This window comes from Rhinoderma darwinii, chromosome 1, assembly GCF_050947455.1.
Source record: "Rhinoderma darwinii isolate aRhiDar2 chromosome 1, aRhiDar2.hap1, whole genome shotgun sequence".
NCBI lineage: Eukaryota > Metazoa > Chordata > Amphibia > Anura > Rhinodermatidae > Rhinoderma > Rhinoderma darwinii.
In genome coordinates, this window is record NC_134687.1 from 321,685,166 (window position 1) to 321,757,254 (window position 72,089).

Here is a 72,089-nt window from a genome sequence, read left to right on the forward strand (position 1 = left end):
GACCATTGGTCCATCAAATCACTGAACACAACCTCTTTTTCCCACCAACCCAGATATAGGTTGGCAAAGGTGGGTGCACATGGACTACCCATGGCCACTCCTCTGAGTTGATGGTAGATCTTCTGATCAAATAAAAAGAAGTTGTGTTCTAGGACAAACCTAAGTAGTTCAATCACAAATTTATTGTGGGCCTGGTATTGTATCCCTTTGTCCATCAAGAAGTGTTCAATAGCTCTACACCCCTGACTATGTGGAATGGAGCTATATAGGGACTCAACGTCTAGAGATGCCAATAGAGTCTCACCATCGCAGCGTATACCCTCAAGCTTCCTCAGCACATCCATTGTGTCCCTCACATAGGATGGCAGGGACACAACGAATGGCCTAAGAACCTGATCAAGGTACAGGCTAGCGTTTTGTGTGAGGCTCTCAATCCCCGACACAATGGGACGACCCTTCAACGGGTTCACCCCCTTGTGTACCTTAGGTAAGCTATAAAACGTTGCCGTTTGCGGGTACTCTGTTAAAATGAATTTCATTTCCCTATCATTAATAAGGTTATCCGATTTCGCCGGACCAAGGATGTCCTTTAATTTCTCTTTGAAGGTGGTCATCGGGTTACTGGTAAGGACCCCATAGCAGTTACGATCATCCAAAATGTCGTAACACATCCTGCTATATTGTGATCGATTCATCACCACTATATTCCCCCCTTTGTCAGAGGGTTTTATAATGATATTGTCATCCCTCTCTAGAGATAACAGAGCTGCCATCTCTCTAGTGGAAAAGTTAGAGCCATGCTCCTTTTGATTGATTAATTTAAGTTGGTCCTCCACTACCTTAACAAAAACATCAATGGGGGTATTGTCACTAAGGGGTGCATATTTGGTAGACGGGACCCTTAGCTCCGTAAATGGGCCCTTGCCCTCCTCCCTGTGACCCTCCTCCCATAGATCCTCCAGCAGCCTAAAATGTGGGAGATCTTCTTCCATGATTCCTAATTCAAGGCAACTACTTGTAACTTGCAAAATCGTGCGGCAATAAAGTGTATTAATTCATGGCCGCACGATTTTGCAGATAAATGGACGGTTTACCCGCAATAACGTGCGGCCAGAAACAGGCTATTTGACAGCCGCACCGAACATGGTGCCAGCACGGTTGTTGGCCGCGCTGTGACCATGTCAGGGCTCCGTATGGCCTTACCCTAAATGGTCGAACAGTCTGGTAGAGTAGGCTACACAATCATGGGGAAGACTGCTGACTTGACAGTTGTCCAGAAGGCAGCCATTGACACCCTCCACAAGGAGGGTAAGTCATAATAGGACATTGCTAAAGAAGTTGGCTGTTCAGAGTGCTGTATCCAAGCATATCAATGGAAAGTTGAGAGGAAGGAAAAAGTGTGGTAGAAAAAGGTGCACAAGCAACAGGGATAACTGCAGGCTTGAAAGGATTGTCAAGAAAAGGCCATTCAAGAACCTGGGGGAATTTCACAAGGAGTGGACTGCGGCTGGAGTCAGTGCTTCCATAGCTACCACACACAGACATATCTGGGACATGGGCTACAACTGTCTCATTCCTTGAGACAACGTCAGAAGCGTCTGACCTTGGCTAAGAAGAAAAAAGGACTGTTCTGTTGCTCAGTGGTCCAACGTCCTGTTTTCAAATGAAAGTAAATTTTGCATTTGATTTGGAAATCTCAGTCCCAGAGTCTGGAGGAAGAGTGGAGAGGCGTCAATCCAAGTTGCTTGTGGTCCAGTGTGAAGTTTTCAGTCACTGATGGTTTGGGGAGCCATGTCATCTGCTGGTGTTGGTCCACTGTGTTATATCAAGTCCAGTCAACGCAGCCGCCTAGCAGGAAATTTTCGAACACTTCATGCTTCCCTCTGCTGACAAGCTTTATGGAGATGCGGATTTCATTTTCCAGCAGGACTTGGCACCTGCCAAAAGTACCAATACCTGGTGTAATAACCAGAGTATCACTGCGCTTGATTGGCCAGCAAACTCGCCTGAACTAAACCCCATAAAGAATCTATGGGGCATTGTCAAGAGGAAGATGAGACACCAGTGTGAAAAAGAGTTGGAAAATCTAAAAAAAATTGTAGGGGCCGTATGTCAGATCTGAATATAGTGAAGACATTTTTCTTTTTTTTCCCCCAAACAGTAAGTAATAAAGGTCAGTAATTATTGATAACTTTCCAATTACAGGAAACAATCATTTCCTTTCATGGAATGAACAATGTAAAACCAAAATGTTCCTGTGGTAGAAGAATCCGTTTAGAAGATTGCTCATGGTAATTTCACGAGTAGGAGAAGATAAATATTAAATGACTAAAAGCACTTCTGGGCAACTGCTATAATCCAAAAGACCAAAATGATGAGATACCAGATGTTTCATCTTTTGACTGTGAAAGTTTATTTTCTTATTTTTTTTTCTTTGAAATTTTTTTTTGAACAACCAACAAGAAACATTTTAAATAAACACTGAAAATATTCTACACATTTCCTCATTCGCATCTGCTAAGACCACTTTAAATTATACACAGTATTTGGAATACAAATCTTCTGCTTGTGATACTCAGGAGTGCTGAAAGAAATACATTTCCAACACAAAAGAGAAGCGTCAACTGTGCGCTTCAAGGAAGCTTCATTTCTGGCCTCGATAAGCAGACGTACGAGAAGTGCAAACATTTTTTGTTATCCCTAGAAAACATAAAAAAACCTTGAAGTCTGTCAAGCCTTCATTCAGTATATACACTGCGTACACCAATAAGCTTCCAGATAGTACAGTGTATGATGGGGATAGCAGCGTAATGGATGGCATCAACCAAGCTTCAATAAACGTAAAAAAAAAATGTATAACAAAATAAAGCATTTAATGATCAGCTCATGTGGGTCACAACTAGACTGGCTTGCATTGTGCCATTTCATCAGGGCGCCACATCCCTGATTCATGTAAAGAATGCGAACATGCAACAAAAGCCTCACCCCACCTGTGAAACAGATGCCCCTCAAACCAAAAATCATGATGTCATAAGGCAAATATTGAGCTGGCTAGGAAGGTCTTGGCGAAGGGCAGTGCCCAGACAAATGTTAAAAAAGGTAATTATTGCTTTTATAAATGGGTAAGTTCTCTGGTATATACTGTACTTTAGTGTAATGAAAAGATTTAAGGTAGCGAGACCTTTCCATTAGCCAGTGTATCGATAAAAGAGCGAGATGGGGGGGGGGGGTGACACAATAAGACATATGTACACGTATTAAAGGCTTATGCATTTCCTGTTCACTTCTTTTGAGAGCATATACATAACCAAAATCTGCCCAGTTCACCAGAGCCATACATGTGATCAGACGTTACAGCTGGGAGAATACCTAGCACAATTACAGTAGCAAGGAATAATATACAGCATGCATTTACATCTATTCACATTGTTACACAAGATCAGATTAAAAAAAAATATATATTCAAGAAGATCCAACTGTATAAAGAAGATAACCCAGCAGTAGACATGTTTGAGAGCTAATAAATTAAGACTGTTTACAGCTTTTCAGTTACGGAAAATACATCCTCACATTTTTGTACACATTTAAATATATATTTACAATATTTACTGTGATATTCTTTTTGAATATTATTCATGCATTAAAAAAAGATACTAAATACAGGTCACAAAGGGACTCATTTTAGCAATTATGTGGAGTAAGAAAATAGTTTAAATGCGTGAATGACTAAACTGCATTTTATTATATGTATAAAGAGAAAACTAGCAGAACAAAGTTAGAAAATCGAAAAAAAAAAGTTGAAAAGCAAAAACAAAAAATACAAAAAAAAATAAAATAAAAAAATAACCTCACCAGGAGGGAGTTTTGAAGTAAAAGGCTACGGCTAGTTGCAGCATTGAGATTAGCAAGGTTCCCAAATGGGAAACATTATTTAGCAATGGCCTTTAAGAAAATGGCGAGCCATATGGAGCAATCAAACAGTCTACTTTTGGTTCAGTGCAGTAACAGCTAGGAAGACAATCCATTCTCTCTATGGTTGGGTACACACTCATTTTTTGGGGGGGGGGGGGGGAGATAAGATCAAGACATCCCAAAGAGAAGAGAAATATAAAAAGCAGACGTTAGAATTCAGATCCCCTCCCAACCCAATCACAGAGTGTGGACCCAGCGTTACATTTCCAGATCTGTACAAGAATTTCATTTACCAGTCACAGTGTAAACAATCACTTTGTAATGAAAGCCAATATTTCTGAGAACCATCAACTTGCAGGGATGTTCTGATATCATTGATCGTACTCATTCCTCGGTGTTACCGGTTACAATTGACTTTTTTTCTCAGCAAACAAAATGGCAACCACCAGTATTTAGAATTAATGAGTACATGTTTTTTGCCATGACCATTCACATACTGATGGTTTTAAAACTGCTGTAATGTGAAGAGGTAGCCCAATAATTTGTCCAGTAATGAAGCCACATTTAAGTAGGAGTGAATTGGCAAGTGGAGGATTTCCACCTCAGCAGATTTTCTCAGGTTAGGGCTCAGACGCATTGTCATTACTGAACTATTGTTCCTTGGAAAGAAAAAACAAAACAAAAAAAAACACTTTTCTCCATTTGTCCCTTCATATTGAGATAGAAAGCACTAGTCACTTTCTGCTCTCTGTGCCGTTTACTGCAAAGCGCCTATATTCCTTCAGTTTTGTTCACCCAAAAAAGACACTGTATTGCCCCTAAATGGCCCAGATTACAAACTTCTCATCTTCACAGATACAAGTGCCATGCAAAATAAATTAAGGATGAAATAGCAAAACGTACATGTAAAAACTATTCAAAAAGGTAGTTTCTTTCTTTAAAAGCATTCGTATAAACAAATGTAATACTTTTTTTTTTTTTGCTTTAGTTTTTTTTCTCTTTTATATACAATTATTTAGGTCCAAAACTATACATCTAGGATTTCTTCTGCCGTGCCTCCACATCGTAATCTATATCTTCCCGTCCTCCAGCTGATGGTGGGATCCCACAGAGCAGATAAAAAGATATATATCGTCATAGACTCTCTGATGAACCACGCAACTGCATAGTCCAGTTTTGAAAAAGGAAGAGGCCCACCCTATAGGAGACCAAGAAAATACACATTTTACACAACTGAATTTAGGACAAGGTCACTTTCCAAGATAATAATACACGCTACATAAACCCCCTGAACAGCTATGGCAGGTCTAGTGGCATTATGCTACATGGAGTGCTTGAACCTGTGAGGACGGAGTAATATGGACAATACAGTTCCGGACGGCTATCTGTCCAGCATCCAAGTTACGATGGGTTAGGGTGTGTTCACATCAGCGTTTGGTTTCCGTTGATGGGCTCCGTTAAACTTTTCAGTCGGCGGAACCCATCAACGGAAAGGCAAACGGAAACCATAGCTTCTGTTTGCATTACCATTGATTTGGTAATGCTTCCGTTGCAAATGGCTTCTGTTTGCCTTCGTTCTGTAAGGTTTCAGGTTTTTTGGCGGTGTAATCAATAGCGTAGTCGACTACGCTATGGTATCAGCAAAAAAACAAAAAACAGGCCCTTATCAATACAGAACATTGTGGCAAACAGCTAAATTATATATTTAAAAAGAAAATACAGTCTACATAAAATATATAGTTTGGGTGGAGATGGTCAAGTTAAAAGGAATGACATTCTTTTAGGCCTCATGCACACGACTGTATTTTTTCCTACCCGTAAATACTGGCGTAAATACGGGTCCGGTGTCACACGTATTCGACCCGTTTTGCACCAGTATTTACGGGCCCGTGCCTGTAAATACGGGCCCGGTGTCACTCGCATTCCAGGGCACGTTTTTGGCTGCAAAATTACACTGCACTAATCGGCAGCCCTTCTCTCTATCAGTGCAGGATAGAGAGAAGGGACAGCCCTTTCTGTAATAAAAGTTAAAGAAATTCATACTTACCCGGTCGTTGTCTTGGTGACGCGTCCCTCTCTTCACATCCAGCCCGACATCCCTGGATGACGCGTCAGTCCATGTGACCGCTGCAGCCTGTGATTGGCCTGTGATTGGCTGCAGTGGTCACATGGGCTGAAACGTCATCCAGGGAAGTCGGGCTGGATGTCGAGAGGGACGCGTCACCAAGGCAACGGCCAGGAGACCGGACTGGAGGAAGCAGGAAGTTCTCGGTATGTATGAACGTCTTTTTTTTTTACAGGTTGCTCTATATTCTGATCGGAATTCACTGTCCAGGGTGCTGAAAGAGTTACTGCCGATCAGTTAACTATTTCAGCACTCTGTACAGTGACTATTTACCGACGTCGCCTAGCAACGCTCCCGTAATGACGGGTGCACACACGTAGATACCTGTCATTACGGGAGCTCCATAGACTTCTATGGGCTGCCCGTGCCGTTATTACGGCCAGAAATAGGACATGTTCTATCTTTTTCAACGGCACGGGCACCTTCCCGTAAGAAAACGGGAAGGTACCCGTGGCCAATAGAAGTCTATGAGCCCGTTATTACGGGTCATAATTACGACCCGTAATAACGGGTGTTTTTACGGTCGTGTGCATGAGGCCTAAGAAGTTAAAAATTCACTGAAAACACAACAACAATGATCGAAACATAATAACCGGATGTACCTGCACACCCCGGAGTTGAATGTAGTCAAATATAAACCAAGCCAAACAGTGACACATAAAAAACACCATGATGTCCCATCGGAAGATGTGGTGTGCGGCCCAGCCGATTATTAAACTTGAAACAAAACATTCAGAGATGGGTTCACACACGATTGTAGCAGGTACCATATTGATCCTGAGCTTGGTCCATCTGCAAGAAATTAAAAAAAAATTGTATTTGGAACATCTAAAGCTATGCATTACACATTTTCTGTATACTGCAGAAATATATATATATATATATATATATATATATATATTTATTTTTTTATCCCGTCCATTTAAAGAGAACCTTTCACCTGCCCACACATGTACAGCTGAGTGCAGCATGTAATGGGCAGTGCTACACAAACACTGTCTCACTTGAAATAATTTTCTAACTTCTTACGTTATTTACGGAGAGAGCGTTCTCTGCAGAAACCACCAGTCTGTGTGTTCTCGCGGGAGGGAACACAGCGCAAGCCGCCCTGACTCTGTCCGTAGCTGATTGGACAGTGTCAGAGTGAAGAGATCACGCCCCCTTGCCATTTAGTTAGATAGAAACGCCCCATTGACAGCTCAGGGGCTGATTTACATATCGGGCGCCAAGTAGAACGGCACCGATATGTAAATAACGGAGGAAGATAGGAAAATAATTTCAAATGAGACAGTGTTTGTGAAGCCCTGCCTATTACATGCCGCACTCAGCTGCACATGTATGGGCAGGTGAAAGGTTCTCTTTAACCACTTAGATGCCGTCGTCAATAGCGATTGCGGTATCTAAGCCATAAGAGGTGTGGGGGCCCCCTATCTGTCATCCAATCGGCTCATCCAAGAAGCGCTTGTGTGTTCCAGTGGTTGTCATGGCTGCCTACTGAGGGCCCCCAGGTCTGCCATGTTAGATCTACTATTAAGCCCTGCCAGAGGCTCTTGGTAGGCAGGGAGGAAAAAAGCAAAAATAAAAAATGACCTGGACGCATGTAAAAAAAAAAAAAAAATAGCACCATGCGTTTAAAGTATTTTTATTTTCTCATTTTGTGTTTGTCCAGAAAAAAATGCCATACCCAGAAAATGCTGCACCTTGAAAAAAAAGTCACTGACCCGAAAAATGGCACAAAGCAAAAATATTTGTTTTACTTTAAAGTCTTAGTAAAATAGCAGCCACGCAATACGCCACCAAAAACGCAAATAAACTATGCGGGTGAATCAAGCTTTCTGCTGCTCCTTGATAATGGTGTACAAGTCCAATGCTTTTACACATTTTATAGTAGTTAAGATTGTTAAACTCTTAATATAGGATGGCTCCATGAACCAGCATATATGGTTTATCACGCTTGTTCCTACAAAGAAAAAAACGGAAAACCACAGTATATGCTACTTCTAAAAAACATTTACACACTGGTAATCTATATTACCACCATGAAGTATAAAGCAAGTAGACTTACCTGATCATTCTAGACTGAAACTGAGAAATGGAGTAACAACCAGAGTTTTGCATTGCAACTTGGGTAGCCATAGAAAATTTCCAACCCCTAAACAAGAGGAAAATAAACATATACTACTATTAAACATTTTTAAAACAGCTAGACACTGTTCACGTCTACGTCGTGGCTTCCGTATGTAATGTAAGCCACGACGGATGGATAGAAATCTATATCTAAGATTAATGGCGTTGTACAACATGCTTTTTAGGGCACATTCAGCTGATGAGAGGTGCATCCATTGCCAAAGATCTCTTATATTAGCTAAAACGACATATCAAGTTGGGTCCAGATCTCAGAGGACTACAAGACACACAATTATTTCACCAGGCATTCTATAAACAGCATTGCAGCAGTCCACAGATGATACATTTACACCACGCCTCTGCTGCACGTTATGAGTATACACTAAGAAAATATCCCAACATACACACCAACATGCCCATAGATCCTAATTGGCAAAACGGTACACGTCGGGATGCTGCAGCCCCAACTCTATTGAAAAGAGTTGTCGACTACCTTTTTCAATACAACTTAGCCTAACATTTTATTTATTAAGAACTTTTAGGGCTCATCCACACGTAACGGAATTGCTGCATATTTTCCGTCCACAATTGGACCGAAAATATGCAGCGGAATACAGTAGCAGCAAAGTGGGTGAAACACAACAAATTTTATCCACACGTTGTGTAAAATTTCCAACCAGAAATTCACTTGCGGTGCGTATTTTTCGTACTGCAGGTCAATTCCTGCTGCGGAAAGTGGACTGAACTGCTGCGTTTTTCAGAGGAGATGTCACCATCTACCAGCATTAAAAAAAAACTCCGCAAAATCCGCACCATTTTCTGCAGTAATTAACGCAGGAAATGGTGCGTTTTTCCCCGCAGTGGAATGTCTGCTAGTTGTAACGAAAATGCTGCAGACATTTTCTGCAGCAGTTCTGTTATGTCTGGACAAGCCATTGAAAAGTGAGAAGCTGAAGGCATCTGAGCAGCAAACTGAAGAAATGGGCTGTGACCGGGAGAAGTCATCATAGAGGTCTGGACCGGATGGAGAAAAATAACTAGAATCTGAGAGGTCACCGGTGAGTCACTTAATGTAAATGTTTATTCTGCCTCTAATCAGTAATGTAGTCACTGTATGATCTGCAGCGAGATGATGGGTGGTATTATGATTTTTTTTTTGGTGAAACAGCAACTCCCAGCATATCCTTACCATTGTTCGGGCGATGCTGGGAGCTGGAAACATTTTAGTGCAAACCTATACGGCAGGGGTTGCACTAAATTGAGCTGTATTTGTGCTGGTGTTGTATATATGTACTGAGCTGGGTTCTGGGGCTGTATATATGTAATGAGCTGGGTTCTGGTGCTGTATATATGTAATGAGCTGGGTTCTGGTGCTGTATATATGTAATGAGCTGGGTTCTGGTGCTGTATATATGTAATGAGCTGGGTTCTGGTGCTGTATATATGTAATGAGCTGGGTTCTGGTGCTGTATATATGTAATGAGCTGGGTTCTGGTGCTGTATATATGTAATGAGCTGGGTTCTGGTGCTGTATATATGTAATGAGCTGGGTTCTGGTGCTGTATAGATGTAATGAGCTGGGTTCTGGTGCTGTATAGATGTAATGAGCTGGGTTCTGGTGCTGTATAGATGTAATGAGCTGTGTTCTGGTGCTGTATATATGTAATGAGCTGTGTTCTGGTGCTGTATATATGTAATGAGCTGGGTTCTGGTGCTGTATATATGTAATGAGCTGGGTTCTGGTGTGTATAGAACGATATTGCTTGTAAAATGTACAAAATGTTTTTAGTCGCGAGTTACATAAATAAAAAATGTGGAAAAGAAATGAGACGTCAATGATTGGTAGAGAAAACAAACATGGCAAGGGGGAAGGAGATGTCGGGAAAGAGGTTGGGGGGGGGGAGAACTGAATCTTTGTCCGGGTACTAGAGAACCTAGCTACGCCTCTGTATTGTCCCACATACATATTGGACTTTGATGATTTGTAAATAAATCCAGCCGTACTTTTAAATTATTTATACCAGAGGTAAGCATTGCACAGGGAAAACCTACACATAAATGCCAAGCAATAAATTATTTTTTTTTTTAAATAAATGATAGAAATCGTAGCATTTCCTTCTTTAATCTATTCCTTTCCTTTCATCTTATTCTGAATTATATAGATTAATTCTCTATATAGAGTATTTTTCAGTTTTGATTGCAATGAGGGGGATTAGCCATTTGCCCCGCCTCCTTCTTACAAAGCGGTTTAGAAATGAAGCCTGGGAATAGTCCCATCCCTCTTTCAGCTCAAAATGGAAAAGATCCACCAGAAACTAACCCCCGTGTACTTGATTTCCACAAAACTTACTTTCAGAAACATGAAGAAGATCCTGCACACTGATAGTGAGCAAATTTATCTCCCGTTTACTTTAATCATTTATTTCGGTTTAGTATTCCTTTAAAAATTAACATTTCTCTCCCATTCTACACAACTTACCGATCTGCTATTGCCTTGGCCATGAAATAATCTTCAGCTATATATTGTGCAAATGCAATAAGCCCCCCAGCCTGGTCCAGAACCTCTTTTCTCATTAAACATGACATCCCCGTAACACACTTGAAACTAGTAACATTGGCAGAAATGTATGACCTCGGATGGGACGTCCCAAAATAGACCTAAAAAAGAAAAAGAAAAAGGCTATTACATATATTAGACATACACCTGCAATTCTACAGACCTCATGATGCAATTATTATGTTGTTTTGGTTTTTTTATTTTATTTTGTAAGTGAAAGTTTTTTTTTTTTAAACATTTTACAGCATAATAACCAGTACATCAAAGAGTACATTTACAGTAATAAAATAGGGAAGAGGTCGTTCAGTTATATGACGGAGATAGAACTAATAATTATTTCCCTATTCTTTTTCCTTAACTTTGCTTTTTCTTTTTTAATTTTTCCCCCTTCCCACCCCAAATTACCACAAGCTCCCATGTTAAAAAAAAAAAAAAAAGAAGGAAAATCCAAGGATCCCATTGATACGTAAAGTGTGTATTATTCCCTCTTAACTCCTTAATGACCACCCACCATCTCTTGACAGCAGGCGGTGCAGGTCCCCAGCCTACGACGACGTCTTTTGGCGTCGCTGTTGTTGAGGCTGATGAGCGCTCGTGTAAGCGCACAACCTCTAAGCAGGAGCTGTAACAGCACCTGATCCTAGAGCAGACTCCTGAATACAGCTGGGGTCGGAAAACATTTGAACCCCAGCTGTTTAACCCTTTGATTGTCACGGTCCATCCTGCGGCATGATCAAAGGTAGTTCCCTTCTTTGATCGCATCACTGGGATTCCGGTGATGCGATCAAACACTGGGGAATCCCTCTGCAGTCAGCCCTGGGGACCTACAAAGGACCCCAGGGCTGTCTGTTCCGTTTGCCTGATGTTCGGGCACACCATGTGCTGCCCTATCAGCAGCCTGTGTCATAGTGACAGTGTAATGTATTAGCATACAGGAGTATTCGAATACAATACAAGTAAAAAATAAAAGTTATAAATAAAGTTATCCCTTAATGGAATTTAAAAAAAAAAAAAAAAGTAAAAAGAAAAATTAAAAAAAAGTCCCCAAAAAAAGGCATTATTTTGCATACAATATATTTTATTGCCCCTACACTAAATAAAAACAAAAAACCTACACATATTAGGTATCTACACGACCGTAATAACTTGAAGAATTAATCTAATGGGCTATTTAGCGTGAAACGTGAACGGGATAAAGAAATAAACAAGAAAAACAATGGAAATAATGGCATTTTCCTATAGTCACGCCGTAAAAAAAAAAAATCTCGCATAAAAACAAGTCCTCATACAGCCACGTCAATGAAAAAATAAAAAAGAAGTTATGGCTGCTGAAAGGCAGAGAAGCAAAAACAGAAAAATTTAGCTGGTCATTAAGGTCTTTTCAGGCCCGGACATGAAGGGAAAATCTATACTCCATGTGAATAAATTTGTTTACTCTCGCCTCCCAAGCTTTTACGGACGGCAGAGCTGAGGAAAGCCACTTCGTTGCAATTTCTAGCCTGGCTAAGAATAATGGTTGACATATCGGTATGCGATTACTTCCTATTTGCGGAATCATGGATACATCTCCTAAGAGACATACACCTTAAAGTGAAGGTGTCATGAATCTATTTTTTTTTTTTTATCATATTGTTTTTAATATGATATTAACATAAATGTCATTTGTGTTCTCATGTTCTACTTTTTACTTTGTTCTTACTTTTTCTTCTCTACGGGGGCTGCCATTTTTTTTTCATCTCTGTATGTGTCGATTAACGACACATACAGACATGGAATACGGCACATACAACCCCATAGAGAATGCGACTGGGAGCCGTTCCATTCTCTGAAGCGTATGCCGTCTGTGTGGGAACATTACAGATATATTACACTAATCGGCAGCCACTTGTCTCTATCAATCACTGATAGAGAGAAGAGGCTGCTGATAAAAATAAAAAGCAGTTCATACGTAGCCCGGTCGTTTTCTTGGTGACGAGTTCCTCTTCTTCCTCCAGTCCGACCTTCCTGTATGACGTGGCAGTCCATGTGGCCGCTGCAGCCTGTGATTGGCTGCAGAGGCGGTCACGTGGGATGAAGCATCATCCCTGGAGGCCGGCCTTCTGACGTCATCCAGACTTGCGTGACCGCCACTACAGCCTGTGATTGGCTGCAGCGGTGGCATAGGATGAAATGTCATCCCAGGAGGAAGATGCAGGGAGTTCTGGGTAAGTATGAACTAATTTTTTTATTTTTTATTTAATTAAAATTGTATTTTGCGAGCGCAGAGCATGGTCATTCTTTAGAGCTAGTCACTGTCCAGGGTGCTGAAAGAGTTACCGCCGATCAGTGCAGCCCATTAACTCTTTCAGCACTCTGTACAATGACTAGCGCCGAACAACCCTGATCTTTTAGCACCCTGGACAGTACCATGCTCGAAAACACGGAGTGCACACGGAAATCACACGGCTGCTAAAACGGGCACACGGATCCGTCAAAAACGGTGATGGAAGTGTGCACGAGGCCTAATAAGGAATTTACCGTTATTCCAAAACGACATTAAAAAAGTTAGAGGAGTATTGCATACGACATTAAGAAGTCTGTTTCTCTGTCTGGCAGGTGCTGTGGCCATTGACAACAATGAATGTCCGGATGGTCTAGGTCAATATTTTTTTTTTTAATCCTTAGCTTGAAAAGGTATGAATAAAGCCTTAGGCCCTTATCAGAGTTTTTTGCGGACAGAAAAAATAAATAAAAAATCGGACTCAGAATTCCTTCAGGAATCGGCACCAAGAAACTTTGTGTGAACTGACCCTTATGTGGCACTACAGGATTCTTTTTGTGATTAAACTTTTGTAAATATTTCTGTAGTGTCCACTCATCCTGAAAAACATCACACCCAGGTGAAATCAATGAAAATACGATCTGACATGACATGACAGTGGTAAGTCGGCATCAATTAATTAGAAAATGGCTAATTTCTAATATAGTCTTACTATTGGAATGACCAGTTTTACAAATTGGTGTAATCTAGTAAAAAGTATGCAGGACTACATGGAATTGAAAGCCATGTTTTGTTGAATTACAACCTGGAATTAAAATTGGATTTGATGTAGTGGATAGGTCATCAGCATGAAAAACGGCCCTGCGGCTGGACACCGTACAAAAGATCTGGATCAATGCTCAGATTATCAATAAAAATGTATATAAAAAACAAAACAAAAAACAAAACAAAAAAAAAAACAGGCACACTGTTCAAATGGCCCCAAATACCAGCGATATTTACATTACATCATTGTTTAAGACGACGAAGAAAAATGCTCCGCTCTCGGAATGTCTACCACTTTCCAGTAACACACCCACATATGTCAGCTAGCTCACAGAACTTGTTCTGCATCTTCCCTTGGTAAATTATAGCCTAGTGATGCAGCTTACCTGCTCTAGCGTGGCAGCAAACCCTTGCCTGTCTGCCACATAAGGAAGTCCATGCACCAAGCCAACTTTCTCTGTCATTTGATTGGCCATGTCTGTGAGAGTATCTGGTTTCACTGTAGTAAAAAAAACAAAAAAACATTCTAGTCAGAAAAGCTTTGACTGTAATAGAATACATTAGCTGCTTATCATAATAATGCTGCAGGGAAAAAAAAAAAAAAATGTGCCAGCACCCTGGCATGAACAGCTGGTCACCGGGGTTTCAGCAGCCAGAACCAGTTACGTTTAGAAAGTGGTTTGTTACCAAGCATTTAGAACTGGCTTATTTTTCTTAGGACATCTGACAGATGCTATAAGTTAAAAGGAAATGTTCCTTAAATAGCAACTTATTCAAACATTCAACATATTTCAGAAAAGTCTTTACGAGCATAAAACAAGGAAGAGGTGTTCTATTGCCTGCCAAGAATTACACAGCCTGAAAACTTCCTTGACATGGGTTACACGGTGTGTCCCACCGCCTTGCGGTTTATAAAGCAGAGGTTTAAAAGCAAGAACAAAAGGAAGTAGAAAAACCAAGTACCACAAGTCATCGAATGAGAAGAGGGCGGCAAAATACAAAAAAAATTACTGGAACTAGTGTCGACAAATTCCCACAAGGGTTAAAACAAAAAAACATTTCTGTTGCTTTGAAAAAACAAGAGGTGTACAGGCTGAAATAAAAACATGGTCCTATGTAGGAGCCATAAGGGCCTTCACAACTTACACGCCAAGTATGCAGATTACGGTCTAGAGTTGTTCTGCTGTATGCTATGCATGGTGTATTAGCCAATCACATGGCTGATACATGAGGACATTAAAGTGGAGCTAAACGTTTGACAAACTTCTGATAGGTCATAGTGCCAGGTCAGAAGTTTGGATTGGTGGGGGTCCGAGCACTGAGACGCCCACCAATCGCTAGAACGAAGCAGCTGAAGTGCTCATGTGAGCTTCTTGTCTGTTCTGCTTTTTTCGATAGAAAGTCTATGAGTCTGTACTCCGATACATCGGCTTTCTGGAAAAAGCCGAACAGGCACGAAGCAGCTGAGAACTCACACGAGCGCTTCTGCCGCTTCGTTCTAGAGATTGGTGGGGGTCTCTGTGCTCGGACCCCCACCAATCCAAACTTCTGACACGTCACTATGACATGTCAGAAGTTTGTCAAACGTTTAGCTACACTTTAAGAGAACCAGTTTTTCACTGTATGTGAGTGGTATAGGTTGTAGGATGAACATGCACTGCTTAGATCTAACTACGAGGTCAACAACAAGTTAATGCATTCTCATCCAGGTGGATGAATGTTGCCCCCATTCTCTTATGAAATATATACCATGCTGTGAATTTTAGTACACTGGCGATAGAAAAATGAGTAAGTAGTCATTTAACGCGACATTTCTTCCCTTCTGACAGGTCTCCAACTAAAGGAGGTCCTTGTGGTCGCTTGACATGGACATGCGTGGGTTGCGATTATGCACTAGGAGAAAAAGGGAGGCTAAACAGATCTGATCAAGTCCCGCTGGTCTCATAAAGCTCATGAAAGAGCAGAAGACTTCTACAGGGACCTCAAGTGACTGCATAAAAATAGATCGATTTAAATAAACAATAACGGCTGCTACGGCAGGCACTCGGAGCGCCCTCCAGGGAGGGGGCGCATCTTGGGACGACTTTCTTCTTTCACAAAAATTAAGTCAAATGAAGGCAGTCCCTGGAAAGGTTTCGTCTTCTACACAGCACTTTTTGGACGTCATACTCGTATCCTTTTATCAACATACCTTTAATCCCGCTATCACAAATCCATATAAGATCATACTTGGCTAGTTCATATCCAGGCATTAGGTTGTTTATTTTTGGGTTAATGCCAACCTTTTTACCACCTAGGAAAAAAATAAAAATAAATGATAAGATATTGAAGTAGATATTAGATTTAATCCCGTTAAACCGAACTATCTACGTCCTGGAGAAACAATGAGTGAGAACGGCTGAAAACATGCTGTTGTGGGTAGAAGTGCTGTCACCTGAAAAACCGTGCGGCCATTAATGAATAGACCCTTATGGCCACTTCCATTTTGCAGGTAAATCGCAGTTTTAACCAAAACACTGCAAGGCTATTAACAAGTCATTTATAAATCGCACTAAACAGCACGCCAAGGCAGTTATCAGCTATATCGCAAGGCATCCATACACCTCCATGGGGGATTTACCCTAAACACTTACTGGCAGGGCAGGGTAGATGCATTTTGGCCTGTACTAAAGTGCTTAATACTGAACTGCTGAATGGCACAAGATGGAGCTTCCTTAAATACTCATCTACATAAGACCTTAAGAAGTGTTCATGTGTCACATTTTAGAATTTTTTTCTGAGATCAAGCTTTCCAAAAAGCCCAAAATGAGCCAAAAATTGTGGGTGCGGGTTTAAAAACAAAAAAAAAAAAAAAAACACTAAATAGGATAATCAAAAATGAATACATTAATATTTATTTTATTTACAATTTTAATACATCAGTTAAAAAATAATGGAAGACTTTAAAGGCTATCTACACCTTTGAAAGCGTACTTTCAAAAAAAAAATAAATAAATAAATATCTATCAGTGTGTTTGGTGCAAATGTGTAATTACATTTTATTAAAAAAAAAAAAAATTATATATATATATATATATATATATATATATATATATATATATTTTTTTTTATTTTTTTTTGAGAAACAGCTGCTTTACATCCTATAAACAGCTTCCGTTTCCCTCACCATTGATATCAATGGTGACAGAAACTTAGCTAATGGTTTCCGTCTGTCACCGTTGTGATAGGGTTCCGTTGTTCTTGACGGAACCCTGTCACAACAGTGACAGACGGAACCATTAGCTAGGTTTCTCTCATCATTGAGGTCAGTTTTCTTTCCACTGAGTGGTTAACCCGACGGAAACCTCCTGCGGAACCCCTTAACGGAACCCAGATGGTGATGTGAGCCTAATGCGCATGAACGTAAAAATGCCCATAATTACGGGCCCATGGACTTCTATTGGCCACGGGTACCTTCCTGTAGACTTACGGGAAGGTGCCTGTGCCGTTGAAAAATATAGAACATGTCCTATTTCAGGCCGTAATTACGGCACGGGCAGGCACATAGAAGTCTATGGGGCTCCCGTAAATTACGGGTGGCTACGTGTGTGCACCAGTAATTACGGGAGCGTTGCTAGGCGACGTCAGGGGATAGTCACTATCCAGTGTGCTGAAAGAGTTAACTGATCGGCACTAACTCTCAGCACCCGGGACCGGGACTACCGCTGGAGTGAATAGTATTAAAAGTTAACTTACCCAGAACTCTTCTTCTTCCTCCAGTCCGGCCTCCCGGGATGACGTTTCATCCCATGTGACCGCTGCAGCAGTCACATGGACTGCCGCGTCATCCAGGGAGGTCGGACTGGATGTCAAGAGAGGGACGCGTCACCAAGACAACGGTCGGGTAAGTATGAATTTATTTTACTTTTACTGCGGAAAGGGCAGTCCCTTGCCTCTATCCTGCACAGATAGAGAGAAAGGCTGCCGATTAGTGCAGTGCAATTTTGCAGCGAAAACGTGCCCTTAAATACGGGTGGAATACTGGTGACACCGGACCCGTATTTATTGGCACAATACGGGTCAAATACGTGTGACCAAGGACCCGTATTTATGGGAGGACAAAAATATGTTTGTGTGCATGAGGCCTTCGATGTGATCAATAACAGGCGGATCCCGTCACTAAACCTATCAGTCCCGCTGTCCTGACGGATACAGGTTTCAGCACACGATACAGCTGCTCTGTATACAGAATACAAAGCAGCTGTATCTGAAAAAGTTACATTTTTTTAATAAAAAGTATTTAGAAAGTTGTACCAAAAACAGATAGACATTTTTATTTAATATGAACAAAAAAATTAATTGCTTTCGAAGGTGTACATAGCCTTTAATAAGACTACTGTAGCCATTAGAACTGTACATGATTTCACAGCCCTGATCTACAAAATATTTTTACATGTCCCAGTTTATATCGAAGAGAGGAAATAATGGCACGGTGCAGCGAGTCCTATTAAATATTTAATGCTGGCAGGAAAAGGCCGTCTGACTCAGGCTAAGCTGTTTTTTCACAGCTCAGCTGTTCGCGTGAGTCCTGCGAGCCAGATTCCCTGAGAATGAAAACCATGCTGCGAGAAGCATCTTCAAGAAAGTCTGAGCAATTCTGCTGTCAATGAGCGTTAAAGGTTCAATATATAATATCTGTCTCCAAAGGCCCAATTGGGTCGGGCTGAAACGTTGCATTGGAGTGAATAGAAGCATCCTTCGCTTTTTCACTATAAGTGAAGTGCGGCCTTATATTCGATTTCTTTGCCATTACTCAGGGACACTAGTGGGGTGCATGGTGAGGAATTGCACCCGATACTATATTAGGTGGTGCTTCTTTCTTGCTCTTTTTTTTTTTCAATTTTTTCAATATATTGTAACAAATCCCAAAGAGCTGTTCCTGGAAAGACAGATCGGGAAATCCTGGCATACAGATATCAGATATTGTGCACTAACAGCATTGCAGCAATTGCTTTTATAGTGCTGCGGCTTGTTGTGTATTCGATTACAAAGCACAGGAGAGTGATTTATGAACAAAGCTCCTCCGTTACCCCTCCTGCCCATTCCGGCTCAGAAGTATAGAATATCTAGTGAAGAGGATTCTTCCTGCTGCTGCCAATTAAACTAGAAATTTTAACTAGTGTTTCCTAGACATTGAGCTACCGCTCCAAGTTAAATAGAAAAAACAAAGCGCTAACCCTCAACTATAGATGCCTACAGAAATATTTTATAGCCTATACAATGGGACTGGCAGACATTGTTCAAAAGCAATTATTTTGGCAGCAAAGATGGATAGATTGACATTCCAAGTGCTTTTTGTTGGTAATCCGAATATAAAAAATCGTTAACAAAAAAAAAAAAAAAAAAAAAAAAACACTACAAAAAGGAAAAAACATTAAAAGAGGACAGCAGAACTTACCTATAAATAAATCAGCATCCACATTGGGGTATTTCCCAAGTAGTTTTTTACATACATCCACAGCCGGATCATCAACATCTTGAATACAAAGTAGGATTTCAAACTGTAAAAAAAATTAAAAAAAAATAAAAAAATTAGTCAGCACCTAGCAACGGATTCATGTGGCTATTCCTAGACGCAGCATCACCAGGGATAGCAGTGTTTTCTAGGAATTTAATTATGGAAATGCCTCCTTAGAGGGTCAGCCACAGACTCATTTCAGCAGCATCTAGAATTCACTTATGTGGCAGACATATTCACGACAGGGACTTTCACAAGAAAATGTACAATTTTACAAACAAAATTAAAAAAAAAAAAAAAAAAAAAAAAAAAAAATGTATATTCTTCTTGAATTATACATGTTGGGAAGGTAACAATCAAGAGCGACACATCTGGGGAGTTCCACAAGACGTAACTGAATACTTCTTCAAATAGAATTTTTTTTTTCTCGCAAACTGATGTTCAAATAGAACATCAATTTGGGGAAAAAAAAAAAAAAGTTGTTAGGCCTTATTCAGACCAGACCAGCGTGTCCATTTTGCATCCGCAAAAACAGACCGTATTTCATGCATTTCTGCTCCGTGTGGCATCAGTTTTTCACGGCTGTGTTTCTTCTCTGCAAACACTTTTGTTTTTTTCTCATTACTTTAGCAACTGAGAAGTCCTCCGTGTTTATCACACACCTAAAGATTTCAATGTGCGACGTGGTCCGCAAAAAAAAATGGACCAAAATAGGACATGCAGTGAGTTTTATGCAACGGACACACTGTGCATGAAAAAAAAAAAAAAACACACGCGTGTGAATAGCGCCATTGCTCTGCATGGGTCTGTGTGCGGTCAGTTATTTCAACGGAGGTAAAATATAGTCGTCTGAATAAGGCCTCACTCTCGTACATTCCCAATGCAGGAGTGTGAATAAGCTCATGGTTTCAGGAGTACTGAGCAATTGTCCGTCATCAAGGGTGTGTACAGTTATGCAATTAACGAGTCAATGATCTGGAATAACCTGCATGGGTGATTTATTCTGTAACCAGAGATATAGAACGAATACCAGCCAGGATAAATCTACAGTCTAAGCTTGTAGAACGGTTACAAAGTTCAAAACACAAGGTGAACTTTGTATCGCGCCATAATTAAAAGCACAGAATGGACATACATGTGAAAATGGTATTTATGCTGTACTTACTGGGCCTAGTGTCACTACTCCGCAGGTAGCAGCAAGCCGCTCCTATGTTTAGGCGCCAGTGGCCCTACAATTCTGGCTGTGGGGGTCACCGGCAGTCGGACCCCCGCCGATCTAATACTGATGAGCTATCCTAACAATAGTCCATCAATATAAGAGTGCCGGAGAACCCCTTTAATACAAAACGGAGGACCAGGCAAACAATGCTCCAAATGTAACTCTAAAATAGGAGTTAGAAAATAGTGCTATAAAAAAAAAAAAAAAAAAAAAAAATCTAGCAAATACAAAAAGTGCTAAGACATAATCTCCTTGTTATCCTCCCTTCCGGCTGCAGTCTATAAATACATAAGAACGAGGTGTGAAAATTACAGGTGATGTCAAGATAAGTCATTACCTCGGAAGTAACGCAACTCATGCGGAGCCTATCTGGAAAGCTGGTGAGCTCATCCTCATTACTAACAACCTTAAGATCTGGAAGAACCCGTCAGCTCAACAAAGGTCAGACTAAAACAGAGGTCAACGACCGCACTTCCCCATGCTAGTAATAATGGTCGTCATCATCTCTATGGTTATGGAACCTCGAGGGCAATGGCTTTATCTGCAGCCCTTTCCTGAAAGATGGAAGGACACCCAGCTTGTACAATACTGAACATCGATCAGTCCATCCTTTTTACTGCAGCTTCACAGTTAGTAATGAAACCCCCACCGTCACTGAAACGAAGGTGCAGAAATGCTCAGCTGAACGCCCCGCATCTTCGGCTGTGATAGGCGCTACCTGTTAGGCTGAAGTTGGCTCACATAGAACGTCTACGCGAAGAGGAGCGCCGATCACAGCCCACTATGATGCAGCTGCATCCCATGTAACCACGTCACCCTGTGATTGGCTGCAGCAGTCACATGAGATGAAAGGTCATCCCAGGAGGTCCAGCAGCATGGAGAACAGCTGAGGGAACAAGGAGAGGTCGCTATGGCAACACCAAGGAGGTAAGTATGGACTTTATTTTTTTTAATTATTATTTAAACAGGAAATAGGTCTTTTCTTTCCACTACATTTTCAATTTGTTGCAGATTTTCACTTCCCATTGAACTCAACTAATCCACAGCGTAAATGGACACGCTTTGGATTAAAAATCTGCACCGCTGGCAATTTATGAATGTTTTCTGGGTGGATTTTACTGCAGCGTGATGAGATTTTTTACAATTGTATTCACTTTCATATTCGATCTGCAAATCTGGAGCAAATCTGCCCTGTGTGAACACACACTAGAACTAAAAGGTTAGCAATGAAACGCGTGTAATACAATTTGGCATTAAACAAGAAAGGCCTACACTGACGACCCAAGGTCTACAAAGCGTTCCACATCTCAAACACCCATATTTACTAGGACACAGAGACGACATTAACGTTACCAGCTGTGAACAAGAATTCTTAAAACCAGGGATCGCAAGCGGGATTAGAAAACAGGGACGGAGGAAATCACCTTTCTGCCACCCTCTGCTTGAGATCAATAAACTTGATTTATTGTGCCACAGCATTTATATATGAATATGGATTTCATGTCAAAAGCAAAAAGTTGAGATATACAATACATCTTAAAAAATTGGCTCTGCCTGTCGACATACATGCCATGGCTTAAGCAACAAAACGTGATAAAAAGCCCCAACTGTCCAATTTCAGGGATCATTTCTCAGTTACTAAATATTAATTGAAAATCTTAAATATACAGTATATATATATATATATAATATATATACACACACACACACACACACACACACACGGTTTTTTTGCAAGCCAAGATTTGACTAAAATAGCAATATAGTTGTGAATATAAAAAGATTGATCTTTCCCCTAATATAGCACTTGTTTATCATCATTATGGGCATCTCATGCTCTTTGTCCTTTGCAAATGATTATGGGTTAGCAAGAGATTATTAGCTGTTTAGCAGCAGAGCATGGCAACAAGCAGTGATGCCAGCCAGGACGTACGAAGCCACAAAATCATGAACTCTCTAAATGCACGCATGGATGGTCAGATATAAAAAGCCATTCCAATGCATGTAGCTTGCAATGTGAAATCCTTTGAGACTGTAGAAATTGAGACAGAGTTCTTAGGGAAAAAAAAAAATAATTATAAATATTTATTTTTTAGTATTTATTTTTTGGGATACTCACTATGGCAACCAAGCATATGACAAAGCGGTACACAGGATAAACTCCAAGGTTAGACCCTCATAACACCTACAACCCACTGCTTACATGTGGAAAACTACACCGCTCAAAAAAAAAAAAAAAAAAAAGGGGGAGCAATTTCTCAACTCACGGACCCCCGCCATTCCAGCGCCGCTGCTCCGTTCCTTCCCGTCGCGGTGTTTCACATTGCTGCAGCGATGACTTGACCATATACTCACATGATTGCTGCAGCCAATCACTGGCCTCAGTGGGTATACAGCACAGGAGCACTGAGGCCAGTGCTTGGCCGCAGCGATCAAGAGGGCACGTCATCGCTGCAGCCATGTCAAAATACAGCGGTGGAAAGGAACGGAACGACGGGGGATCTGCGAGTTGAGCAATGGCTCTTTTTTTTGCATCCCTTCTACATAGGGCATTAAAGGGGGTTTCCAAAAAATTGGCCAATCTAATAGGGGCTATGATGCTGATAAGTAAAATGTGTTTTTTTTTCAAAAACTTATTTTTATTATATTCAAACTTATGAGCATTTTTCTAAATATGTTAATTTGGCTATACTTGCCAAACGGGAGGTTACTCTCTTTTCACTCTGGGCAGTGTAATGTTTTCTGTATGACATTGCCAAATCAGTGTCATACAGTTTCTCTCTTCCCAGTCCAGCAACACAGCGTGATCATATAATAAACAGCTTTCCATCTCTGGTGGTTGTTTAACAGCTAGTGATCCTGGTGCCATATGAAAGATTAGAATCTTATCTTTCATATCCCACCAGAACCACTGTTCTAGGGGGTCCACAGCCTGGGATATGGCTGTTTGAATCTATTCCCCCTTCCCTCCAGCCTCACTCTCTCACACTGTGTGAAGCAGCTTGATGCGGATAGGACAGTCAGAGGCTGTGAGGTAGCTCCACCTCAGGAGAATCGCTGCGGTTCACAGCCACTTGTATATACTCTAGTATAGCCTCATTTGCATATTTAGAGAAAAAAAAACTCATAACTTAAAATAAACGTTTTGGGACACACTTTTCACTAGCATTATCAGTGTGACAGCGCCTATTAGATTAGTTAGGAGATAGGGCATTACTAAACTAGTGACAGAGCTTCTTTAAAGAGACTCTGTCACCAGATTATAAATGCCCTATCTCCTACATAATCTGATCGGCGCTGTAATGTAGATAACAGCAGTGGTTTTTATTTTGAAAAAAAATGATCATTTTTGAGCAAGTTATGAACAATTTTAGATTTATGCTAATTAGTTTCTTAATAGACAACTGGGCGTGTTTTTACTTTTTACCAAGTGGGCGTTGTAAAGAGAAGTGTATGACGCTGACCAATCATTGAACAATCAGTGACCAATCAGTCATATACTTCTCATTGTTCCAGCCAGTGTGATTGTGCAGTGAAAGAAGCCGGGCTGGAACAATGAGAAGTGTATGATGCTGATTGGTCAGCGTCATACACTCCTCTGTAAAACGCCCAGTTGGTAAAAAGTGAAAACACGCCCAGTTGTCTATTAAGAAACTAATTAGCATAAATCTAAAATTGCTCATAACTTGCTCAAAAATGACAGTTTTTCAAAATAAAAAACATTGTTATCTACATCACAGCGCTGATCAGATTATGTAGGAGATAGGGTACTTATAATCTGGTGACAGAGCCTCTTTAAGGGCTTCAGGAACTTTGAGGCAGATTTTGACCTGCCTGCACTCCCTTGCCACGGTTTTCGCTGCGTTTTTTGCCCGCAGCCATTGAGCACCGCAAGCAAAAAAACGCTGCGAAAAGCGCTTTTTCTGCCTCCCAATGACCTCAATGGAAGTTCAGAGGGGGAACCCCAGCAAGAAAGGAAATGCCGCTTTGATTTCCCCCGCGAGCGAGTAAAAGCCACCCGGCCGGGGGAAAAAAAAACTAAAAAACTCTGTTTCTCATTTAAATCAATTGGAGGCGGTTTTGGACGTTTTTTGGCATAGATTCAGATGCGTCAAAATCAGCGCCAAAGAACTCAGTGTGAACTGGGCCCAAGTCAATTATACTTCAGGGATAGCAATCCCTCCTAGACCAGGACTACACCTACACTTTTTGTATCACTACTGATTGATTTTGACTATTGAGCTACAGTCCAAACGAATACGTGAAGTTGCATGCAATCTTGTGGACTGCAGCTGTCACTCAAGAGTTATAAATCAATCCGTAAGAACTAAGTTTAGGTGTAGCCCTGACCTATAGGCTGGGTTCACAGGTTTAGTTTTACTAGTGTTCTAGTCACTATTGGTAGCATGAAGTACCTGCAGCCCATTAAGTTGGCAGAGGCAGTCCAGCTCAAGGAAGGCACATGCCGTCACAAGAAGGTTTGCTGCGTCTCCCAGCAGTCTCAAGAGCATGGCGCAGATACCAAGACATGGGCCGTTACAGGGGAGCCGGACAGGGCCATAAAAGAGCATCAACCCATCATCACGATCGGAGTCTGCTCCTTTGTGGAAGGAGGAACAGGAGCAACACTGCCAGAACCCTACAAAATGACCTTCAGTGTGCTACTGGTTAACATGTTTTTCAACAAACTAACAGAAACAGACTCCATGAAGGGCAGAATGTGGCCCAGACTTCCTGTAGAGGGACTTGTGCTGGCAGCCCAGCCCCATGCAGCTCGATTGGCATTCGCCAAAAAACACCAAAATTGTCAGGTCCCCCATTGGCACCCTGTTCGCCTCACAGATGAGAATGTTCACACTAAGCAGGTGACAGATGCCATGGTGAGCGTTATGCTTCCTGCAACATCATCCAGCGTGACTAATTTGGCGGTGGGTCAGTGAATGTCTGCGGAGGGTCGCAGGAAACCTCCACGTGATAGCCAGTAGTACCCTGACTGCTGTTAGGTACTGGGATGAAATCATAAGAGTCTCTGTCAGACCTTATGCTGGTGCAGTGGGCCCTGGCAGTGGGCCCTGGCGTACCTCCTGTTGCAGGACAATGCCCGTAATCACGAGGCCCAAGTGTTTAGGCAGTTCATGGATGATAAAGCCATTGTTGAACCACAGACTGTCCAGGAGATCACTGATGCCGTCTTATTAAGAGCATGCACAGACATTGTCGGGAGTGCATACAGGCACATGGGAGCCATACACACTACCGAGTCACATTATTAGCTGCGGTGAGAAAATTCATGCAAATAGCACAGGTGTATGATTTAAATCACAATTTATATCAGTAAAGATTTACAACTTGAATCCTTCATTCATTGAAATCCAATGTGTGATTTAAGTGCTCCCTTAGGTTATTTTTTGGACGGTCTTTAATACACTGCTCAAAAAAAAAATTAAGGAGCAAACTGGTAAAGGAAGTAGACACTTAACCATTCAACAGGATTACTCCTATCTAAACACCATGTAATATAAAGCCCCCCCCCCCCCCAATGACCTTGAGAAGGTCACCGCAGTCATTTAGACTACACAGATTCACCCTTACATGGTACCTGTGTGAACAGTAAAAGCCTTTTTCCAAACTGCTAGTTTCTTCTGGAAAGAGGGCCACATTGACACACCAGTATTTAGGATTGGTATTTGTAAGCCAAAACTAGGAGTGGGGCCAAATCTTTCTACTATACTTCTCAGTTTATTCCCTACTCCTTGTTTTGGCTTAGATACTGATGCAAAAAAATTGACCAAAATACTGTGAGAAAGATGACTAAATCTGCTCCCTACAGCACCTTGTGGAGTTTTCGTTGTGTTTTTATCTGTTTTTTGTTTTTTTTTAAAGTGTTTTTAGTGTAGCCAGATATTACATTAGGCCTCATTCACACGGCAGGGTTTCCCGGCCGGGTGCCGGCCATTCATAAATCGGCCGGCAGCCGGCTGCATTAGGAATAATAGACCCCTAATGGGGCTATTCACACGACAGATTTTTTGACGGCCGGGAAGCCCGGCCGTCAAAAAATAGGACATGCTCTATCTTCACCCGGGTACCCGGCCACCATAGAAGTCTATGGGGCCGGGTATTACACGGCCATCACCGGAATGTGTTCCGAGTGATGGCCGGGTTTCCCGGCGCTTGCGCTCTATCTCCTCCTCCTCACAGCGCAGAGTGCATGTGAGGAGGAGGAGTTGATGCCATTCGGACGAATGGCATCGCTGTACACTGTGTGGCAGGGCCGGGGTGTACAGCAGGTGGAAGGGAGCGCTGCGCTGGCTCCCGTCCCCTGCTTGTTTTCCTGGCCCGGCGACACTTTAGATGGCGCCGCTAGTAGCAGCAGCTGCTGCGGCTGCTACTACTGTAGCGACGCCACTATAGCAGAGCGGGGAGGTATCTCCCCGCTCTGCTATGTGCTAGCCGCGGAATCCCCGTGTTTTCGGGGATTCCGCTCCTGGACAGAGCGCTTGATGTCTCTGTCCATATCTGGGCAGTGACATCAGGGGAAACTCCTGAAGCAGAATCCCCGAACACATGGGGATTCCCCTTCAAGAGTTGCCGCTGATGTCACTGTCCGGATCTGCCCGGCCCGGCACGGATGCAAAACTTTATGCAAGCCGGCCGGGCAGAATGGCCGATTTTACCGGCCGGCACTCGGGCTCGGGAACGACCCGTTCGTGTGAATCCCGCCTTAAAGTCTATAGTGAAATATAAAAGGTACTACATACAACTGTGTTTTAGTTTGTGTTTTGTTTTTTTGAGTTCAGCAAGGTTTTTCCAACAAAAAAACAAAAGAAAAAACACAGCATGTACAAGATGACACAAAATGAAAAAAAACTAAAAGAATGTTACATTGGAAAAACGCTGCAGTTTTTAGACAAGTTTTTTGAGGCCGCGTAAATTGCTCGAAAAAAAAAAAGTGTGTGTGTGAAGGATGTCTAGAGGAAACACAGCCCTGGGCGATGCGCTCGTAAATTGTACAGCTCACAATTTTAGATGGCCCATGCTGGGATTGAGTTTTTCTTTATCTACGTTATTTAACCTTCTCCACAGTATGTACAAGTCCTGCTGCTGCTGAATTTAGCGGTGTCCCCCCTCCCCCCCCCAGGTCCTAGTTTTACCATCTAGTTTAGTTTCCCTATATTCTTTTATTTTCATTATTCATCAGACATCTACAAGACATGCCGCCTCAGCAAAGCAATACTCCTTAGGCACTAAGTGGAGCTTTAGCAATTCAAGAGCATCAAGGAAGCATAAAGGGCTGCTATGGCTGCAAAGGAAAGAACGATGGGAAGATAAGAATAGCAATGACATAAAAATACAACGGATAAAACATGTTCTACAACTTCTAAAAGTTACTTTGGGTTTCTTTTGCAGAAATGCAAAACTTGTCTGGTTTCCTGCGTAGACATTTAAACTGACCATAACCATTTCCTGAAAAGATATTCCAACTGGCCATGGCTAAAATATGTAGCTAACCCTGAACCATAACCTAACTTATTATACTGCATATGCAAAAAGACGTCCAGCAGCGGAAACACATTGGACCTCATACATAAAAACGAGTGCAGACAAAAACATAACCAATCTGAGCGGACTATAATGTGCGATTCTTCTAAAAGTCTGGCAGAAAATCCGTCCAAACGATGGACACCATGATGGAAACCAATATATGTCAATGTCATGCACCGGATCCGGCACGCCGTCAATTTAGTGGTTTTCAAAAACAAGACCTCAGTTTTTCATTTCTCAAACTTCCCTGGGGTAATGAAAGCTGAGCTCCCGAGTTGGTTTCTATGGGCAACAATGACAGTTTTTCCGTCAGGCAGTTTTAATAAACATCGCGTGGCTCTGTTCACGCTGGTTTTTGGCTCTACAATTTTCTCACCCATCGTTATTACAGAAAAACATTTCCCTTAATTTCCCGATTCACTTCAATGGGATTTTTGTGCCATCAGGCAACATGATATTTTCATATTAACTACAGTAAATCTTTTTTTATAGTAGATTACAACGTCCCTGCCTCCAGCTACTCACTTTTTGGCAGAACAGATAACTCTCTTGAGTATATTGGCTTCTTGGTACAGAAGCAGTATTGTTAGACTAAGGTGCGGCTAGAATATTTACCTGCTCGATAGCCTAAAAAGCTTGGCAAAGCAAGCATTGTTTTATAGAAAAGTAAACCCAGTACCTATAGTCACACAGATTTCACTAAGGCCTTATTTACACAAAACTATGAAAACAGCCCCGCGTGACTTTTTTTTTTTTTTTTTTTTAAGGCCATCACACGGCCGCATAAAAATCTATGTTTTTCACTGGGTATGAACGACCAGTGAAAAAAATAGGGCATATCCCATTGACAGTTTTCACGGATCCCTCAATAGACTTAAGTGTATAAGGGATCTGTGAAAACAGGTCCCACGCGGATGCAAATCAGCCATGAAAAACGGTTGTTTTTCACAGCCAATTTGACACACGTTCATGTGAATAAGGCCTAATAATAGTGCCTGGAACAACATGTGCAGAAAAAGGATCAGCACTGCCCATAGGAACCATTCAGATTCCATCTTTCTTTTCAGAACAGGTGTCAAAACTAAAGGAATGTGAAATGTCTGCTATTGCCAATACTATTACACCAAGCACAAGGAAAACCGTCTTCATAACTTACTTCTGGACTCCTAACGGTAAAGGACGCTAGCTGTCAGATGGCGAAGGTAAGAGGGTAAAAAGCAGCTGAAGAGTAAAATACACGAGAGAAAAAAAAAATAAAAAAATACTTATGCCAACCCATCGGAAAATCATTACGTACATACCTTTGGATAATCCAATTCAAAGAAAGTTTCTAAATTGTTGATAAGATTAGGGTCAACACCCTTCAGTGGTTTAAGAAGCGACACGCCAGGAAGCTTGCTGTACGGCTGCTTGTCGGATGCTTTCTTGTTAAGGTGGAGCCGCCTGCAATGAAAAAGAAGAAAAAAAGAATTTATTGGCATGATAGGACAGCACCACCTCTAGCACGTGACTCACAGACAAAACACACACAAAAAGAATTTGCAAAATCTAAATCGCAAACCTTTTTCGTGCAATGCTAATGCGATATGATGCTGCGTGACATGTCATCGTGCAGCCCTAACATAACAGCTCAGGCGCAGCAATCTGATGCATGAATTACGATCTGGGACCTGAATCCCAACATTGTATATGGAGCGTGATGCTGTGTCGGTAAAACATTCACTGAGTCGGAAGTGAACAAACTGTATGTGCGGTATAAAAATCGCCCATTAAATACATGCATTATTGTAAGTGCATGGGTCATTAATATTGAATCATCTATTTCCAGCGCATGGGTCATTAAGTTATAGGACTGAGTGGACGGACTGTCACATTCACACAGAAATCAATCTGTAGTCTACATGTAGTTTAATGGCATTCATTTGGACATAAGGTGGACAGTACACTTAGGGGGGGGGGGGGGCATTCTGATATGACACATTGTACTCCCCGCACCGCAGGACATTTTAGGTAGAATGCCTTGAATATAGACGACTTACGAAAGACTTTAAGAAGGAGGTGACAATGGCCAAAGTCACACTTCCATCTATAAGTTAGAGCAGGATCACACGCACTCAGATGCAGTTTTTTTAATCAAACACAAAAGTGGACAAAAAGAAAGGAGATGCATCAGTCTTTTATTTATACCTTTCCTTCCGGCTGGATCCACTTCTGGCTTTGGCTCAAAAAACGGAGCCAAAACTGCCACAAAAACTGCATCCAAACCGTGTATGTGATCCTGGCCTAAGAAAAGAGTGGTCCGGAGAATCTGCTAGTTCGGCATCACTCAGTGGCTGACCTAATACCATGTTAACCCCTTCACGACTGCCGATACCCCGTGCAGTTGCCGCCTGTATAAAACGTTGACAGCCTTGAAAGGGTTTGAATGAGCGCAGTGCTGCTTCAGTGTGAGCAGGCCTGCACTCATGTCTTCCGGGGCTTTAACCAGTTCAGGACCGGGCTATTTTGCGCCTTCAGGAACAGACACTGTTTAGCCCTTTTTAGCACGCGTTAGTTAAATGGCTATAACTTTTTTATTTGTTGGGCTAACGACGTGATTTTTGCGACGTTTTTTCTGTAGACAATGCAGGTTTCTTTTTTTATCGTTTTTATACACATCCTTTTTGCTATTTTAGAATTTTTATTCATAAGTTTCAAAATAATAGTAAAGAAATAAGCTTTTTTAAGTTTCAGCTATTTTTTTTGGTAATAACATAGTTTTACCCTAAAATAGACCTTTTATTTGTGATCGTCATTGTCTACCGTAAATTTTAATATATTACATGTCTATATTAGGGTAATTGGGTCAGCGCTAGCGTTACAAAAATGATTGGTGGGAGGGGAACGTTTTTTTGGCGTGGGTATTTTATGTGTATTTATTATTTTATTTTTTTTGCACTTTACTTTTATTTTTTTATTACTATGGTCTGTCCCTCAAAGGTCAAAAAAGACCTTTGTGGAACTTTATATATATTTTTTCTTTCTTTTACACCATCTACTGTAACTGGGGCTGCACAGTGACGATTGTCACTAAGTGGGCTGTGCTGGGTGTAGTAAGACCCAGCAGCAGTCTGTCACTAACGGCACCCGGCGATCATGTGACCAGTCACATGAACACCGGGAGGAATAGAGACAGCGGCGCGGCCGCTGCCTCTATTCATATACACAGCGTTCATTGAGCGCTGTTTACAAGTCATCAGGGAAGACAGAAGCAGCGAAAGCTGCTTCTATCTTCTCCTCAGGGTCCCTGGCAGTCACTGACAGCCGGAGACCCGAAATTCAGCTGCCCGATCGCGCTGGCAGCAAGTTAAAACCCAAGCCGTAAAAAGTCTATGGCTCGGGTTTTAAGGACCCTGACCGCTGGCCGTAAAAACACAGCCAGCGGTCGGGAACCAGTTAAGAGCCCTGGACTACACACCCAACTGTAGATAGCGCTATATGCATGGGGTTTTGCGCTACCTAAGCTCCCTCTAGGAGCGCAATCCCCGGCCAGCTCTCTGGCCAGGGATTCCCCTCCTAGAGGGAGCCCCCGAAGTCTTTCCATCCCCGTAGCAAATAGTGCTCCCCTCTGTAGATAGCAGCCCTCCCCTGTAGATAGTGCCACCTAAACTCCCACTAGGAGTGGAATCCCCGATGTCAGATCGCTCTGTGCCAGGGATTCCGCTCATAGAGAGAGCCCCTAAGGTCACTGTCCACGGTCAGGGGCTCTTTCTAGGAGCGGAATCCCCGGTCGACACTGACCCAGGATTCTGCTACTGGAGAAGCCCCTGGCGTCACTATCCATATATGTACAGTAAAGAGAGTGTGAGCAGCACAGCAGAACAAAAGAAGCCTCCAGAGCCCAGATTGGTGCCGACCTCCAGGGATCTGACTTTTAAATCCCACAATGTCCAAAGAAGAGGTAGAAAAGAGAGGCAGCACTCCAAACAGATGTCGTCAGAAAAGTGGATTTATTCTCCCATCAGTGCAGCGTTTCAGCTGCTCAATGCAGCCTTTGTCATGCTTGGACAGTGACATCAGGGGCTACTCATGGAGCAGAATCCCCGGCCACAGCACTACTGAGGCAGAGGATTCCGCTTTTAGAGTTAGCCCCTAACGTCATTGTCCATATACATCATATGTCCGTATACATCAGGGGCTCCCTCTATGAGCGGAATTCCCGATGCTGCCGACACTGAGGCAGGGGGTTCCGCTTTTAGATAGCCCCTAACGTCATTGTCCATATATGGACAGAGACATCAGGGAATCCCCAGCCAGATGGATTCTGCTCCAACAGGGAGCTACAGTGGTGCCGTTTACATACACATAATATTGAAATAAATATATAAAAAATTACAAAGAAAGAGTTTTTCAAATTTTTTGTGATTTGTCTGCTCATAATAAAAATGTTAAATTTTTTTGTTAATTAAACGAATCTAGAAAATTAAAGCCTCAAAAATAGTTGTGATATTCATAGCAGTTACAAAGAGATTATCGTTTAAAGAAGTGCATATCACGGACACGGGTATAAATGACCCTTGGTCATGACAGGGTTAATGTATTATAAATTGACACAGAGCAGACTTGATGTGCTTTTTTTCAGCCAAAACCTGGAGTGAAACTACAGAGGACATTGCCAAATCCTTCCTTTTCCTCTCTATAGGATCCACTCCAGGCTTAAAAAAAAAAAAAAAGCCACCAAACTGGATTCTGTTTTTTTTTCCACTACATATAAATGGGGTTTTGTAAAGCATATTCTATTATACAAGAATGCCGTGACAAACAGGAAACATCTGATATATCCGGACCCCTAGGGCCGTTCAAGCAAGGATTTCTACATTCCTTCAAAGAGGTCTTCCAGTTTCTCACAATTATGCTTGGAATCTTTTTAAGGAGCTTTTCTGAGCACATTCAATTTGTTCCACAAAACTTCTATAAAGTAAGGCCAAATGCACACGATTGGTATTGCGTGCCAAATTGTCGCGCATATTTTTTAGTGTGGCAAATAGGGATGCACGATGCATCGAAACTTCGATACTGTTTCGATACCGTTGGTTCATGTATTTTGATACTAAGCTGTGTGGCCGCACAGCTCAGTATAGTAACACATGAATGTATGAGAGCGCGGCTGCAGCTGTGTAATACAGCAATTGCCCCTCTCCGGAGTCCTGACACGTGCGTGTGGTCAGGATGATGCGATGCGGCTGGCTCTGCACTAATGATTGCCGGCACTGAAGACAGAACATGGCGGGCGCACTACAAAACACCCCCATGTTCTCTCTTCAGTGCCTGCGCCGCCGCTCATTAGTGCAGTGCCGGCCGCATCGCCTCATGCTGACTGCGCACGCACTTCCTGTCAGGAGCGGGGCAATGACTGTATTACACAGCCGCAGCCCCGCTGGCGGAGATCAGAGAAACCTCATCTCCGCCGCTATTCCCGTGAATGCTGCGATCACAGCTGACTGCAGCATCAGGGGAAAGTGAGAAGGGGGGGATGCTCCTTGGATGGCGTCACAGGGAATTCCTGTGACGCGATCGAGGGCCATACCATATATGGGCAGACAGGCCAGGGTCCATTGAAGGAGCCCAGGGCTGTCTGACCATATTTCCTGTTAGGGCATACTTAGGTATGTCCTAACAACTGCCTGTGTGCTATCAGTACACACGCTAATGTTCTGGCATATAGATATATGCCAGTACATTAAAATTTAAAACATAAAGTAATGTTAAAATAAAATAAAAAAATACAAATACACCTTTTTAACAATAAACATTAAAATAAGTGTCAATACATAAAATATACACACATTCAGTATTGGCGCAGTCGTAATAACCTGCACAACCATTTTTTTGCATCATTTATGATGTGTACGCTATAAAAAACAACATAAAAACTGCTTTCTATCACTTATTAGGCCTCATGCACACGACCGTAGCCATGTGCACGGCCGTGATTTTCGGGTCGACCGGCAGCGGACTGTCAGCCGCGAGCCGCACGCAAATCACGGGCCATGAACATAGCCGCGCCCATTATTTTCAATGAGCCCGGACCATGCACGGACCGTAAAAACTACGGTCACGTGCATGGCCCCATAGGAATGAATGGGGCCGCAATTCTCCCGTGGATTTCCGGCGGAATTGCGGCCACAAAATCACGTTCATGTGCATGGGGCCTTATTGTGGGGCACGAGGTGTGATGAATTTAACCTCCATGAGCCTCACATAATAGTAATTAACCCCATCATGCATGTACCTTACATATTAACCCATTATGACTGAGAAACATGATGGGCTAACTACTATTAAGGAGGCACGTGGAGGTTAAAATTCATCATCACACCTCGCGCCTCACATCAGAAAATGGAACTTTTTTTTTTTTTTTTTTTTGACTGTTGGTATCGAAATCGCAATACTAAACGAAGTATCGGTATCGAAGTCCAAATTCTGGTATCGTGACATCCCTAGTGGCAAATCCACAGCGTAATACAGTACCCTCTAAAAAAATCTCCACACATTGGAGATATTTTTCTGCACATAAATGAACCTGCAGTGCATATTTTAAAATATGCAGCATGTAAATTTATTTTGCATTTCTGCACGAGAATGGTATCGAACTGGTTTAAAAAAAAAAAACAAAAAAACCACCACACCAAAATCCATCTATTTCTGCATCAAAATTTAAAAACCTTTTTACCGTCGGAATTACCTGCAGTTTTAATGCAGATTTTCTGCACCAAATTCCGCAACGTGTGCATGTGACCTAAAACAGCTTTTTCTGTATTTATATTTTTCTGTATCTATAACAAATCCAGCGTGTAAATTCTGTAGTTCGAATCAAAAACGTATTAAAGCGTACTTATTTTGTTAGCAATGGCATCAAGGCTTTGTTTTCTAAAACAGGCCGTCATTTATGATTCTATTCATCGTGCGTATGATATGCTTCTGGGGGCCTTTTTATTTATTTTTTGAAGAAACGGTTCCAAGGAGTTTCCTAAAAACTACTTCTATAGAAAAGGGGACTTACATTGCTGCATGTAAACTTACGGTATGTTCACACGGCCTATTTTCAGACGTAATTCTGGCGTTTTACGCCTGAAAAGACGGCGGCAAACATCTGCCCATTGCTTGCAATGGGTTTTACGATGTTCTGTTCAGACATAGTGTAATTTCACTTCTTTGGACGTTTTTGGAGCAGTTTTTCATTGACTCCATTGAAAAACAGCTCCAATAACGTCCGTAAACGCGAGTACTTGCAAAAACTTCTGAAATTCAGGAGCTGTTTTCGCCTGAAAACAGCTCCGTAATCTCAGACGTAATTTGTTAAGACGTGTGAACATACCCTTAAGCTTCCGTTTGCATCACCATCGATATGAATGGTGACGAAAAAAAATTGCTAATGGTTTCCGTTTGCCACGGTTCTGGCAGGTTTCCGTTTTTTCGATGGAATCAATAGCGCAATCAACTGCGCTATTGATTCAGTCAAAAAAGACGAAAACCTGCCGGAACGGTGGCAAACGGAAGCCATTAGCAATGTTTCCATCACCATTCATATCGATGGTGATGTTTGACTTTCCGTTGCAGGGTTCCACGACGGAAACCTCCGACGGAACCCCTGAACGGAAAGCGAACGGTGATGTGAACAGGCTCTAAAGAGTGTTATATGCCGGATGTTTGTTTCAACCAACAAGAACTAGATTACAAATTGGATCCCAGATGATGGATGTGAAATTGAATAGTTATAAAACTTGTGCTGCTCAATAGGTCAGGAACACCAGGTCACACAACAGTTGCAGTCGACTAGAAAATAAATAAACACACACACACACCACGCAGTATACTTTTTTTTCTGTATACAGTATAGCGTAGTCTACTACACTATTCCATAAAAAAAAAAAAAAAATTCCAACCTGACTGAGGCCAGAAGAAAGCTCCAATAATAAAAAAATTCATCAAACTTCCCTGTGTGGATAAGGACTAAAAGTCAAGTTCACATACGGCGCTTTGGTAGAGCTTTCATTTGTTCTGTTTTTTTTTAAATATTTGATTTTGCACATGAAGGAAAAAAAAAACAGCTTAAGCTGCATTCACATCTGAGTCGGGGTTCGGTTCATGGGTTCCGTCGGACCTTTCTGTCAGGGGAACCCATGAACGGAATCCAAACAAACAAAAGCCATAGGTTGCCGTTTGCATCACCATTTATTTCAATGGTGATGGATCCGGTACAAAAGGTTTCCGTTTGTCACCGTCGTGTAAGGTTTCCGTTGTGTTGATGGAATGATTAGCGCAGTCGACTACGGTATGGATTCCGGCAAAACAACGGAACCCTTACACAACGCAGATGTGAACAAAGCCTTAGTTTCCCATCAGAACTCGGGTTTAATGTCTTAACCTTCTCTGGTAAAATGAAAGCTGGCCTTTGATTGGTTGCTATGGACAAGTACAGTTTTGACAAATGAGGCCTACAGAGTTTAGATTTTAGCTGTAAGTAAAGGGTAAAGCTGGGGCTAGACCTAGACTTATGGCTGACTATGAGAAAACAAATGTATTAGGCTAGGGCTACACACAGAGTATTTATCTCACTACCAAAAAAGGTGCCATGATACATCGCTGTCCATAGGAATGCATAGAATAGCTTGAAAATCGTTACAGATAAGTGGATCGCTCTTGTGCTAGTGCAAATCGCTTAACTGGAGCAATTTTGAAGAGATTTTCAAGCTACTCAATTCAACTCTATAGACAGCGATTTATCAGTGATTCTTTGCAGTGAGATAATTCGCCCTAGCCTAATGGCCCTTTTTCATCTGAACGATCGTTTCCGATCATTGCCCTATGTAAACACGGTAACGCTTGGTCAATGAACGGGGAAATGTTTGTTCATTGGCTGATCTGCTCATTTATGCAGCACAAAATATTATCGTTGTCGGCAGCAACAAGGAAATGTGCTGTCGACATGATAGAAATGCATGAGTGATCGGAGTAATGAACACTCGTCCCCATACATAGCTCCTTGTGAGAGGAGAAAAACGAGCGCCGATCAAGGAGCCGTCGCATTAAATCGGCGCTAATTTTTACGGCCAAGATTGGCCGGTGGAAAAAGAACCCTGATGCATTCCGATTTATCACAGCGGCAGATTTTCAAAACGGGCACGTAAAAAACCGGCCCATCGGAACAGAGCGCCGTTTTTCCCATTGAAATCAATGGGCAGATGTTTGGAGGCGTTCTGCTTCCAATTTTTCGGGCGTTTGAACATACCCTCAAGCTACACCTGCAGTCCAAATGAATACATTGAGTTACATGCAATCTTGTGGACTGCTGATGTCACTCAAGAGTTAAAATCAATCAGTAGCGCTACAAAAAAAAAGTCTAGGTGTAAGGCTCAGTTCACACGTTGCGTAATTACTGCAGATTTTCCACAACGGAACTTGGTGCAGAAAATCCGCAGCAAATGCAGTAGCAGCAAAGTGGATGAGAAAACAAATCTCAGCCACACGCTGAGAAAATACGGAGCGGAAAAAACGCACAGAAATTGACCTGCAGTGCTGAGTTTTATTTTGCAGCATGTCAATTGTATTCGTGTAAACGCTGCTTATTTGTTGCGGGTTTTCCCCATTCCGCCGCAAACAGCGATCCCGTCGCAAAAAAAAAAAAAAAAGGCAACAGAAAGAAAAAAAATATATATACTTACCCAGGAATCTGTGTTTCTTCCTCCAGTCCGGCCTCCTGGGATGACGTTTCATCCCATGTGACTGCTGCAGCAAATCACAGGCTGCAGCGGCGGTCACATGGGATGAAACGTCATCCCAAGATCCGGCCTGGATGATATCAGAGGGCCAACCTCCTGCGATGATGCTTCATCCTATGTGACCACCGCTGCTAACAGCCCGGCTAAGGGCTTGTCCACACGTAGCGGAATTGCTGCGTATTTTACGTCCGGAATTGCAGATGGAAAACACGCAGCAGAATACAGTAACAGCAAAGTGGGTGAGAGTTAACAAATCTCATCCACAGGCTGCGCAAAAAACCAGACTGGATATTGACCTGCGGTGTGTATTTTTCGTACTGCTGCATGTCAATTCCTGCTGGGTACAGTGGACTGAATTGCTGCATTTTTCAGGGGAGATGTCACCATCTCACAGACTTGAAAAAAAAACGCAGCAAAATCCGCACCATTTTCTGCAGTAAAAAAGGCAGGAAAATGGTGAGTTTTTTCAGAAGCAGAATGTCTGCTACTTTCAGGCTGGGTTCACAAGACCTATTTTCAGGCGTAAACGAGGCGTATTATGCCTCGTTTTACGCCTGAAAATAGGGCTACAATACGTCGGCAAACATCTGGCCATTCATTTGAATGGGTTTGCCGACGTACTGTGCAGACGACCTGTAATTTACGCGTCGTCGTTTGACAGCTGTCATACGACGACGCGTAAATTGACTGCCTCGGCAAAGAAGTGCAGGACACTTCTTTGCCACGTAATTTGAGCTGTTCTTCATTGAAGTCAATGAAGAACAGCTCAAGATTTACGAGCGTCTCAGACGGCTCGCAAAATGCGAGGAGGAGCATTTACGTGTGAAACGAGGCAGCTGTTAACAGTCTGTCTTTTCACACGTAAATGCCTCTCATCGTGTGAACATACCCTCAAGGGAATTGCTGCAGAAATTTTCTGCAGCAATTCCATAACGTGTGGACAAGCCCTAAGTTTAGCATTTTTCCGCAGCGGACGTTCTTGCCAAAAAACTGCACCACAGTTTTTCCCCCGGAATTCCCTGCGGCGCACAGGACGGAAACGCTGCGCGCTATTACGCAGCGTATCCGCCCCACGTGAACTCAGGCTAGCCCTGACCTAAAAGAGCAGTGTGTATATATTTCTGGTGTGTTTAGTGAATCTTGATCACCCTTTCCACCCCCAGAGCACAGTTTGTTATTTAGGGAAAAAAAAGCAAGCGCTAGTTTTAGTCCCCTAGAATATAGAAGACTAACTATACTGACGGGCTCACTTGCTTGACTGAGAATAACCAACAAGGTAAAAATATTCCCATGCTTACATGGCAGTTTCTTATAGGCAGTGGGCACCGCAATGTACAGAACTCGTTTGCTGGAGCATGCAAGGTGCTGAATAATCAGACAACCGATACCAAGGGAAAACCAATGAGCTGTGACCACGTCCGCAGCGGGCAGTCAGCACATATCCCAAATCTTAGAGGACTGCAAGTGAGAGCCATTGGTTGATCAGCATCCTTACCCCACACCTAGTCCAGATGGGCAGAAGAAACGGTTCTAAAAGGGTTGCGGGGTGAAGAAAAAGCATTGCAAGGAAATGATGCCAAGAGACCTCGTGTACAAGTGAATTAAGAAATCAAGAATGAAGCAATCGTTTTCATAGCATTCGTTCGGAAGCCCTTCTCAGAGACTGTCAGCCAAAATAGCAAAGTGACATCACTAATCCCATTAACTGTGCTGCTGATCCCCTGAGATACTAAGTCCCAGCGGACGGGAGCAGATGTGGCTTCTGCACTCCCCGCTACAGGTACAAGCCGTGGATACTGCTGACAATACCCATCTTAGTTCCACGAGGCTGATGGCACCTTGGTAACCAGATCCTGCCACAATTATTTACCATGACAATACACATGAAACCTCTCGTGTGCCCAGAAGGCACTTTCCCCACTTCCGGGAGATGCGCTACCGCCTATGTCTTGTTAATGTAAAGGAGGATCAGATGTCAACACAAAGGAGAAGGGAAAATCACTAAGGAAATATAAGCAAATGTTTCCTGCCTCACGTGTGTAAAGATTCGATCCTCCTCGATCAGAAAAGATGTATTGGAGAAAGCATCTCCTGAACGTGATTGGAGCTAAAGAGACCACATGGGAGGAGCATTTTCCTCTCCGAAAAAAAAAAAAAAAAAGTCTCAAGTTTATTCAGCACTTTTATTATTTAGGCTATGTTCACACTGAGTATTTTGCAGGCGGAATTTCTGCCTCAAAATTCCGTTTGGAAGTTTCAGGCAGATTTTCCTCTCCCTGCACGCCGATTTTCGCTGCGTTCTTCGTAGCGTCTTTTGCCCGCGGCTATTGAGCGCCGCAGGCATAAACCGCCGCGAAATACGCTTACTCTGCCTCCCATTGAAGTCAATGGGAGGTCAGAGGCGTAAACACCCGAAGATAGGGCATGTCGCTTCTTTTTCCTGCGAGGCGGTTTTACCGCTCGCGGGAAAAAGACGCCTCCGCCTCCCATTGAAATCAATAGAAGACATTTTCGGGCCGTTTTTTTTGACAAGTTTTCCGCGTCAAAAAACTCTGTGTGAACTTAGCCTCAGTTATATCTGGTTTGGGGGAACACCGAGTGACAACAAACATGGCTGCCATTGCCCACAAGGGTTTTTCAAAATCTTATACTTACCCAGATTTCTGTGCTTCTTCGTCCAGGCCGGCCTGCTGGGATGAGGTTTCATCCCCTGTGACTGCTGCAGCCAATCACAGGCCACAGCGGTCACATGGGATAAATCATCATCCCAGGAGGCCGGTCTGCAACATGTCAGAGGGTAAGTATGTGATTTTTTTTTTTAACGTTCAGCTTTCCGCAGCAGACATTGCGGCCGAAAAACTGCCCCACAATTTCACGTTTTTTCGGCCAGATTTCACTGCAGCTGCCAGGGTGGATATGCTGTATACTTTTACGCAGCGTATCCGCCCTGTGTGAACATAACCTAAGGGTACGTCCCCACACAGAATGTGCTATGAAATTTCTGCTATAGAAAACCTGCAGCAGAATCTCTTCACAAGTAATTTAGCAGAAAGCCGCAGTAAATAGTGCGTTTTTACTGTGCTAAAGAGACGCTGCGGTTTCTTCCCGGCAGATTTAATGTAAAACGTTGAATATAACAGAGTATACGCGCGCCTGCGGATTTCCATAGGTTTTTACTTCATTTCTGCTGTACAAACTGCAACAAAACTCATCTGTGGCAGAATTTCCGCTCCCCATTCAAGTCTATGGGCCAAACAGCATCTCCGCACAGAACACGCAGCAGAAATTGACGTGCTGCGGAACTGAATGTCGCACCGCAGGACACTTTCTAAACGACTTTTCTGCGTTTGTTTACCGCAGCGTGCGCTTGGGATTTGTTAAACCTCATTCACTTTGCTGGTACTGTAAACGCTGTGGATTTTCCGTCCAGAATTTCTGCAGCGTCCATGCTACGTGGGAACCCAGTCTAGTAATAGGAGGGCAGTGGATGAATGGTTAATAGGACTGGCTTTTCAGGAGGCTGGTAGAGACGGATGATAACCCATGTAGCGGTAACGGAAACCATATTCGTAAAGCTTTCCAAAAACAGAACAGCTTTATCAGAAAGGAAAAAAAACTTCCAGACTATTTATTGGGGGCAGTGTAATGCACATGTCATGCCTGGCAGGATCATAGGCATCTTTCTGGGCACTTTTCAATGGTAAAAGACATCAGTGGTTTTGCTTTGCAACCGAGGCGCTCGACAGTTTTTTTTGCAAGTCCCCGTTTTCGTGTAAACGTCTCTTTATACGCCAGATTTTTCATTGTAGGAAATACATGGCAGTCATCCAGGACAGGGAATGACGGGGACGAGTGTGACAAGGTCACAGCGAGGGGAAGGGGAGCAACCGCGCTAAACCAATTGCACACATGAACGATACTTATGTGCAAACTTGGAGAAATGATGGGATGCTGGAGGATCTGGGACTACGCGCCACCCCAGACCATCAAACTGATGAATGAACTGAACACTAAAGCAGAAGCGCATCTCTATATAGATTTACAAGACACGGATACATACAAAGCATAATAGATGGGCAGCGATTCCTAAGAGGCAAGAAAACCACTACCCCCTGGGTCATACCCTGACTACAGAGACGTCCACATATGCCATGCCAGCCTCTGCCAACCCACATCACATGATCTGTCGATGCAGCACAAAGTTTAATGATCTTATTGTAGCAACAATCACTGATTCAGCGTACAAAGGCTAAAAAGGTAATGGAGCATTATCCCGGAAGACGATAATAAAGGAAAACTGGGGCAGTCAGCAGTTTACCAGGCATCACATCAAAGATTTACCATTTACACTGCACCAAATATACTCCCGGGGTCTCACGCACAGTATATGGGGAAACGCTTATGCCCAGCATAAAAATAACCGTTCAGAGCTCTGATCTTTTTTCTACAGTCAGAGGGGGGGGGGGGGGTCAATCTATTAGTTTTATGGCTGGTATAAAAGAAAGAGGTCATCAATGATGTGTCTAGGGGGTGAGGTCCCCCACACATAGAGCTGTCTTCTATTTAAAGGGACAATGTATATGGGGCTATAAATAGAAATATAAAACTGGGTAAAAAAAAAAAAAAAAAGCCTAAATGTCCCTGCTTGTAAAGTGCTTGAGATGACACTTGACAGATCAATAACAGAAGCATGACAGCAAGAAGAGGCTCCCTCCCCCTTCCTGGAAGCAGCTTCTTCCTCCTGCCATTCTAAAAGAATCCATACCATTTAGAGTAGCTCACCTTGCAATGGCAAATCACTGGGCATATGTAATGCCCACACTAAATAGCCTAGTATTGGTACAAGAGGTTTGACAGATGGTGTATACAAAGGAGGGGGGTGGGCAGGGACCCTTACCTATATGTCTCACATGGGGGGCCCCTGTCTGGATTACAGAGGAAGGCCATTGAGAATATTTGTATTCACACCCAGGAGATCTACATGGGAGATCAGGAAGGGGGCGCTTCCTGTACATGTGACTACCTGTGTACATACATGTAGGTGTGGAAGTAATATACAGGAGATCTGCCTGGGAACACAGCATGTATATATATATATATACACACACACACACACACACACACACGGTGTATGTTACTTACGTGTAGATGATGGATAAGAAATGCATGAACCATAGGACGAAGAATAGGATGACGCCGAAGATGGCGAGACCTTGTAGGGCCAGATCCAGGACGGCCATAACCAGGGTGAAGACACCGAATATATTCTCCTCTGTATAACGGGTGAGTGGAGGGGGGGGGGAGCAGTCAGTGACAAGTGTCAGTAATGTGTCACCCCACACGACATGGACGCGGCAGAGCTGGTGACTAAAGGGATGTCACAGTGTCCAGCTGAGGGTCCAAAAGTAGCGTGTGTCTCCGCCTGCCTCAGTTCATTGAGTGGCCCTCCCTCGGGTGTCTCTCGCTGTAAGAAGACCGTTCCTAGAGCTCCGCGTGACGACCCACACAGATAACAGACACCGGCGCCAGAGCAGCACTCCAGCGCTACCACCCTTCTCTGCCAAACACGTAACCGCGCCCCCCGATGTCGCCACGCCCACCCCATGTCCGGCTCGCTCACTCAACGCTTCCAAAACACTCTCTAGTGTTCTGCTCCTGCTGTGACCACGCCCCTCCGCAGAACCCCCTCTCTCACATTGTAGTTAGCAGGTGGGTGGGGTTCTATCGGTGGAACTACAAGCCTTTCGTGAAACTGTCAGCCGGGCGCAGTGACGTCGTGAAAAAAGGCGGGCCCGGAAAGTGTGTGGAACGTGTCTGGAGACGGTGTCGTCATCGTCCTGGGGGCAGAAGCGGAGATAGTTGCTCTCGGTGGGGTCGCACTACAGGAAAGTCTCGTTGAAGAGAATAAGTCCTTTTGTTGATACAACCTTTTCTGTATACAGTGAAACCTCTTTGAAACGACCATTTAACATTGCATTGAAGGGTGACGGGGAACAATGTGTCACGGGACATCTGGTCTGGATAAGGGGGTTGTTTTCTCAGAGGTTTCACTATCAAAATGGGGTTGGTGGGCACGTACATATATCACTGTACAGTGCTCCACCTTTTACCATATGGGTCAGTTCACACTGAGCGTAAATACTACAGATTTCGTTGCGGTGGATGAGATTTGAACATATTCACCCACATGCTGCGTAAATGAGCGGAATAAACGCTCAGAAATTGACGTGCGGTTTTCCGCAGCATGTCCATTGTATTTGCATAAACGCTACTTATTGGTTGCGGGATTTCCCCATTGAATTCAATGCGGAAATAACTGCAACAAATAGGAGTTGCTTTTTTTTGCGGCAGAATCGCAGCAACTCAGCCACAAAAAACGCAACTCCAGAAAGAAAAAAAAAATCTTATACTTACCCAGAAGTCTGTGTTTCTTCCTCTAGGCCGGCCTCCTGGGATGAGGCAAAAAACGCAGAGAAATACGCTTTTACTGCCTCCCATTGATGTCAATGGGAGATCAGAGGCGTAAACGCCCAAAGATAGGGCATGTCGCTTCTTTTTCCCGCTAGACGTTTTTTCCGCTCGCGGGAAAAAAAACTCTTCCGCCTCCCATTGAAATCAATAGGAGCCATTTTCGGCTGTCTTTTGGCACAGTTTCCGCTTCAAAAAATCTCTGTGTGAACTGACCCATAGAAATATGCTTTACAGGAGTCACGTGGACCATGGGAAAGACTGCGATGTGTGAATACACCCTAACACCACTGTCTGAACTTTCACACATAAGGTCCAGTGCAAGGAAGGAAGCCAGTGTACCAATAAAATGACACATTCTCTTGTAAATGTTATCTCAAAAGCATTTGCTTTAGTGCCACTAGAACAATGACAACGAAAACAGTTAGTTATCATGCACACAGCCGGCCGCTGCAAAAACATCATCATTTTAAAACGTTTGCTCATATACCAGTCTGTAATTGTAAAATGTAACATACAAAAAGGAAAAAGACATCATGGTGGTGCTAGCATTTGACAGTGACGGGCAGCTAAAATCACCATGTCTGTCGCTACTTTATCCTGCCCTCCGTTAGGGAAACATAAATATATATGACCGGTCCGCCTTAAAAACACACATAAAAAAAAAAAAAACCTTTTTGAGGTCATCCACAATGGGGTGAAATTTATTTCTATCGATGTGTAACAATGTCAGTACATCCCTGAATTTTTGGCATCCATGTGGCTCCCCACGTGTATTACCGCTACCTGCAGGTTTTACTTTTTTATTTTTTAAAGTTTCAAAGCATTAAACTTTATAGAAGTTACAAAAATAGCTTAGCAAACAGGTGGGGGTCACAGTCAGAAGGAAGACTTCCTACCTAACAGACAATTTAATGTCAATTGTCAGAATAACACTGCACACGGCCGTAGCCGTGGTCAGTGATTATGGGCACGGCCTGCCGCGGACAGTTACCCGCATTTGCGTGTCGTGCTCCCGTTATAAAGTATTGGAGCACTGTCCGAAAAAAATAAATAAATAGGACATGTCCTATTTTTTACGGATGCTTTCTACGGCCTGGACACCTTCCCGTAAATATACGGCAATGTGTCCGTTGGCCATAGAAATGAATGGATCAGTATTTTGATTCGCAATTACGGTCCGTAATTGTGGATCAAAATTACAGTCGTGTGCATGGGCATGTCAACACGTAGTGAAAATGCTGCGGATTTTCCGCGACGTATTTCAATAGCAGAGTGGATGAGATTTTACCAAATTTCAACCACACACTGCGTAAAAAATCAGCCGAAAAAACTTTCAGAAATTGACCTGTGGTGCGGTTATTTAATCCGCAGTATGTCAATTTACGCTGTGGAATTGCTGGATTTCTGTCGCGGGTTTTCCCCATTGAATTGAATGGGGAGGTAAAATCCGCAAATGTGATTTTTGCATCGGAAAAGCTGCGATTCAGCCGCAAAAATCGAGAACGTCACCAAAACTCGCAAAAACGCTGTTTATGAATCCAGCCTTATGCTTCTGCTTTTCCTGACCGTACTAAAGTTGTAGCTCCCAATTATTTCAACGAGAGATATGTGCAACTTTTGTGTCACACGACCGGTATGAATGCTTCTAACATTGACATTTCTGAGACCAGCATAAAAAGCAAGAATGTTTCCGCAAACTCGTCTACCTGAAGCACAATCTTCTTTTGTGTGTAGGAAATCTGGACATCTTCCCCATTGCCTGTAATGCCTTTTAACTTTATTTTTAAGCTTTTTTTCAAAGTACTTAATACGTTCACCTAAGATAAAAGGTAATTGCTGACTCCTAAAGGTACATTACATCATGTAAAATTCCTGGAATTAATAATCCCATATCTGAGCTCATGATACTAAATGCATGAATACTAAAATGCGTATAAATGTATACTTCAATGCAGGAGATGTAGTTTTTCCAAGAGCACTCCCATCATGAAATCTAGCCACGTTACCTGACAAATTGGTCATTACGGTCAACAGGAAAAGAAGCCATAAAAATAAATATGAAAAGGTGAGTAAGACCTCATGCGCTTGGCAAAGCTGTGTGTACAGACTGTATGTTGGGTTCTCTACAGTGTTGCATTACAGAGTTATAGGTACTCTATGAAGCATCCACCTCTATAATATAACATGCGATTCCGTAAGAAAAATGTCAGCACGCTTATGTATGAAAGCGGAGGTATAGGGAGATACAGTATGGGCCCATGCATTTCTATACAGCATGGATCTGAAAAATGGCCGTGTGCATGAAGCCTGAGTATTGCAATGAGCCATGAGTGTTCAACTAGTAAAGTAGTTGGTGTCCGTTTTAATGATAGATCCTTTTCTAATAGAGACCTGGTGCAACAGGGTTTTTAAAGCTTTTATTTTTTACACTTCAAGGCTTAAAGAGGCTCTGTCACCACATTATACGTGCCCTATCTCTTACATAATGAGATCTCACGAGATCACGCTGTAAATGACATCTTACAGCGAGATCACGCTTGCTGTGCTGTAAGTCCCGCAGAAACGTTACCCAAGTGTCGGGATTGTGAATAGACATCGTGTCCTGGCTGGAGGTGATGTCTATTCACTGTCAAGACACTTCAGTAACGTTAATGTGTGTATGTGACTGCACATCATGATCTCGCAAGATCACTATGTGCAGAGTAAATGAATGGAGAGAAGTGTATGACGCTGATTGGTCAGCGTCATACACTTCTCTCCACAACGCCCACTTGGTCAAAAGTAAAAACACGCCCATTTGGGCATTAGAAACTCATTAGCATAAAGCTAAAAATCGCTCATAACTTGGTGAAAATAGATAGTTTTTCTAAATAAAAATACTGCTGTTACCTACATTACAGCGCCGATCTCCTTATGTAAGAGATCATAAGGCACTTATAATGTGGTGACAGAGCCTCTTTAATACCTCAAGCTGCCAGTTAAACACAGTTTGTAATTCACTTAGGGCACGTTCAGACGTGGCAGAATTTTTCCGCTGCAAATGTTGGTGCAAATTCAGGGCAATTACGCAACGAATCTGCACCAACATTTGCATACTTGACAGGTAATTCAGACGTTGCAGATATCACAGCGGACTTGCCACAGATTTCAGTTTTTGCATTGCAAAGGCTGAAATACGCAGTGAAATTCCGCTTGTCCGCAACGTCACGAGGGAAATAGCTGCACCGCAGCCTTATTTCCGCGCAGTTATTTTCTGCAACGTCTGAACTAACTTTCCTAAAACTGTATAGAAACAAATGTAAAAAACGGCTGCTGCAGAATTCCACTGCGGACTGTCCGCAGCGGAATTCAACAGCAATTCTGCCACGTGTGAATGTGCCCTTGCAGTTTAGAAAATGCCCTGTTTTCCCATCTGCAATACTGGCCATGTAATGCCGACCCCCTGTAAAATTGACACTTCTGGTGACGTTTCGTCCATTCTGCAAAAGCCTTCTTCCGGCCTCTGGAATGTATAGCGCATCATGAGTGATGTCAATTACAAGGTATTAGCTCAGATCCTCATAGAGCATGCGCAGATCGAAGCAATTATCTGCTCCATGCATACTTCATGCCTAACCTCCAGTGCACCTGCATGCCGAGTCTTTCTTCACATAGTATTTACTGCGCATTCGCCACCAGTGTCTAATCACATCAAAGCAGCCACGGTCCGGAATTCATTCATGTAAACCAACACTGGAAGCAGTCATGGAGACGGAAGATAGTCCGAAAAATTTTAAAAAATGGAAAACGGTATTTAGGGAGATTACTTGGAACACTTGTGGTGCAGCCAGACCCTTTAAAAATGTGTGTAGTAGTGTCGTAAAACCCCTTAGTGACCAGCCTATTTTAAACCTTAAAGGAACAGTGTCATCACAATTTTTTTTTTAATATGTTAAAGATGTTAGTGCTTTATTAAAAACGTTTATATTTATTTGTGTGTTTTACTTTTTCTTATTTTTACACTTTTTCTTCCCTATGGGGGCTGCCATTTTTTTTTCCATTTCTGTATGTGTCGATTAACGACACATACAGACATGGAATACGGCAGCCACAGTCCCATAGGGACTGCGAACGGGGCCCGTTCCATCCACTAACATGTACGCCGTCTGTGTGGAAACTGCGCATGCGCCGCTCCCACACAGTCCAATTTGAAATGCGTGCCGTCCGGCGCCATTTTCCTGTGGACCGGAAGTCGCGGCCGGACAGTAAGATTACTACTTCCGGTCGCGGCTTCCGGACTTGTGCACTTGGACCAGCGGCAGCAGACGGAGCGGACGGGCCGGAGGGAGCCGCGGCGGCAGGAGCAGGTAAGAGATTTCTATGTATGTTCGTGTTTGTGTACGTTTACTACTGTATGTAAACCTACTACACTGTGTGTTAGCTCAAAAAATGGCGACACAGAGTGTAGGAGGTTAGACCGTTCAAACCCCTCGTTTATCCCGGCACTAGCCAGGATAAAGGAGGGGGGGGATGCTGAGAGCTCACTAGAGCGAGGGCTTTTTACCCAATTTTGCAATGCTGCAATTTTGGGAATAGCTCCATCTAGTGACCAGCAATGGGAAATATTATAAATTAGAATTAATTTATAATATTTCCTGACTCGTGAAAAAAATTAAAAAAATTTGAACAATGTTTAATCACCTACACACTAAATGTTTAATTAAAAAAAACAAAACATGTTTTTCTGGCAACACATTCCCTTTAAGTATGCAGCCTTGTTTTGGCCTTAAGGCTCAGAGCCCATTTTTGAAATCTGACATATTTCGCTTTATGTGGTAATAACGTCGGAATACTTAAACCTATCCAAGCGATTCTGAAATTGTTTTCTCGTGACACATTGGGCTTTATGTTAGTGGTAAAATTTGTTCGATATATTCAGTGTATTTTTGTGAAAAATGGCAACATTTTGAGAAAATTTTGAAAAAATAGAATTTTTCTGAATTTAAATGCAACTGCTTGTAAAACAGATGGTTATACCCCCCAAAATAGTTACTAGTTCACATTTCCCATATGTCTACCTTAGATTGGCATCGTTTTTTGAACATTTTTTTTATTTTCCTTGGATGTTACAAGACTTAGAACATAAACAGCAATTTCTCATATTTTTAAGAAAATTTCAAAAGCTTTTTTTTTTCAGGTACCTGTTCAGTTCTGAAGTGGCTTTGAGGGGCCTATGTATTAGAACCCCCCATAAAACACCCCATTTTAAAAACTAGACCCCTCAAAGTATTCAAAACAGCATTTAGAAAGTTTTTTAACGCTTTAGGCATTTCACAGGAATTAAAGAAAAGTGGAGGTGAAATTTGCAAATTTTATTTTTCTTGCTCAATTTCAATTTTATTCATTTTTTTTTCTGTAACACTTAGGGCTTGTTTACACGAACTTGTATTACGTCCGTGCAACGCGCGTGATTTTCACGCATGTTGTACGGACTTATGTTAGTCTATGGGGCAGTGCAGACAGTCCGTGAGTTTTGCGCAGCGTGAGTCCGCTGCGAAAAACTCACGACATGTCCTATATTTGTGCGTTGTTCGCGCATCACGCACCCATTGAAGTCAATGGGTGCGTGAAAACCACGCATGTCACACGGAAGCACTTCCGTGGGACAAGCGTGATTCGCGCAACAGCACTGAAAAGGATGAATGAAAACAGAAAAGCACCATGTGCTTTTCTGTTTACAAACATCCAAGCGGAGTGTCATAATGATGGCGGCTGCGCGAAAATCACGCAACCGCGCATCATATGGTGATGACACACGGAGCTGCTAAGTGCCTTTTGCGCACGCAAAACGCCGCATTTTTTGCGTGCGCAAAATGCACACGCTCGTGTAAACCCGACCTTAAGGTTTTACCAGAAAAACGCTTCTAAATATGTATTGTCCAGATTCTGCAGTTTTTAGAAATGTCCCACATGTGGCTCTAGTGCGCTCGTGGATTAAAACACAAGCCCCAGAAGCAAAGAAGCACCTAGTGCATTTTGGGCCCTCTTTTTTATTAGAATATATTTTAGGCAGCATACCAGGTTTGAAGAGGTGTTGAGGTGCCAAAACAGTAGGAATCCCCTAAAAGTGACCCCATTTTGGAAACTACACACCTCAAGGAATTCATGTATACCATTTTGACCACACATTTTTTTCACAGCACGTATTTGAATTGGGCTGTGAAATTAAAAAAATAAAAAAATGAAATTTTTTCCAATAAGATGTCATTTTTGATAAAATTTCTTATTTTCACAAGAAATAAAATACCTCATTTTGTTACCCAATTTGTCCTCTATGCAGCAATAACCCATTTGTGGTGAAAAAACTGCCGTTTGGGCCCATGGGAGGGCTCAGAAGTAAAGGAGCGCTATGTGTTTGTTGGAGTCCAGATTTTGCTGGATTGGTTTTTGGGTGCCATGTCGCATTTGCAGAGCCCCAGAGGTATCAATCGAAACCCACCAGAAGTGACCCCATTTTGGAAACTACACCCCTCAAGGAATTGATTTATGCTTGTTGTTACCATTTTGACCTCACAGTTTTTTCACAGCACGTATTTGAATTGGGCTGTGAAATTAAAAAAAATTCATTTTTTCCAGTAAGATGTCATTTTCTATCAAAATTTCTTATTTTCACAGGGAACAAAATACCCCATTTTGTTGCCCAATTTGTCCTAAGTGCGGCAATACCCCATTTGTGGTGATAAACTGCCGTTTGGGCCCATGGGAGGGCTCAGAAGGAAAGGACCACCATTTGGCCTACTGGAGCTTTTCTGGTGCTAACTCATGTATGCAGAAGCCCCTGAGGTACCAGTACAGTTGAAACCCCCGAGAAGTGACCCCATTTTAAAAACTACACCCGTGGAGACATTCATCAGGAGGTGTAGTGAGCTTTTTGATCCCACAGGTATTGTGTAAAAGGTAATGCGCAGCAGATGGTTCAGTGTGAGAATTTCAATTTTCTATATATCTATGCCATTTCAGTGTCCAATATATTGTGCCCAGCATGCGCCACCGGAGATATACACCCCATAAACTGTAATGTGGGTTCTCCTGGGTACAGCAATACCCTACATGTGGCTGTTATTATCAGCTGCCTGGGCACACAGCAGGGCTCAGAAGGGAAAGATGAGGGGTATAAGCTGTGCGTAGTGCGTCAGGGTAGATTAAAAATCTAAGGGATGTATGATAAATTTTAAAACACTCATACAGAGCCCTGGTTTTTCGGGACACGTGTTACATTGATATATTGTGTCCTCCCTTATCCCCCTCTTATAGCAGACTTTGCACCTCTTTTGACTTTTTCCCTTCTTGCCAGTTTGGGGAACTTCTTCTGGAAAGTGTTACCCTGGTACGATGCCTGTGGCCTCGCTTCCAGAAGTCCTGGGTGCCCCCTTTTTGGTCCCTAAAGATTAGGTTCTTGATAATGATGTGCACGGCCAGCTTCTTATACCACACCGCATGGCGCTGTAGGGTTTCAGGACTTGATCTGACAAGTCCACCCCTCCCATGTACCTATTGTAGTCCAGGATGCAATCTGGTTTGGGGGTCTCTACTGGTACGTCGTATGGGTACTGGTGTGGTCATGTATTGTTGTCAATACAAGGGCATCTCTTTTGTCCTTGTACTTGACACACAATATGTTGCTGCTAGAATGTGCCCTGCTCTCGCCCCTTGTGAGTGTTTGCCCAAGCAGAGTCTTAGGCAGGCCTCTCAGGTTTCTTCTAGCAGTGCCGCATGCCGCAGTATTTCTGGAAGCGCAGCACTTGAAGAGTGGGACGCTGGTATAAAAATTATCCAGATAGAGGTGGTAACCCTGGTCCAGCAGTGGGTGCACCAAATCCCACACAATTTTTGCATTAACTCCCAGTAAGGGGGGGAGGGGGCATTCTGGGGGCTGAATACTGGTGTCCTTCCCTTCATATATCCTAAATTTGTAGGTATACCCTGATGCACTCTTGCACAGCTTATACATCTTCACGCCATACCTTGCCCTCTTACTCGGCAGGTACTGGCGCAATTGAAGCCTCCCTTTAAAATGTACCAAGGACTCCTCAATAGAAATACAATTCTCGGTGGTGTATGCTTGGGAAAACCGGGCACTGAAACGGTCTAATAGGGGTCATCTCAGGGTGGGCACTTCTCATTATCAGTATAATGTAAGTAGCGAAGTATTGCCTAATTAATTTTTTTTAGGTTCCAGTTCAGTTCTGAAGTTGCTTTGAGGGGCCTATATATTAGACACCCCTATGAAACACCCCATTTTAGAAACTAGACCCCTCAAAGTATTCACAACAGCATTTAGAAAGTGTATTAACTCTTTAGATGTTTCACAGGAATTTAGAGCAAAGTAGAGGTGAAATTGACATATTTATTTTTTTTGTCCGAAAAAACTTTTATTTAAATTTTTTCCTGTAAAACAGAAGGTTTTACCAGAGAAACGCAACTCAATACTTATTGCCCAGGTTCTTCTGTCTTGAGAAATATCCCACATGTGGCCCTAGTGTGGTAATGGACTGAAGCACCGGCCTCCGAAGCAACGGAGCACTTAGTGGATTTTGAGGCCTCCTTTTTATTAGACACCATATCCGGTTTTCAGAGGTCTTGTGGTGCCAAAACAGTGGAAACCCCCCAAATGTGACCATATTTTGTAAACTATCATTGTAGTTTTCATGGGGTGCAGGCGACTTTTTGATCAGTTTTTATTCTATTTTTAAGTGGCGTGGTGAATAAAAAACAGCAATTCTACTATTGTTTTTTTATAGTATTTTTTATTTTTTTTTACAGCGTTCACCGTGCGATATAAATGACATATTCACTTTATTCTGCGGGGCGATACGGTTACAGCTATACCAGATGTTTATAGTTTTTTTTATGTCTTATGGCGTTTGCACAATAAAATACTTATTGTAAAAAATCATTTTTCTTTTTGTGTTACCTTATTCTAAGAGCCAGAACTTTTTTATTTTTCCATCAGGAAAGCCGTGCCATTTTTAGGTGCATGCGACTTTTTGATCACCTCCCAAAAAATGGAATAAAAAGAGAAGTGACAAAAAAATTGTGATTCTGGTATGGTTTATTGTTATTTTCTTATATGGCGTTCACCGCGCAGGATAAATAATTAACTACTTTTGTAATTCAGGCCATTACGGACGCGGCAATACCAGTTATGTATAGTTCATTGTTTATCTATTTTTTTTAATAATAAACGACTGATAAGGGAAAAAGGGGGATTTTAACTTTTTTATTACTTTTGAAACTTTTATTTTCTTATTTTTACACAACTTTTTTTAACTTTTTTGTAACTTTTTTACTTTGTCCCACTAGGGGACTAGAGGACAGGAGGCCCTGATCGCTAATCTAATACACTGCACTACATGCGTAGTGCAGTGTATTAGAGCTGTCAGCTACTCACTGACCGCAAGCATAGTGGGTCCTGACTTTGTCAGGACCCACTAGGCTTCCCGTCGATGGCATAGCCGGACGCCATTGTTAGGTGTCCGGTTGCCTCAGTCACCATCGCCTGCCGCTATCGTGTTTTAAGGGGTTAATCAGCGGGGACACAGCGATCGGTCCCCGCTGTAGGAGCTGTGGCAACTGCTGTACGAGACAGCAGCTGTCACAGTTCCTGCATGAGTCGGGAAGATGGCCGTTACTCCCGTGATGTACTTTTCGGTCGTGGAGCGCGAACGATACAGCAACCATGACCTAATAGTACGTTCAGGAGCGGGAAGGGGTTAATGACCAAGCAATTTTTTACATTTTCCCATCGTTGCATTCGATGAGCTATAACTTTTTAATTTTTGCGTCGACATAGCTGTATAAGGTCTTGTTTTTTGCGGGACAAGTTGTATTTTTTAATAGCACCATTTTGGGGTACATATACTTTATTAACCCCTAGGCTCACCACGACGCAACTGTATGTCCATGTGGCCAGTGTCTTAGCGCACAGGGACGTACAGTTACTGCGTGGTTCCCGATGCACACTGTCGACGACAGTGTGCACCGGGAGGCCAGCTGTCCCTGACAGCTGACACTCCACTGCATGCCGATCAGCCGCTTATTTCCGCTGATTTCGGCAATTAACCCCTTAATTGCGGAGATCGATTGCAATCACCGCTTTCAGGGGTTTCTAGCACATTGGCAGACCTCACAATGAAATCGTGAGGTTTGCAGATGGCTAGCATGGCAATCAAAGGGCCAAGTAATGGCCTCCGTGTCTGCCATGTATGGAAGCCTATCAGGACCAGCCTCCTGATAGACTTCCTGTCAGAGTGACAGGACGTCACTGCCGTTCGCGATGCACACTGTCAATGACGGTGTCTGTGACAGTGTGCATCGGGAACCAGGACGTCAGATTTCGGCAATTAACCCGTTACATGTGGGGCTCGATTGCGATCTCCGCATGTAGGGGGTTTGTAGCACATCAGCAGCCCCCATGCAATTGTGGGGGCTGCTGATGCTTGTGATGGCACCCGGGGGCCAGACAACGGCCTCCGGGTCTGCCATGTACGGAAGCCTATGAGGACCAGTCTCTGTAGACTAATTGTCAGAGTGACTGTGACGTCACACTGACAGTTGGAATACGTTACACTACCTAGGTAGTGTAATGTATTCTAGCAGCGATCAGAGCTGCAGGTAAAAAAAGAAAGTGTAAAAAGTAAAGAAAAAAGTTAATAAAAATCTTTTACAAAAGTGTAAAAATAAAAGATTTTTTTTTCCTATAATCTCTTATTATAGGGAAAAAAAATCAAAACTTTAAAAAACAGTACACATATTTGGTATCACCGCGTTCGTAATGACCCAATCTATGAAACTATAATGTTATTTTTACCGCACGGTGAACGCCGCAAAAAAACCAAACTAAAAACATTGCCAGAATCACTATTTTTTGGTCCTCTCCCCTCCCAAAATATAGAATAAAAAGTGATCAAAAAGTCGCATGTACCCGAAAATAGTACCAATAAAAACTACAACCCGTCCCGCAAAAAAACAAGCCCTTACACCGCTTTTTTGACTGAAAAATAAAAAAGTTACGGCTCTCAGAATATGGTGACACAGAAAATAAATTATTTTATAAAGAAGTGATTTTATTGTGCAAACGCTGCAAAATATAAAAAAAACTATACACATATGGTGTCGCCGTAATCATTCCGACCCGCAGAATGAAGTAAAATTGTCATTTATAGCGCATCATGAACGCCGTAAGAAATAAAGAATTTAAAACGCCAAAATCACTGTTTTTGGTCACCAAAGCTCTAAATAAAATGTAATAACAAGTGATAAAAAATTTGCATCTACCAAAAAATGGTACCAATAAAAACTACAGCTCGTCCTGCCAAAAATAAGCCCTCACACCGCTCAATTCATGGAAAATTAAAAAAGTTATGGCGTTTGGAAGGCGGGGAGTGAAAAACTAAAATGGAAAAGAAAAAAAGGATCAGTCCTGCAAAGGTTAATTAATTTCTATTAAGAAAATAAATTATTACCACATGTGAGGTATTGTCATACTCGGGGGAGATTGCGTTACAAATTTAGGGCGACTTTTTCTCCTTTATCCCTTGTGAAAATGAAAAAATGCAACATTTTAGTGGACAAAAATGTTTATATTCATTTTCACGGCCTAATTCTACTAAATTCTGCAAAAAACCTGTGTGGTATAAATGATTACTATACCCCTAGAAAAATTCCATGAGGGGTGTAGTTTCCCAAATGGGGTCACTTTTGGGGGGTTTCTACTGTTTTGTTCCCTCCAAGGGCGTTGCAATCGCGACATGGCACTAAAAACCAATCCAGCAAAATCTGCGCTCCAAAACTCAAATGCCGCTCCCTCCCTTCTGAGCGCTGCCGTGGGTCCAAACAGCAGTTTATTACCACATATGGGGTATTTCCGTAATCGGGAGAAGATGCTTTACAAATGTTGGGGTGCATTTTCTTCTTTATTCCTTGTAAATATTACAAATTTCTATGTTTTTTTCAGAAAAAAAGTAGATTTTCATTTTCACAGACTAACTCCAATAAATATAGCAAAATACCTGTGGGGTCAAAGTGCTAACTATACCCCTAGATAAATTCCTTGAGGGGTTTAGTTTCCAAAATTGGGTCACTTTTGGGGAGTTTCCACTGTTTTGGCACCACAAGACCTCTTCAAACCTGACATGGTCCCTAAAATATAATCTAAAAATAAGCAGGCCCCAAAATCCTCTAGGTGCTCCTTTGCTTCTGAGGCCAGTGTTTTGGTCCATTAGGGCACTAGGGCCACATGTGGGGTATTTCTAAAAACTGCAGGACCTGGCCAATAAATATTGAGTTGTATTTCTCTGGTAAAACTTTCGGTGTTACACAATTTTTTTATTACATATAAATTTTGCCAAAAAAAAGAGAAATTTGTACATTTCCCCTTTACTTTGCTTTATTTCCTGTGAAACGCCTAAAGGGTTAAGAAACTTTCTGAATGCTGTTTTGAATACTTTGAGGGGTGCAGTTTTTAAAATGGGGTGATTTATTGGGGGATTCTAATATATAAGGCCCTCAAAACCACTTCAGATCTAAACTGGTCCCTGTAAAAATAGCCTTTTTAATTTTTCTTGGAAATATGAGAAATTGCTGCTAAAGTTCTAAGCCTTATTACGTCCTAGAAAAATAAAAGGATGTTCAAAAAACGATGCAAACATAAAGTAGACATATAGGAAATGTTAACTAGTAACTATTTTGTGTGGTATTACTATCTGTTTTACAAGCACATACATTTAAATTTAGAAAAATGCACATTTTTGCAAATTTTCTCTACATTTTGGTGTTTTTCACAAATAAATATTGCATTTATTGACCAAATTTTTCTACTATCATAAAGTACAATATGTCACGAGAAAACAGTCTCAGAATCGCTTGGATAGGTAAAAGCATTCCGGAGTTATTACCACATAAAGTGACACATGTCAGATTTGAAAAAGTCGGCTGTGTACACAAGGCCAACACAGGCTGCGTCCTAAAGGGGTTAATTAACTTTTATTAACTTTTTTGGGGGGGGGGGGTAATGGCAAAAAGAAACAAATTTCGCCACTCTTTTGTTTGCATCTTAGATTTACGCCGTTTACTGTGTGGTATAATTAACAACTTTATTCAGGGGGTAATTACGATTGTGGCGATACCAAATTTATATAGATTTTGTATGTTTTACTACTTTTACAAAGTAAAAATCCTTTTCCAGTACATCCCTCATGACAGCACTACAGGAGGTTGCCCTCTTGACCTCTGTAGGGACAGGAAGACAGAGAGGTTAAAAGGCCCCTCCCACCACCCACTTGCCAGTGTTCTTCCTGTCCCCACAAGGGTCAGGAGCAGAGAGCGTCGCTCCTGTATTAGTGCAGGAAAAAACTCGGGCAGGGGGCAAGATCGGGGGGTCCGTGCACTCCCCCTTCTCTTCCCCCTAAAGCCCAGGCTAACACCCCTCATACGACGGGTCCCTTAGCTCCCTCCCTAAGACACCTACCGGAGGAATCCTAGGCAGGGTTCTGGTAGTGTGTGGGGGCTGGGGTTTCCCAAGCAGGCTTCGGCCGGACCGCGGACCAGGCGGGGACCGGCAGCTCCATAGGCATGGACGCACCGGCAGGGATCCTCGCTGCACCGCATAGCAAGCCTTAGCGCCGGCTATGGCGGCTGCACTCCAGGTACACGCTGGACGAATAGCCGACCGGATATGACGTCGGGCTACTTCCGGTCCGCGGCCATCTTGGAAGGCGGGAAATTCAAAACGCCCGCATTTAAAGGGACACGCACAGGTATGTAGTTAGAGCTGATAACTCTAACTTGGATTTATTTTTTGTGGTTTGCATATTGCATTGCCTGTTACCTGTCGCGATATGGAACTTCCTCGTCCTGATGGAACTCCAGATATGTCCCAGGGTCACGTGAGTCTCACCCTTGGGGAAGGGTATGACCCCTTATGTATGTACACCATACTTTACCTACCTTCTGTTTTCTCTAGGAAAAAGATTTCTCTCAGAGACAAACTGATAAAAAGAAGGTTAAAAAATGTGCGACTTGTGCAAAAAAATTGCCAGAGTCCCATAAAAAACAATTGTGTCAGGATTGTATTGCCAAAATACTAAAGGAGGAACAACCAACGTTCATGTCCGAACTTAGGACTATGATTCGTGAGGAAGTGGGTCAGTCAGTAGCCTCCCTCGCCACTCCGCAAGAAACTCCCTCACACTCCCAGGCAAAAAGACCACGGATTGAAGTGGATCAAAAATATTGGCCTCCTTCTCAGGGGTCGGACTCTGAACAGGAGTGCTATTACCTATCGGAAGATGAGTTAGAAGAAAGAGACGAACTCTTACCTTCAACTTCTTCCACTCAAGAGAAAAAATTTTTCTTCTCTTCCGAGATGTCTGATACCCTAATTCAAGCAATACGGGAAACTATGGATATTCCCGAAGTGGACCAACCACATACCATCCAGGATGAGATGTTTGGAGGTCTAACGGGAAAGAAAACAAGGGTTTTTCCGGTAAACGAAAATCTTAAAAGAATGGTGACAACTGAATGGGAAGATTCAGAAAAAAGGCTCTTCATTTCAAGAGATTTTAAGAACAGACTTCTCTTTGATCCAGAGGACACTAAGCCTTGGGATGAAATCCCAAAAGTAGATGTCCCAGTCGCCAGGGTTGCTAAAAAAACCGCAATCCCCTTTGAAGATTCCTCTCAGTTGAGGGACGCCATGGACCGAAAGGCAGACGGACTACTAAAAAGAGCGTGGGAATCTTCCTCGGCCTTGATCTCAACTAATATCGTGGCCACATCAGTAGCAAGAGCAATGTTCATATGGCTAAACCAGCTAGAGACCCATCTGATGATGAAGACATCACGACAAGAGCTACTAGAATCTCTACCTTTACTAAAAATGGCAACCGGATTCTTAGTAGACGCTTCAGCGGAATCTATTAGATTTGCTGCCAGGAATGGGGCTCTCTCAAATGCTGCTAGAAGAGCATTATGGCTCAAAATGTGGTCAGGAGATACTAAGTCCAAAAACAAGTTGTGTTCTATCCCATTTACAGGGTCTCTGATGTTCGGTCCTCTCCTTGATAACATACTGGAGAGTGCAACAGATAGAAAAAAGGGGTTTCCTGAAGAGAAACCAAAAAAACCCCCTCAATTTGGAAGATTTCGCCAACAGAGGGATCCTACTTCACAGAACTACAGCGGGAAAGGGAAGTCCGGTCGCTGGAGTTACCCCAAAGGGAAAAGGGGTCGAGGATATCTCCTTAACCCAAATAATTCATTCCAGCCCTCAAAGCAATGACGCCAAGAGTGTGGGGGGAAGACTCCTACAATTTTATCCCGAATGGTCGAGAATAACCCAGAACCTCTGGGTTCTAAAGATAATAGAAGAAGGATACAAAATAGAATTTTCCTCCATTCCTCCAGAGAAATTCCTAATAACCCAGTACCAAGCAAAAGATCTTCATCAGGTACTTATCCAGGACGTCCAGAAATTACTCAGATTGAGAGCCATTTCCCCAGTTCCCCACAACGAGATATGCAAGGGCCACTATTCGAAAATCTTCTTGGTCAAAAAACCAGATGGTTCCTACAGGACAATAATCAACCTGAAGTTCCTAAACAAATGGGTGAATTATCGGAAATTCAAGATGGAGTCTATCAGATCGACTATTCCTCTAATAAGGGAAGAGGCATCAATGTGTACGATCGATTTAAAGGATGCGTATTATCACGTTCCTATCCACCCCGCGTACCAGAGATTCCTCAGATTCGCAATTCAGGACGGTCCTTCCATTCTCCACTTCCAGTTTGTCTGCCTCCCCTTCGGCCTTTCCTCCGCCCCCAGAATTTTTACAAAAATTATGGCAGAGATCATGGCATTCATAAGAAGTCAAGGTATAGTAATTATCCCATATCTAGACGACTTCTTGTTGACAGCAGATACTCCTGCTATCTTAGTCAGTCATCAGTCACAGGTTCTTTCCCTACTACAAAAATTGGGATGGATAATCAACTTTCAGAAGTCGAGTCTTCCTCCCCAGAAACAGAAGGTCTTCTTAGGAGTACTGCTAGACTCCTCCCTTCAACATTCCTTCCTCCCAAGAGAGAAACAAATACTCCTACTGGCAGAAGTAAGAAAATTTTGGGGGAAAGACGCCTGTTCCATAAGGGAATGTATGCGGATGTTGGGAATGATGACATCTTGCATCCAATCTATTCCATGGAGCCAATTTCACTCCAGACCCTTACAGAATCTGATCTTATCCCGGTGGGATCGAAAACAAAACTCCCTGAATTTAAAAATGCAAATTTCCGAGACTGTGAAATCATCTCTCCTGTGGTGGCTCTGCACAAACAACATAGACAAGGGAGTCCCCTGGAGAACTTCTCCTTATGTAGTGATTACCACAGATGCCAGCAAACACGGCTGGGGGTCAGTAATCCAAGACCAACACTTTCAGGGCACATGGACTGGTCAAATGAAGATGATGTCTTCAAACTTCAAAGAACTAAGAGCTGTATGGGAGACACTTATAAGAGCTTCACCCACCATAAAAGGGAAGCATATAAGAATTTTATCGGACAACACGACAGCAGTGTCCTTTCTTCGCCATCAAGGGGGAACAAGACACACTCTTCTTCAGGGCCTCTCTGCACAAATTTTCAGTTGGGCAGAAGAAAACGTCCTATCAGTCACGGCAGTCCACCTAAAAGGCTCAGAGAACCTATCAGCAGATTTCCTGAGTCGGAAAAAAGTAGACCCAGGAGAATGGTCCCTAAACAAGGAAGTCTTTCGTTGCCTAACCCGAAATTGGGGTTATCCACAAATAGACCTGTTTGCCACGAGGAAAAACACTCAAGTAGAGACATTCTTCTCCCTAAATCTCAGAGACAACCCATTGGGAGTAGATGCATTGTCCCAACACTGGGACATGGATCTGGCCTATGCCTTTCCTCCGTTTCCTCTAATACCAATGGTATTAAGAAAAATCCAGGAAGATTTGACAAAGCTCATCATTATTCTTCCCTATTGGCCGAAAAGAAGTTGGTTTCCAATCGTACAATACCTAGCGTTGGAAGATCCTATCATGCTCCCAGTCAAGGAGAATCTTCTCTCCCAGGGTCCCTTATTCTTCCAGGGAATAGAGACTCTGAAATTGTCAGCCTGGATCCTGAAAGGCAGATCTTGAGGAACCACGGTCTGTCAGACGAGGTAATTTCAACTATCTTATCAAGTCATAAAGAAGTTACCTCAAAAATCTATCAAAAGATTTGGAAGAAATTCTGTTCCTGGCATGGAATCCCAGGACCAGATCCCTTTTCTCCCAACATTGCAAAAATCCTAGATTTTTTACAATCGGGATTCAAAAAAGGACTTAGCCCTAGTACCTTAAAAGTGCAGATTTCAGCCTTAGGTAATTTTTTTAACACTCCTCTGGCTGAACATCGGTGGATCAGAAGATTCACCCAAGCGGTCTCTAAACTGAAACCTTCCCTAAAGAAATCAGTTCCTACCTGGGATTTGAATGTGGTGTTAACGACTCTTTGTGAGCCCCCCTTTGAGCCGCTCGACAAAATTAGTATGCATTTTTTAACTCTAAAAGCTGCATTCTTAGTCGCTATTACTTCAGCAAGAAGGATTGGAGAAATCCAATCTCTATCAATCATAGAACCGTACCTAAAAGTACAAGAGGATAAGATCATCCTAAAGCTGGATCCCTCATTTATTCCAAAGGTATCTACCGCTTTCCATAGAGAACAAGAAATAATTCTACCTTCCTTTTATCCAGATCCAAAAGACCAACAAGAAGAAAAATTCCATTGCCTGGATGTCAGGCGAACAATTCTTCAGTATCTGGATAGAACCTCCTCCTGGAGACGAGATAAAAATCTATTTGTCCTATTCGGGGGAAAGAATAGAGGAAAGAAAGCCTCAAAAGGCTCTCTAGCGAGATGGGTAAAAACCACCATACAAGAAGCCTACAAGTCCCAAGGACTATGTGCCCCACAAGGCATCAGAGCCCATTCAACAAGGGCAGTCTCGGCATCCTGGGCAGAAAGAAGAGAAGCCTCTATTGACCAAATCTGCAAAGCTGCCACTTGGTCAAGCCATCATACGTTTTACAAACATTATAGACTCGATGTGCTGTCCGATACGGATTTAAGTTTTGGACGGAAAGTCCTCCAATCCATAGTCCCGCCCTGAGCATTATAATCTGGTATTGCTCCTGTAGTGCTGTCATGAGGGATGTACTGGAAAATAGCAATTAGACCTACCGGTAATTGTATTTCCAGGAATCCATCATGACAGCACCATTATATTCCCTCCCTTATTGAATTCTGATTTGTGCATTTAACATGTCAGTTATTGTCCCTAGAAATAAAATAGGGTTGCATCCATCCTGGTGTAGTAATTGAAAAACACTGGCAAGTGGGTGGTGGGAGGGGCCTTTTAACCTCTCTGTCTTCCTGTCCCTACAGAGGTCAAGAGGGCAACCTCCTGTAGTGCTGTCATGATGGATTCCTGGAAATACAATTACCGGTAGGTCTAATTGCTATTTTTTATTTTTTTATTATTTGTCGCCATATTTTAACCCTTTAGTGACCAGCCATAATGACCAAGCTATTTTATTTGTTTTTCTATAGTCACATTCAAAGAGCTTTAACTTATTTATTTTTTCGTTGACATAGCTGTATGAGGACTTTTTTTTTTTTTGCGGGATTAGTTGTACTTTTTAATGGCACCATTTTAGGGTACATATAATTTTTTTATTAACTTCTTTTTGGGGGGATTAGAAAAAAACCCTGAAATTCCACCATTATTCTATGCGTTTTAAATTGACGCCGTTCACTGTGCGGCGTAAATAACACGTTAGCTTTATTCTATGGTTGGGTCTGACATATGTAGAGTTTTTTTATGTTTTACGACTTTTGCACAATAAAAACTAAAATTATTTGTTTTTGCATCGTCGCTTTCCAAGAGCCGTAATTTTTTTTTATTTTTACGTCAATGTAGTGAGTTTTTTTGGGCTTGTTTTTTGCGAGACGAGAGGTAGTTTTGATTGGTACTGTTTTGGGGTACATGGGACTTATTGATTCATTTTTATTATGACTTTCTTGTGGGCAATGGAAAAAAAATAGCAATTTCGCCATTGTTTTTTGCAGGGTTTTTTGATTCTTTTTTTTTTTACTTTATTAATGGAGTCATTACGGTCGCGGCGATACCATATATGTGTACTTTTATTTATTTTTTACACTTTTTTTCTAAATAAAACCACTTTATGGAAAAAAATTGGTTTTATTTTATTTTTTTCTTTCATTTTTATTAATAGTTTTTATTTCACATTAATTACTTATTTTTATTTAGTCCAACTAAATCTTCAGATCGCTGCTATAATGTTTTGGTATACTTAGTATACCAGAGCATTATTGCCTGTCAGTGTCAGCCTCCGGCACGTCCTACTAGGCATATGCCCAGGGCAGACCTGGGGGCCTTTATCATGCCCCGGCTGCCATGTCCCCACATCGGAGGCTTGCGATTGCATTTGCGGGCTGCCGATGGATGACAGAGGGAGCTCACTCCCTCTGTAAATAAGTTCAATGCTGCGGTCGCTATTGATGGCGGCATTTAACGGGTTAAACGGCCGGGATCAAAGTAAACTTCAATCGCGGGCGTTGGAGCAGAAGCCCAGCTGTCATTAGACAGCAGAGCCCCGGCTCCAGCCTGCACGGGACACCCGTGCAGGACTTAGACTGAGCCGCCATGAAAAGGTGTCTCCTTTCAGGCCCCAGAAAAGGTGATGATGTCATAGATGGAGCCTTAGCAACTACAACCACAAAAATGGGTATGTATAGGGCAAGAAGACGTATCTATCAGGAAATAGCCATATAAGTATACAAAAAAAACATTATTGTTTATTGAATAAAGTACACTACATAGAGGTTAAAAACACTTAAAATAGCATAAAGAATGCCATGTAAAGATCACTGGAAGGGGGAAACCACCATGATAAGTGGCTAGCGAATAGCTACCTCCTTACACTCACCTAGATCCCCAGAACAGGCATGCAATGCATGTATTCTTCATGTCCTGTGTCTCAAGGAGGAAGCCACCTTTGTGGCGATACGCGTGGGGCTCTCTATCCCCTTTTTCCCCTTCATAGCTTGAGACACAGGACATGCTGATCTGATGCAACATTTTCACACATTTTTTAAGAATACATGCATTGCATGCCTGTTCTTGGGATCTAGGTGAGTGTAAGAAGGTAGCTATTCGCTAGCCACTTATCATGGTGGTTTCCCCCTTCCAGTGATCTTTACATGGCATTCTTTATGCTATTTTAACTGTTTTTAACCTCTATGTAGTGTACTTTATTCAATAAACAATAATTTTTTTTGTATACTTATATGGCTATTTCTTGATAGATACGTCTTCTTGCCCTATACATACCCATTTTTGTGTTTCTAGTTGCAGTGGTTTACAGGGTATGTGGCAGAATATATGCAGTGCCTGCCAGTGAAATACATAGATGGAGCCTTAGTGTACAGTGACATCAAAGGGTTGCCACGCTAGAAAATTGAGCGCCATGACCCGCGGCTGCCAGAAAAGCTGGGGAAGTTGTACCTGGGAGCAGTGCTGGCCTGTGCCTTTATTGCTCCATAGCGGGTGATGGCACCTCAAGCATGACTTTAAGCCAATGTTACAGCCTTGGGAAACCAGTGCATGTAATGACATAACAGGGCCTGTCATCCATGCCTTGGTAATGTCACTGCTGAAGGTGCCATCGCAGGGGTTGTCAGGAACATGGGCTGGTTGGTCACCTTTAGGCCACCAGAGGATGACCTCCATAATGGGTACTGTCAGGCCCCAGTTGTGGTGACATAAAAGGAGAAGGCGTAACAAATGGGGCACTGATGTGAAATCTTAACCCCTTTCTTCTCGTGGACGTACTATTCGGTCATGGTAACTGTAGCGTTCGCGCTCCATGACCTAATAGGGCGTCACGGGAGGAACGGCCATTTCGGCCGTCTTCCCGACACATACAGGAGCTGTGACAGCTGCTGCCTCGTACATCAGTTGCCGCAGCTCCTATAGCAGGGACTGATTGCGGTGTCCCGGCTGATTAACCCCGTAGAAGCCGCGTTCAATAGCGATGGCAACCGGGCACCTAATAATGGCGTCCGGCTGTGCCCTCTACGGAAGCCTAGTGGGTCCTAACAAAGTCAGGACCCACTATGCTTGCTGTCAGTGAGTAGCTGACAGCTCTAATACACTGCACTACGCATGTAGTGCAGTGTATTAGAATTGCGATCAGGGCCTCCTCGCCCTCAAGTCCCCTAGTGGGACACCGTAATAAAGTAAAAAAAAGTTGTGTAAAAATAAGAAACAAAGTTTTAAACGTAATAAAAGTAAAAATCACCCTTTTTCCCTTATCAGTCCTTTATTATTAATAAAAATAAACAAACTATACATAATTGGTATCGCCGCTTCCGTAACAGCCTGAAATACAAAAGTACTTCGTTATTTATCCCGCGCGGTGAACGCCATAAAAGAAAATAATAAACCGTACCAGAATCACAATTGTTTGGTCACTTCACCTCCCAAAAAATGGAATAAAATGAGATCAAAAAGTCGCATGTACCTAAAAATGGTACTGATCGAAACTACAGTTCGTTACGCAAAAAACAAGTTTTCTTGATGGAAAAATAAAAACGTTCTGGCTCTTAGAATAAGGTAACACAAAAAGTAAATGATTTTTTACAAAAAGTATTTTATTGTGCAAACGCCATAAGACATAAAAAAAAAACCTATAAACATCTGGTATCGCCGTAATCGTATCGCCCCGCAGTGAATATGTCATTTATAGCGCACGGTGAACGCTGTAAAAAAAAATAGAATAAAAAACAATCGTAGAATTGCTGTTTTTTAGTCACCACGCCACCTAAAAATAGAATAAAAACTGATCAAAAAGTCACATGCACCCCAAGAAAACTACAATGGATTCCTCAAGGGGTCTAGTTTCCAAAGTAGGGTCACTTTTGGGGGGGGGGGGTTTCCACTGTTTTGGCACCACAAGGCCTCTTCAAACCGGGCATGGTGCCTAATAAAAAGGAGGCCCAAAATCCTCTAGGTGCTGCTTTGCTTCTGAGGCCGATGCTTCAGTCCATTACCACACTAGGGCCACATGTGGGATATTTCTCTAAACTGCAGAATCTGGGCAATAAGTATTGAGTTGCGTTTCTCTGGTAAAACCTTCTGTTTTACAGAAAAGGAATAAAAAGGATTTTCTGACAAAAAAAAGAAATATGTGAATTGCACCTCTACTTTGCGTTAACCCCTTCCCGCCGCATCCCTTTTTCAGATTTTCATTTTCGTTTTTTCCTCCCCACCTTCCAAAAGCCATAACTTCTTTTTTTTTTCCGTTGATATAGTCCTATGTGGGCTTGATATTTGCGGGACGAGTTGTAGTTTTTCGTAGCACCATTTACTGTGCCATATAATCTACTAGGAAACGGGGAAAAAATTATTTGAGGGGTAGAAAATGAAAATAACAGCGATTCCTCCATTGTTTTTTGCACGTAGTTTTTACGGAATTCACTGTGCAATTAAAACAACATGTTAACTTTATTCTATACGATTACGGTGATACCAAATATATAGAGTTTTTTCTATATTTTACTACTTTTACAAGTGAAAACCTAAGTGTAAAAAAGAATAAAAAATTTGCGTCGCCAAATTCCGAGAGCCATAACTTTTTTATTTTTCTGTCGATTTTAAGTGGTATGAGGGCTTATTTTTTGCAGGATAAGCTGTCATTTTTAATGATACCATTTTGGTGTACCATGCGACATTTTGATAACTTTTTATTACATTTTTTGTAGGAGATGAGGTGACCAAAAAATAGAGATTCTGGCGTTTACATTTTTTTTTTACGGCGTTCACCATGCGGGTTAAATTATGATATATTGTAATAGTTCAGACTTTTACGGACGCGGCTATACCAATTGTTTATTTTTTTTTTTACTATGCCCTAGGGGGAGAATATGAAAAGGGTTTATTTTTTTTAACTTTTTATTTTTTTATTTTTTTTTTACATTAAAAAAAACCAAAACTTTATTTAAAGAGGCTCTGTCACCAGATTTTGCAACCCCTATCTGCTATTGCAGCAGATAGGCGCTGCAATGTAGATTACAGTAACGTTTTTATTTTTAAAAAACGAGCATTTTTGGCCAAGTTATGACCATTTTCGTATTTATGCAAATGAGGCTTGCAAAAGTACAACTGGGCGTGTTGAAAAGTAAAAGTACAACTGGGCGTGTATTATGTGCGTACATCGGGGCGTGTTTACTACGTTTACTAGCTGGGTGTTCTGATGAGAAGTATCATCCACTTCTCTTCAGAACGCCCAGCTTCTGGCAGTGCAGATCTGTGACGTCACTCACAGGTCCTGCATCGTGTCGGCACCAGAGGCTACAGTTGATTCTGCAGCAGCATCCACGTTTGCAGGTAAGTCGATGTAGCTACTTACCTGCAAACGCTGATGCTGCTGCAGAATCAACTGTAGCCTCTGGTGCCGATGTGGCCGACACGATGCAGGACCTGTGAGTGACGTCACAGATCTGCACTGCAAGAAGCTGGGCGTTGTGAAGAGAAGTGGATGATACTTCTATACACAACGCCCAGCTCGTAAAAGTAGTAAACACGCCCCGATGTACGCACATAATACACGCCCAGTTGTACTTTTACTTTTCAACACGCCCAGTTGTACTTTTGCAAGCCTCATTTGCATAAATACGAAAATGGTCATAACTTGGCCAAAAATGCTCGTTTTTTAAAAATAAAAACGTTACTGTAATCTACATTGCAGCGCCTATCTGCTGCAATAGCAGATCGGGGTTGCAAAATCTGGTGACAGAGCCTCTTTAACTCATTTTTACTTTTTTTTATTAGTCCCCCTAGGGGACTTAATCCAGCGATCATTAGATCGCTTGCACGATATAAAGTGAGCCCGTTCCATACTTCACCTACCCGACTTTGGCGTATGGATACGTGAAATGTCGGGAAACACCTAAAGGGTTAATAAACTTTCTAAATGCTGTTGTGAATACTTTGAGGGGTCTAGTTTCTAAAATGGGGTGTTTGATAGGGGTTTCTAATATATAGGCCCCTCAAAGTAACTTCAGAACTGAGCTGTAACCTAAAAAAATAAATAAATTAGGCAATACTTTGCTTCTTACATTATCCTGATAATGAGCCGTGCCCACCCCGAGATGACCCCAGTTTTGACTGTTTGTATAAACTGAGACCCCTATTAGACCATTTCAGTGCCCAGTTTTCCCAAGCATACACCCCCGAGAAGTGTATTTCTATTGATGAGTCCTTGGTATATTTTAAAGGGAGGCTTCAATTCCACCAGTTCCTGCCGAGTAAGAGGGCAAGGTATGGCGTGAAGATGTGTAAGCTGTGGGAGAGTGCATCAGGGTATACCTACAAATTTAGGATATATGAAGGAAAGGACAGCAGTATTCAGCCCCCAGAATGCCCCCCATCACTGGGAGTTAATGCAAAAATTGTGTGGGATTTGGTGCACCCACTGCTGGACCAGGGTTACCACCTCTACCTGGGTAATTTTTATACCAGCGTCCCACTCTTCAAGTGCCTCGCTTCCAGAAGTCCTGTGGCATGCGGCACTGCTAGAAGAAATCTGAGAGGCCTCCCTTAGGCTATGTTCATACGGAGTATTTTGGGGGAGGAATATCTGCCTCAAAATTCCGTTTGGAAGTTTGAGGCAGATATTCCTCTCCCTGCACGCCGATTTTCGCGCCGTTTTTCGCCCACGGCCATTGAGCGCCGCGGCCATAAAACAGCGCGAAATACGCTTTCTCTGCCTCCCATTGAAGTCAATGGGAGGTCAGAGGCGGAAGCGCCCGAAGATAGGGCATGTCGCTTCTTTTTCCGGCGAGGCAGTTTTACTGCTCGCGGGAAAAAGACGCCGACGCCTCCCATTGAAATCAATGGGAGGCGTTCTCGGGCCGTTTTTGCCAAGTTTTGCGACGCGGTTTCCGCGTCAAAAAACTCGGCAAAATACTCTGTGTGAACATAGCCTAAGACTATGCTTGGGCAAACACTCAGAAGGGGTGAGAGCAGGGCACAATCTTGCAGCAAAATATTGTGTGTCAAGTACAAGGACAAGAGAGATGTCCTTGTATTGACAACCATACATGGCCACACCAGTACCCATGTACCTGTACAAGGTACCAGTACAGAGAACCCCAAACCAGACTGCATCCTGGACTATAATAGGTACATGGGAGGGGTGGACTTGTCAGATCAAGTCCTGAAGCCCTACAGCGCCATGCGGTGTGGTATAAGAAGCTGGCCATGCACATCATGCAGATGCCATTGTACAAATGCGTAAATGCTACGTCAATGTGCAGGCCAGACGGGAACTTTCCTGGAATTTCAAGAGGTGGTTATCAAGAACCTAATCTTTAGGGACCAAGAAGGGGGACACCCAGTACTTCTGGAAGAGAGGCCACACACATCGTACCAGGGCAACTCTTTCCAGGAGAAGTTCCCCAAACTGGCAAGGAGGGAAAAAGTAAAGAGTTGCAAAGTCTGCTATAAGAGGGGGATAAGGAAGGTGTAATTCACTGAAGTGATATATGAGTAAAACGTATAAATTTTATTTCATAACTCTCTAAAAACAGGGGTATAGTCACCACTGTGAAAAGCCCCACTGTGTACATTAAAAACGTATTAAACACATACTCCAAGTCCTGGCTCGTTTGTGAACCCTCTCTGACTGGGTATACTTGAAAGATGCAAATATGGGATCAACGTTTCAACATTGGTGTATCAGTGGATTAGACCCTAAAACACACCGGAGCCTGCAGTTACCGCTCCTAAATCTCCTGGTGCTAAGGTACACAACAGTGCCACTGTCCCCTACGCTATGATCCCTCACTAACCTGACCCTACGCGTTTCTATACATATCATCAGGGGTCTATAACTTGGTCATTCTGGCTAGGATGCCAGCGATATTGATTCATTAGCAGATATTCTGCTGTACAACACGGAAGCGTGCACGCATGGATGTCAGCGGCACGCTTCACTCGGGACTCAGAGTTGATCTAACTAATACTCCTCCCCCTTGCCTCGGCAGCGCACTTCGAAACAGCCAATCACACTAGCCCACCTCATTCGCGACGCCTGACCATGTGACTCCCGGCCGTCAGCTGACGTACACGGAAGTAACATCGACAACATCAGACGAACGCGCAGGCGCAGTGGGAGGCTGTAGGCGCATCTCCTTACTGCACATAAGCTCATTCTCATCGAGGATGGAGTGTAATAATAGCAAATAGGGTAGATATTGCGGATCAGCTCAAAACCGCAACTCAGCTTCCATAGATAAAGCACCTTCTCTGTAAATACACTTAGTATGGATAAATAAACCAGGGCTCTGTATGAAAGTGTTTTAAAATTTATCATACATCCTTTGATTTTTAATCTACCCCAGTTTTACTTACTCAGCTGATAACAGCCACATGTAGGGTATTGATGTACCCAGGAGAACCAACATTACAATTTATAGGGTGTATATCTCTGGTGGCGCATGCTGGGCACAATATATTGGACACTGAAATGGCATACACGTATAGAAAATTGCAAATCTCACACTGCACCATCTGCTGCACATTACCTTTCAGACAATACCTGTGGGGTCAAAATGCTCACTACACCTCTAGATGAATGCCTTAAGGGGTGTAGATTTTAAAATGGGGTCACTTTTTGGGGGTTTCAACTGTACTGGTACCTCCGGGGCTTCTGCATTCACGACTTAGCACCAGAAAAGCTCCAGTAGGCCAAATGATGGTCCTTCCCTTCTAAGCCCTGCCGTGTGCCCAGGCATGCCCTAGATGAATGCCTTAAGGGGTTTAGATTTTAAAATAGGGTCGCTTCTTGGGGGTTTCCATTGCTTTGATACCTCTGGGGCTCTGCAAATGCGGCATGGCACCCGAAAACCAATCCAGCAAAATCTGCACTCCAAAGAACACATAGCGCTCCTTCCTTTCTGAGCCCTCCCATGGGCCCAAACGGCAGTTTATCACCACAAATGGGGTATTGCCGCACTCAGGAGAAAATGGGCAACAAAATAGGGTATTTTGTTCCCTGTGAAAATAAGAAATTTTGATCAAAAATGACATCTTATTGGAAAAAAAAATTTTTTTAATTTCACCGCCCAATTCAAATACGTGCTTGGAAAAAACGGTGTGGTCAAAATAGTAACAACAACAATAAATTAATTCCTTGAGGGGTATAGTTTCCAAAATGGGGTAACTTTTGGGGGATTCCTACTGTTTTGGCACCTCAACACCTCTTCAAACCTGGCATGCTGCCTAAAATATATTCTAATTAAAAAATAGAGGCCCCAAAATGCACTAGGTGCTTCTTTGCTTCTGGGGCTTGTGTTTTAATCCACGAGCACACTAGAGCCACATGTGGGACATTTCTAAAAACTGCAGAATCAGGAAAATACATATTTACTAGTGTTTCTCTCGTAAAATCCTTCTGTGTAAAAAAAAAAAAATTTGAATACAATTGAAATTCAGCAAGAAAAATGAAATTTGCAAATTTCACCTCCACTTTTCTCTAATTCCTGAAAAATGCCTAAAGGGTTAAAAAAAACTTTCTAAATGCTGTTTTGAATACTCTGAGGGGTCTAGTTTTTAAAATGGGGTGTTTTATGGGGGTTTCTAATACATAGGCCCCTCAAAGCCACTTCAGAACTGAACAGGTACCTTAAAAAAAAAAAAGGCTTG

The 72,089-nt window shown here is 42.5% G+C and overlaps 1 protein-coding gene across 1 annotated transcript; it reads right to left on the minus strand.

Annotated features, from left to right (window-relative positions):
- Positions 1-2,389: 2,389 nt before the first annotated feature.
- UGCG (UDP-glucose ceramide glucosyltransferase) lies at positions 2,390-43,506 on the minus strand. The gene is made up of 9 exons (XM_075825599.1): positions 42,911-43,506; positions 29,309-29,450; positions 19,184-19,286; positions 15,938-16,039; positions 14,133-14,245; positions 10,644-10,822; positions 8,103-8,189; positions 6,640-6,829; positions 2,390-5,110 (listed from the first exon to the last, which is right to left on the minus strand). Exons 1-9 carry the CDS (start codon positions 43,006-43,008, stop codon positions 4,940-4,942), a joined length of 1,185 nt encoding a protein of 394 aa, XP_075681714.1. The 5' UTR covers positions 43,009-43,506; the 3' UTR covers positions 2,390-4,939.
- Between the last annotated feature and the right edge of the window lie 28,583 nt (positions 43,507-72,089).

Excerpts from the sequence above, each read along its gene's own strand:
- UGCG (XM_075825599.1), bottom strand. The coding sequence starts at position 43,008 with ATGGCCGTCCTGGATCTGGCCCTACAAGGTCTCGCCATCTTCGGCGTC. Across the intron at positions 8,190-10,643 it reads GCCAAGGCAATAGCAGATCG|GGGTTGGAAATTTTCTATGG; the intron begins GTAAGTTGTGTA and ends CCTCTTGTTTAG. Across the intron at positions 5,111-6,639 it reads TTCAACTCCGGGGTGTGCAG|GGTGGGCCTCTTCCTTTTTC; the intron begins GTACATCCGGTT and ends GGTCTCCTATAG.